The 70,577-nt window shown below is 49.6% G+C and overlaps 1 protein-coding gene, 1 pseudogene and 1 gene segment (V, D, J or C); 1 reads left to right on the top strand and 2 right to left on the bottom strand.

Annotated features, from left to right (window-relative positions):
- Positions 1 to 6,294, top strand: part of LOC135529222 (RNA-binding protein 25-like) — a 9,378-nt pseudogene extending 3,084 nt beyond the window's left edge.
- A 4,528-nt stretch (positions 6,295 to 10,822) lies between these two features.
- Positions 10,823 to 49,901, bottom strand: LOC135529221 (basic proline-rich protein-like). Its single transcript, XM_064958072.1, has 7 exons — positions 49,772 to 49,901; positions 14,493 to 14,915; positions 14,205 to 14,335; positions 12,972 to 13,463; positions 11,507 to 11,831; positions 11,085 to 11,263; positions 10,823 to 10,966 (listed from the first exon to the last, which is right to left on the bottom strand). The coding sequence occupies exons 1-7, from the start codon at positions 49,899 to 49,901 to the stop codon at positions 10,823 to 10,825; spliced, it is 1,824 nt and encodes a 607-aa protein (XP_064814144.1).
- Positions 49,902 to 56,058: 6,157 nt separating this feature from the next.
- LOC135529223 (M1-specific T cell receptor beta chain-like) lies at positions 56,059 to 65,479 on the bottom strand. The segment is given in 5 exon segments: positions 56,059 to 56,204; positions 56,833 to 56,939; positions 57,125 to 57,148; positions 57,356 to 57,706; positions 65,403 to 65,479. Coding segments are annotated over 5 exon segments (552 nt in total).
- Between the last annotated feature and the right edge of the window lie 5,098 nt (positions 65,480 to 70,577).

Raw genomic sequence — 70,577 nt, 5'->3', positions numbered from 1 at the left:
ACTTTGGTTACACCAGCCTCATCTCGGGAGTTGATAGGCTTGAAGTCATAAACTGCGCAATGCTTGACGCACAACGAAGATCTGCTGGCAAAACACACTAAAGTGCTGTTTGAATGAATGTTTACAGCGCCTGCTTCTGCCTACCACCGCTCAGTCAGATACTTAGAAACTTGTATGCTCAGTCAGATTATGTTTTATTTATTTTTATTTTTATTTTTTTTATTTCACCTTTATTTAACCAGGTAGGCTAGTTGAGAACAAGTTCTCATTTACAATATGCAACTCAGGACACGCTAGTTAAATCTAGTAATGTCATCAACCATGTGTAGTTAACTAGTGATTATGATTGTTTTTTTATAAGATAAATTTAATGCTAGCTAGCAACTTACCTTGGCTTACTGCGTTCGCTTAACTTCATGCAACGAGCAATCCCAGATCCGGGGATCCTATTTATAGCCTCAAGCTCATTAGCATAACGCAACGTTAACTATTCATGAAAATCGCAAATAAAATGAAATAAATATATTTGCTTTCAAGCTTAGACTTTTTGTTAACAACACTGTCATCTCAGATTTTCAAAATATGCTTTTCAACCATAGCTAAACAAGCATTTGTGTAAGAGTATTGATAGCTAGCATAGCTATAAGCCTAGAATTCAGCCAGCAACATTTTCACAAAAAGAAGAAAAGCATTCAAATAAAATCATTTACCTTTGAAGAACTTGCAAGTTCAAATCCCTGAGCTGACAAGGTACAAATCTGTTGTTCTGCCCCTGAACAGGCAGTTAACCCACTGTTCCTAGGCCGTCATTGAACATAAGAATTTGTTCTTAACTGACTTGCCTGGTTAAATAAAGGTAAAATAAATAAAACAACTTCTACAGAGTTGCACAAAACTGTCGTACTGCCAACTGATAGTTTCTCCACAAAGAGCCAAAGGAGCGGTCTTTTTCCCCTCCTTCCCCCGACCACTGATGCCAAAGTGTCAACGCACGGTGATTCATTTCGCCACAATTGTATATGTGGGGTACAGAGATGAGGTAGTCATTCAAAAATCATGTCAAACACACTTATTGCATACGCTGTCCATGCTCCAACTTAGTGATCACATTAAGGAGATTTCTACTCCTGAATTTATTTAGGCTTTTGCCATAACAAAAGGGGTTGAATACTTATTGACTCAAAACATTTAAAACTTTTCATTTGTAAAGTATTTCTGAAAACATAATTCGACTTTGACGTTATGGGGTTGTGTCTGTGTGTGTGTGTGTGTGTCCCGATCTTTAATTTCAAGCTGTAACACAACAAAATGTGGAAAAAGTCAAGTGGTGTGACAACTTTCTGAAGAAGTTGAACATTTTATGTTAAAGGGGATACATCACTTTTCTTCTAATAGATTTAAAAGTTAATAGTTGTCATCTTCATTTCTCAGCCGGGCTTTATCGATTTGGCCCTTCATTCACTATAACACACTTTCATTCCCGTCTCTCTCTCTCTCTCTCGCTCTCCTTCCCTCTCTCTCTCTCCCTCTTCCCTCTCTCTCTCTCGCTCTCCTTCCCTCTCTCTCTCTCGCTCTCCTTCCCTCTCTCTCTCTCTCCTCCTCGCTCCTCCTTCCCCCTCTCTCTCTCTCTCGCTCTCCTTCCCTCTCTCTCGCTCTCCTTCCCTCTCTCTCTCTCGCTCTCCTTCCCTCTCTCTCGCTCCGCTCTCCTTCCCTCTCTCGCTCTCGCTCTCCTTCCCTCTCTCGCTCTCGCTCTCCTTCCCTTCTCGCTCCGCTCTCCTTCCCTCTCTCGCTCGCTCTCCTTCCCTCTCGCTCCTCGCTCTCCTTCCCTCTCTCGCTCTCGCTCTCCTTCCCTCTCTCGCTCTCGCTCTCCTTCCCTCTCGCTCTCCTTCCCGCTCTCGCTCTCCTTCCCTCTCTCGCTCTTGCTCTCCTTCCCTCTCGCTCTCGCTCTCCTTCCCGCTCTCGCTCTCCTTCCCTCGCTCTCGCTCTCCTTCCTCTCTCGCTCTCGCTCTCCTTCCCGCTCTCGCTCTCCTTCCCCTCTCTCGCTCTCCTTCCCTCTCTCGCTCTCCTTCCCTCTCTCGCTCTCCTTCCCTCGCTCTCCTTCCCTCTCTCGCTCTCCTTCCCTCTCTCGCTCTCCTTCCTCTCTCGCTCTCCTTCCCTCTCTCGCTCTCCTTCCCCCTCTCGCTCTCCTTCCTCTCTCGCTCTCCTTCCTCTCTCGCTCTCCTTCCCTCTCCTCCTCTCCTTCCCTCTCTCGCTCTCCTTCCCTCTCTCGCTCTCCTTCCTCTCTCCCTCTCGCTCTCCTTCCCTCTCTCGCTCTCCTTCCCTCTCTCTCTCGCTCTCCTTCCCTCTCTCTCTCGCTCTCCTTCCCTCTCTCGCTCCTTTCCCTCTCTCTCTCGCTCTCCTTCCCTCTCTCTCTCGCTCTCCTTCCTTCTCTCTCTCGCTCTCCTTCCCTCTCTCTCTCGCTCTCCTTCCCTCTCTCTCTCGCTCTCCTTCCCTCTCTCGCTCGCTCTCCTTCCCTCTCTCTCTCGCTCTCCTTCCCTCTCTCTCTCGCTCTCCTTCCCTCTCTCGCTCGCTCTCCTTCCCTCTCTCGCTCGCTCTCCTTCCCTCTCTCGCTCGCTCTCCTTCCCTCTCTCGCCGCTCTCCTCCCTTCTCCTCGCTCTCCTTCCCTCTCTCGCTCTCCTTCTCCTTCTCGCTCTCCTTCCCTCTCTCTCTCGCTCCTCCTCTCTCTCTTTCGCTCTCCTTCCCTCTCGCTCTCCTTCCCTCTCTCGCTCTCCTTCCCTCTCTCGCTCTCCTTCTCTCTCTCGCTCCCTTCTCTCTCTCTTCGCTTCTCCTTCCCTCTCGCTCTCCTTCCCTCTCGCTCTCCTTCCCTCTCTCGCTCTCCTTTCCTCTCGCTCTCCTTCCCTCTCCTCTCCTCTCGCTCTCCTTCCCTCTCTCTCTCTCTCGCTTCTCCTTCTCTCTCGCTCTCCTCCTTCCCTCTCTCTCGCTCTCCCTTCTCTCTCTTTCGCTCTCCTTCCCTCTCGCTCTCCTTCCCTCTCGCTCTCCTTTCCTCCTCGCTCTCCTTCCTTCTCGCTCTCCTTCCCTCTCGCTCTCCTTCCTCTCACTCTCCTTCCCTCTCGCTCTCCTTCCCTCCTCGCGCTCTCCTTCCCTCTCGCTCTCCTTCCCTCCTCGCTTTCCTTCCCTCTCGCTCTCCTTCCCTCTCGCTCTCTCCTTCCCTCTCTCTCTCTCGCTCTCCTTCCCTCTCTCTCTCGCTCTCCTTCTCTCTCTCTTTCGCTCTCCTTCCCTCTCGCTCTCCTTCCCTCTCTCGCTCTCCTTTCCTCTCGCTCTCCTTCCCTCTCGCTCTCCTTCCCTCTCGCTCTCCTTCCCTCTCGCTCTCCTTCCCTCTCGCTCTCCTTCCCTCTCGCTCTCCTTCCCTCTCGCTCTCCTTCCCTCTCGCTCTCCCTTCCCTCTCGCTCTCCTTCCCTCTCGCTCTCGCTCTCCTTCCTCCTCGCTCTCCTTCCTTCCCGCTCTCCTTCCTTCCCGCTCTCGCTCTCTCTCCTTCCCTCTCTCGCTCTCTCTCCTTCCCTCTCTCGCTCTCTCTCCTTCCCTCTCTCGCTCGCTCTCCTTCCCTCTCTCGCTCGCTCGCTTCTCCTTCCCTCTCTCTCTCTCTCTCCTTCCCTAAATCGCTCTCTCTCCTTCCCCAGTATAACCCACTGTTTCTCTCTTGTTCCCCCTCTCCCGTCCCCAGGAGCCGGCGCCAGCCCCAGCCATCAGATCCACACGGGAGTAAACGTAAGAAGCTGGCCAACGTCGACAGCGTCTTCAACAAGTTCGGAGAGGAGGAGGCCGACGAGCGCCTCGTAAACGTAAGCTGGTTCCGCTGGACTACGGTGAGGATGATAAGAGCTTGGGTCTGGACGGGGCCGAGGTACCTGGAGGGAAGGGAGGACAAAACACCGAGGAGAAACGGAAACACATCAGGAGTCTCATTGAGAAGATCCCGACGGCCAGACCGGATCTGTTCAACTACCCTCTGGACTGGACTGCTGTGGACTCGGTAAGGATGACGAGGGGTTGTGGAGAGACTATAGGACCTGGTCTTATGGATAGATTACTGAGATTTACATCAAACAGACTGCTGTGGACTCATTAAGGATGAGCTCTTCTAGCTTGGTCCCTGATCTGTTTTTCATTTAAACTCCCAATAGATGATAGCACAAACAGACTGGTACCCAGGCTAGAGCTCTCTTCTCTAAATATAGAGGATGGATTCTAACTCCTAAACTCCTAAACTTGAAATAGGGTTAATTATCAGGTATTCTATTGAATTATTGAGTGCTGTGGTTTAGTGTGTCTACACCAGAGGGTAGTGGGGTATCTGTAGGAGGAAGGTATATAGTGTGTGCAATTAAGCTTGGGATGTAGTGAGTGTTAGAGAGGACGATCACATGTGGCATGCATTGATAAGGGGAGAGAGTCGTGGATTAGTGATGAAGAGGGGCGGGTCGAGGTCAGGTCAAGTTTAAGGGAGAAGGAACAGATTGTTGTCCGTATCAACTTTAGTTTCCTGCCTAGCAATAAAGATGCAATGTTTAGCGAGGAGGAGACTCCACCCGAAGTGGGGGACATATACCACCACTATTGTAAACATGTTTTTGTCGACTCAGCTTGTTCGATAGAGAAGTAGAACCTGAATGTTGTGTTATAATCTCTATTAGCTTTGTAGGAGTGGATTTATACTTAGTCGTCTCGAGGTCTGGAATAAAATGTCTCGTTTCGTTTTTAAAATGTCTCGTTTTGTAAATTAAGAGTTCGGATGCAGTCGGAATGAGCCTCTTTTCATTTTGTAGTTTTTTGTCCATCTTGTCCCGGGAATCTTGTTGGAGATGTGCTCTCTTCCTTTTACATTTCTGAGGCGCCGCGGCTAACCGTTTAATCGCGCGGTATGAATTTGGCCGTGTGTGTGTATTTATATTTAAAAGTTGTCGGAGTTGGGACTGCCGTTCCCGTGTCTCTTTAAAACACCAAATCTGCCACCTTTTGTTCTTCCCCTCAGACTCTGATGGACCGTCGCATCAGACCGTGGATCAACAAGAAGATTATAGAATACATCGGAGAGGAGGAAGCTACACTAGTCGACTTTGTCTGTTCGAAGGTGAGTCGTCTTTCTGCACTAACTGTAATCGGCTCAGAGAGTCTGTTAAATGACTCACTGGATAAGAGAGTCTGTTAAATGACTCACTGGATAAGAGAGTCTGTTAAATGACTCACTACTGTAGTGGCTCTGGATCAGAGAGTCTGTTAAATGACTCACTACTGTAGTGGCTCTGGATCAGAGAGTCTGCTAAATGACTCACTACTGTAGTGGCTCTGGATCAGAGAGTCTGCTAAATGACTCACTACTGTAGTGGCTCTGGATCAGAGAGTCTGTTAAATGACTCACTACTGTAGTGGCTCTGGATCAGAGAGTCTGTTAAATGACTCACTACTGTAGTGGCTCTGGATCAGAGAGTCTGTTAAATGACTCACTACTGTAGTGGCTGTGGATCAGAGAGTCTGTTAAATGACTCACTACTGTAGTGGCTATGGATCAGAGAGTCTGCTAAATGACTCACTACTGTAGTGGCTCTGGATCAGAGAGTCTGCTAAATGACTCACTGCTGTACTGGTCTTGTCTCACGGTGTGATGTCTATGTTATCTCCCGAAGGTCATGTCTCACGGCACACCGCAGGGGATCTTGGATGATGTTGCCATGGTGAGTAGATCATTAGCCAATCATTACACAACTGGAACGATCTTCAAGGCTGAACCAGTAATAGTAATCGTATGTTCACACGCAGGAGCTACTTCTAGCTTGTTCCACTCGCTCAGACTTTCTACGACTGGGATGTGCCGTTGTCTCACCTCAGTTATTTTTAAGATGACTGCACTCGACTGTTAGTCGCTCTGGATAAGAGTCTGCTGAAGGACTAACGTGAAATGTAAAAATGATATGTAAATCCTACATTTGAGTGTTGGTTATAAAAGCGTTAAGAGACAAGATCACTAACTAACTGACTGACTGACTGAATGATGTATTGTACCTGCAGGTTCTGGACGAAGAGGCCGAGGTGTTCATAGTTAAAATGTGGAGGCTGTTGATCTACGAAACGGAGGCCAAGAAGATTGGTCTGGGGAAATGAAGACTAGTACTACTACAGTACTACTATCTAGTACTACTACAGTACTACTATCTAGTACTACTACAGTACTACTATCTAGTACTACTACAGTACTACTATCTAGTACTACTACAGTACTACTATCTAGTACTACTACAGTACCACTATCTATCTAGTACTACTACAGTACTACTATCTAGTACTACTACAGTACTACTATCTAGTACTACTACAGTACTACTATCTAGTACTACTACAGTACTACTATCTAGTACTACTACAGTACTACTATCTAGTACTACTACAGTACTACTATCTAGTACTACTACAGTACTACTATCTAGTACTACTACAGTATTACTGCTGTCAGGGACAGTTTTTTCCCTCTGGCTTCATGTGTCTTTATGTCTCTGACTGATTGACTGATCACACGAACACCTCTCACTCACTAGGGTGTCGAAACTATGAACATGGGCCTGTTACCAGTCCTCAACCACCCTCTACCGCTCCCACACCCCTCTCTACGCTCCCACACCCCTCTCTACGCTCCCACACCCCTCTCTACGCTCCCACACCCCCTCTCTACGCTCCCCAACCCCCACTCTATCCCTCCCCAACCCCCCTCTACTACGCACCTCCACCATGCACCAAACCCCCCTACCATGCACCAAACCCCCCTACCATGCACCAAACAATCTCTACCATGCACCAAACCCCCTCTACCACTCATCCCCCTCTACCACGCACCAAACCCCTCCACCACGCACCCCCTCTACCACGCACCCCCTCTACCACTCATCCCCCTCTACCACTCATCCCCCTCTACCACTCATCCCCCTCTACCACGCACCAAACCCCCTCTACCACGCACCAAACCCCTCTACCACGCACCAAACCCCCTACCACGCACCAAACCCCCTCTACCACTCATCCCCCTCTACCACGCACCAAACCCCTCTACCACGCACCAAACCCCTCTTCCACACACCAAACCCCCTCTACCACTCATCCCCCCTACCTGGCACCAAACCCCCTCTACCACGCACCAAACCCCCCTCTACCACGCACCAAATCCCTCCACCACGCACCAAACCCCTCCACCACGCACCAAACCCCCTCTTCCACGCACCAAACCCCCTCTTCCACGCACCAAACCCCCTCTTCCACGCACCAAACCCCCTACCACGCACCAAACCCCTCTTCCACGTACCAAACCCCCTCTTCCACGTACCAAACCCCTCCACCACGCACCAAACCCCTCTACCACTCATCCCCCTCTACCACGCACCAAACCCCCTACCACGCACCAAACCCCCTCTACCACTCATCCCCCTCTACCACGTACCAAACCCCCCACCACGCACCAAACCCCCTCTACCACTCATCCCCCTCTATCACACACCAAACCCCCTCTACCACGCACCAAACCCCTCTACCACGCACCAAACCCCCTCTACCACGCACCAAACCCCTCTACCACGCACCAAACCCCTCTACCACGTACAAACCCCTCTACCACGCACCAAACCCCTCTACCACTCACCAAACCCCCTCTACCACTCATCCCCCTCTACCACGCACCAAACCCCCTCTACCACGCACCAAACCCCCTCTACCACGCACCAAACCCCCCTCTACCACGCACCAAACCCCCCTCTACCACACCCCCTCTACCGCTCCCCAAAACCCCATTCCATCAGTAAAGAACAACAGCTGCTGTCTGTGTATGTGTGTGTGCGTGTGTGTCTGCAAGAGAGAGCTTGACTGTGTTGAATGTGAAAGTGCCCACAAGCTTACTGCATGGTATCCAAATAGTTTGTTTCTAAGCTGGTGTGAGAGAGAGCCTGTCAAAGCCAGCTCAGCTGTGTGTTTTTATCCATGATGATTTGCTCCGCTGCGTCTCGCTGACACGTTGGGCTGGTTTAGTATTGTCAGGAAGGTATCTTATCTCGTTGCTACCGTCTGATTGGAGGATTCGCTCCACTGTGTGATCTAATGATGAAATTAAAGAAGCTTTTAAAAAAAAACACAAAAAAAAAAAAAAAAAAAAAAATGAAGTGGTGCATTTTTTTGTTCAAACTGAACATGTAGAAATAAGAAGTCAATTACTGGAAGTAATTATTTAGTTTTCTGTTTTTCACTAAAGGATAGAGTTGGGAATGAACCTCGTAACATTACACCAATACCCTAGTTACGTACCCTTAATGACTCCAATACCCTAGTTACGTACTCTTAATGACTTCCAATACCCTAGTTACGTACTCTTAATGACTTCCAATACCTAGTTACGTACTCTTAATGACTTCCAATACCCTAGTTACGTACTCTTAATGACTTCCAATACCCTAGTTACGTACTCTTAATGACTTCCAATACCCTAGTTATGTACTCTTAATGACTTCCAATACCCTAGTTACGTACCCTTAATGACTCCAATACCCTAGTTACGTACCCTTAATGACACCAATACCCTAATTACGTACTCTTAATGACTTCCAATACCCTAGTTACGTACCCTTAATGACTCCAATACCCTAGTTACGTACCCTTAATGACACCAATACCCCAGTTACGTACCCAATATTACTCCAATACCCTAGTTACGTACCCCACACCACTAGAGGGATATCTTCAACCACCAACTTACCATCCTGAGACAAGGCTGAGTATAGCCCACAAAGATCTCCGCCATGGCACAACCCAAGGGGGTGCGCCAACCCAGACAGGATGACCACATCAGTGAATCAACCCACTCAGGTGACGCACCCCTTCCAGGGACGGCATGAGAGAGCCCCAATAAGCCAGTGACTCAGCCCCTGTAATAGGGTTAGAGGCAGAGAATCCCAGTGGAAAGAGGGGAACTGGCCAGGCAGAGACAGCAAGGGTGGTTCGTTGCTCCAGAGCCTTTCCGTTCACCTTCCCACTCCTGGGCCAGACTACACTCAATCATATGACCCACTGAAGAGATGAGTCTTCAGTAAAGACTTAAAGGTTGAGACCGAGTTTGCGTCTCTGACATGGGTAGGCAGACCGTTCCATAAAAATGGAGCTCTATACGAGAATTACGCCTCTGAAGATCTGAAGTCTCTTCTGTGATGATTCAAATGCAGCGTTATTTCACGACTGTTTGAGAATGAAGATCACGGTGTTTAAACCCTATCTACGGGGACTAGAGATCACGAGGTGTTTAAACCCTATCTCGGGGACTAGAGATCATGAGGTGTTTAAACCCTATCTACGGGGACTAGAGATCACGGGGTGTTTAAACCCTATCTACGGGGACTAGAGATCACGGTGTTTAAACCCTATCTACGGGGACTAGAGATCACGAGGTGTTTAAACCCTTTCTACGGGGACTAGAGATCACGAGGTGTTTAAACCCTATCTACGGGGACTAGAGATCACGAGGTGTTTAAACCCTATCTACGGGGACTAGAGATCACGAGGTGTTTAAACCCTATCTACGGGGACTAGAGATCACGAGGTGTTTAAACCCTATCTACGGGGACTAGAGATCACGAGGTGTTTAAACCCTATCTACGGGGACTAGAGATCACGAGGTGTTTAAACCCTATCTACGAGGGACTAGAGATCACGAGGTGTTTAAACCCTATCTACGGGGACTAGAGATCACGAGGTGTTTAAACCTAACTACGGGACTAGAGATCACGAGGTGTTTAAACCCTAACTACGGGGACTAGAGATCACGGTGTTTAAACCCTAACTACGGGGACTAGAGATCACGGTGTTTAAACCCTAACTACGGGGACTAGAGATCACGAGGTGTTTAAACCCTATCTACGGGGACTAGAGATCACGGTGTTTAAACCCTGTCTACAGGGACTAGAGATCACGGGGTGTTTAAACCCTATCTACGGGGACTAGAGATCACGAGGTGTTTAAACCCTATCTACGGGGACTAGAGATCACGAGGTGTTTAAACCCTATCTACGGGGACTAGAGATCACGAGGTGTTTAAACCCTATCTACGGGGACTAGAGATCACGAGGTGTTTAAACCCTATCTACGGGGACTAGAGATCACGAGGTGTTTAAACCCTATCTACGGGGACTAGAGATCACGAGGTGTTTAAACCCTATCTACGGGGACTAGAGATCACGAGGTGTTTAAACCCTATCTACGGGGACTAGAGATCACGAGGTGTTTAAACCTAACTACGGGGACTAGAGACCACGAGGTGTTTAAACCCTATCTACGGGGACTAGAGACCCCCCGGCCACTACTAACAGTTCATAATATAGGTCACCCAGGTGCAAGCTTTCAAACACACTGAAACAGAAGCATACCAAGTCATATAACTATAACACTATATTCACTTGTTTTTATATAATAAAGAGTAGAATTCACTGTTTGAAACACATTTATTGAACACTGACCATCAGTAGTTTCACAAACATGAGGAATAACATAAACACTGTCCCCTGTGATCATGGTGTGTAATGGTGTATAATCCAGGGAGGAGAATTCTGTCATCCAGAAGGGGGCGCTGTTCTGTGCCTTTTAGAGCTCAGTGACTAGAAAGACGGGGAAACAGACCACCACCCAATATCATGTTGTCTGTGTTGTCCGTCTGAGGAATGATACTTTCAAATTCATTCACAGAGCTATGGATGCAAGGACTGACCATCCATGATATCACAATTATAGGTTTAACCATCTTTTGAGGCTACACAGCATTTACAATTACATTGTTTACAAGCAAAGGGTCCAAGTTGGGGCCCTGTGGAGGCGAAATGTTCAGGTTGGGGCCCTGTGGAGGGGAAGGGTCCTGGTTGGGGCCCTGTGGAGGAGAAGGGTCCAGGTTGGGGCCCTGTGGAGGAGAAGGGTCCAGGTTGGGGCCCTGTGGAGGGAAGGGTCCAGGTTGGGGCCCTGTGGAGGGGAAGGGTCCAGGTTGGGGCCCTGTGGAGGGGAAGGGTCCAGGTTGGGGCCCTGTGGAGGGAAGGGTCCAGGTTGGGGCCCTGTGGAGGGGAAGGGTCCAGGTTGGGGCCCTGTGGAAGGGAAGGGTCCATGTTGGGGCTCTGTGGAGGGGAAGGGTCCAGGTTGGGGCCCTGTGGAGGGAAGGGTCCAGGTTGGGGCCCTGTGGAGGGGAAGGGTCCTGGTTGGGGCCCTGTGGAGGGGAAGGGTCCTGGTTAGGGCCCTGTGGGAGGGAAGGGAAGGGTCCAGGTTGGGGCCCTGTGGAGGAGAAGGGTCCAGGTTGGGGCCCTGTGGAGGGGAAGGGTCCAGGTTGGGGCCCTGTGGAGGGGAAGGGTCCAGGTTGGGGCCCTGTGGAGGGAAGGGTCCAGGTTGGGGCCCTGTGGAGGGGAAGGGTCCAGGTTGGGGCCCTGTGGAGGGGAAGGGTCCAGGTTGGGGCCCTGTGGAGGGGAAGGGTTCAGGTTGGGGCCCTGTGGAGGGGAAGGGTTCAGGTTGGGGCCCTGTGGAGGGTCCTGGTTAGGGTCCTGGTTGGGGCCCTGTGGAGGGACGGGTCCAGGTTGGGGCCCTGTGGAGGGGACGGGTCCTGGTTGGGGCTCTGTGGAGGGGGAAGGGTCCTGGTTAGGGTCCAGGTTGGGGCCCTGTGGAGGGGAAGGGTCCAGGTTGGGGCCCTGTGGAGGGTCCTGGTTAGGGTCCTGGTTGGGGCCCTGTGGAGGGGACGGGTCCAGGTTGGGGCTCTGTGGAGGGGAAGGGTCCAGGTTGGGGCCCTGTGGAGGGGAAGGGTCCAGGTTGGGGCCCTGTGGAGGGGAAGGGTCCAGGTTGGGGCCCTGTGGAGGAAGGGTCCAGGTTGGGGCCCTGTGGAGGGGAAGGGTCCAGGTTGGGGCCCTGTGGAGGGGAAGGGTCCAGGTTGGGGCCCTGTGGAGGGAAGGGTCCAGGTTGGGGCCCTGTGGAGGGGAAGGGTCCAGGTTGGGGCTCTGTGGAGGGGAAGGGTCCAGGTTGGGGCCCTGTGGAGGGGAAGTGTCAGGTTGGGGCTCTGTGGAGGGGAAGGGTCCAGGTTGGGGCCCTGTGGAGGGAAGGGTCCAGGTTGGGGCTCTGTGGAGGGAAGGGTCCAGGTTGGGGCCCTGTGGAGGGGAAGGGTCCAGGTTGGGGCTCTGTGGAGGGGAAGGGTCCAGGTTGGGGCCCTGTGGAGGGGAAGGGTCCTGGTTAGGGTCCAGGTTGGGGCCCTGTGGAGGAAGGGTCCAGGTTGGGGCCCTGTGGAGGGTCCTGGTTAGGGTCCTGGTTGGGGCCCTGTGGAGGGGACGGGTCCAGGTTGGGGCTCTGTGGAGGAAGGGTCCAGGTTGGGGCCCTGTGGAGGGGAAGGGTCCAGGTTGGGGCCCTGTGGAGGGGAAGGGTCCAGGTTGGGGCCCTGTGGAGGGGAAGGGTCCAGGTTGGGGCCCTGTGGAGGGAAGGGTCCAGGTTGGGGCTCTGTGGAGGGGAAGGGTCCAGGTTGGGGCCCTGTGGAGGGGAAGGGTCCATGTTGGGGCTCTGTGGAGGAAGGGTCCAGGTTGGGGCCCTGTGGAGGGGAAGGGTCCAGGTTGGGGCCCTGTGGAGGGAAGGGTCCAGGTTGGGGCCCTGTGGAGGGGAAGGGTCCAGGTTGGGGCCCTGTGGAGGGGAAGGGTTCAGGTTGGGGCTCTGTGGAGGGGAAGGGTCCAGGTTGGGGCTCTGTGGAGGGGAAGGGTCCAGGTTGGGGCCCTGTGGAGGGGAAGGGTCCAGGTTGGGGCCCTGTGGAGGGGAAGGGTCCATGTTGGGGCCCTGTGGAGGGGAAGGGTCCAGGTTGGGGCCCTGTGGAGGAAGGGTTCAGGTTGGGGCTCTGTGGAGGGAAGGGTCCAGGTTGGGGCCCTGTGGAGGGGAAGGGTCCAGGTTGGGGCCCTGTGGAGGGACGGGTCCTGGTTGGGGCCCTGTGGAGGGGAAGGGTCCAGGTTGGGGCCCTGTGGAGGGAAGGGTCCAGGTTGGGGCCCTGTGGAGGGGAAGGGTCCAGGTTGGGGCCCTGTGGAGGGGAAGGGTCCAGGTTGGGGCCCTGTGGAGGAAGGGTCCTGGTTAGGGTCCAGGTTGGGGCCCTGTGGAGGGGAAGGGTCCAGGTTGGGGCTCTGTGGAGGGGAAGGGTCCAGGTTGGGGCTCTGTGGAGGGGATAGGTCCAGTTTGGGGCCCTGTGGGAGGGAAGGGAAGGGTGCAGGTTGGGGCCCTGTGGGGGGAGGGTTCAGGTTGGGGCCCTGTGGAGGAAGGGTCCAGGTTGGGGCCCTGTGGGAGGGAAGGGAAGGGTGCAGGTTGGGGCTCTGTGGAGGGAAGGGTCCTGGTTGGGGCCCTGTGGAGGAAGGGTCCAGGTTGGGGCCCTGTGGAGGGGAAGGGTCCAGGTTGGGGCTCTGTGGAGGAAGGGTCCAGGTTGGGGCCCTGTGGAGGAGAAGGGTCCAGGTTGGGGCTCTGTGGAGGGGAAGGGAAGGGTGCAGGTTGGGGCTCTGTGGAGGGGAAGGGTCCTGGTTGGGGCCCTGTGGAGGGGAAGGGTCCAGGTTGGGGCCCTGTGGAGGGGAAGGGTCCAGGTTGGGGCCCTGTGGAGGGGAAGGGTTGAGGTTGGGGCCCTGTGGAGGGGAAGGGTCCAGGTTGGGGCCCTGTGGAGGAAGGGTCCAGGTTGGGGCCCTGTGGAGGGGAAGGGTCCAGGTTGGGGCCCTGTGGAGGGGAAGGGTCCATGTTGGGGCTCTGTGGAGGGGAAGGGTCCAGGTTGGGGCCCTGTGGAGGGGAAGGGTCCAGGTTGGGGCCCTGTGGAGGGGAAGGGTCCATGTTGGGGCCCTGTGGAGGGGAAGGGTCCAGGTTGGGGCCCTGTGGAGGGGAAGGGTTCAGGTTGGGGCTTTGTGGAGGGAAGGGTCCAGGTTGGGGCCCTGTGGAGGGAAGGGTCCAGGTTGGGGCCCTGTGGAGGGACGGGTCCTGGTTGGGGCCCTGTGGAGGGAAGGGTCCAGGTTGGGGCCCTGTGGAGGGAAGGGTCCAGGTTGGGGCCCTGTGGAGGGGAAGGGTCCAGGTTGGGGCCCTGTGGAGGGGAAGGGTCCAGGTTGGGGCTCTGTGGAGGAAGGGTCCAGGTTGGGGCCCTGTGGAGGAAGGGTCCAGGTTGGGGCCCTGTGGAGGGAAGGGTCCTGGTTAGGGTCCAGGTTGGGGCCCTGTGGAGGGGAAGGGTCCAGGTTGGGGCTCTGTGGAGGGGAAGGGTCCAGGTTGGGGCTCTGTGGAGGGAAGGGTCCAGTTTGGGGCCCTGTGGGAGGGAAGGGAAGGGTGCAGGTTGGGGCCCTGTGGGGGGAGGGTTCAGGTTGGGGCCCTGTGGAGGGGAAGGGTCCAGGTTGGGGCCCTGTGGGAGGGAAGGGAAGGGTGCAGGTTGGGGCTCTGTGGAGGGGAAGGGTCCTGGTTGGGGCCCTGTGGAGGGGAAGGGTCCAGGTTGGGGCCCTGTGGAGGGGAAGGGTCCAGGTTGGGGCTCTGTGGAAGGGAAGGGTCCAGGTTGGGGCCCTGTGGAGGAGAAGGGTCCATGTTGGGGCTCTGTGGAGGGGAAGGGAAGGGTGCAGGTTGGGGCTCTGTGGAGGGGAAGGGTCCAGGTTGGGGCCCTGTGGAGGGGAAGGGTCCATGTTGGGGCCCTGTGGAGGGGAAGGGTCCAGGTTGGGGCCCTGTGGAGGAAGGGTTCAGGTTGGGGCTCTGTGGAGGGGAAGGGTCCAGGTTGGGGCCCTGTGGAGGGGAAGGGTCCAGGTTGGGGCCCTGTGGAGGGGACGGGTCCTGGTTGGGGCCCTGTGGAGGGAAGGGTCCAGGTTGGGGCCCTGTGGAGGGGAAGGGTCCAGGTTGGGGCCCTGTGGAGGGGAAGGGTCCAGGTTGTGGCCCTGTGGAGGGGAAGGGTCCAGGTTGGGGCTCTGTGGAGGGGAAGGGTCCAGGTTGGGGCCCTGTGGAGGGGAAGGGTCCAGGTTGGGGCCCTGTGGAGGGGAAGGGTCCTGGTTAGGGTCCAGGTTGGGGCCCTGTGGAGGGGAAGGGTCCAGGTTGGGGCTCTGTGGAGGGGAAGGGTCCAGGTTGGGGCTCTGTGGAGGGGAAGGGTCCAGTTTGGGGCCCTGTGGGAGGGAAGGGAAGGGTGCAGGTTGGGGCCCTGTGGGGGAGAGGGTTCAGGTTGGGGCCCTGTGGAGGGGAAGGGTCCAGGTTGGGGCCCTGTGGGAGGGAAGGGAAGGGTGCAGGTTGGGGCTCTGTGGAGGGAAGGGTCCTGGTTGGGGCCCTGTGGAGGGGAAGGGTCCAGGTTGGGGCCCTGTGGAGGGGAAGGGTCCAGGTTGGGGCTCTGTGGAAGGGAAGGGTCCAGGTTGGGGCCCTGTGGAGGAGAAGGGTCCAGGTTGGGGCTCTGTGGAGGGGAAGGGAAGGGTGCAGGTTGGGGCTCTGTGGAGGGGAAGGGTCCTGGTTGGGGCCCTGTGGAGGAGAAGGGTCCAGGTTGGGGCCCTGTGGAGGGGAAGGGTCCAGGTTGGGGCCCTGTGGAGGGGAAGGGTCCAGGTTGGGGCTCTGTGGAGGGAAGGGTCCAGGTTGGGGCCCTGTGGAGGGGAAGGGTCCAGGTTGGGGCCCTGTGGAGGGGAAGGGTTGAGGTTGGGGCCCTGTGGAGGGGAAGGGTCCAGGTTGGGGCCCTGTGGAGGGGAAGGGTCCAGGTTGGGGCCCTGTGGAGGGGAAGGGTTGAGGTTGGGGCCCTGTGGAGGGGAAGGGTCCAGGTTGGGGCCCTGTGGAGGGGAAGGGTCCAGGTTGGGGCTCTGTGGAGGGGAAGGGTCCAGGTTGGGGCCCTGTGGAGGAGAAGGGTCCAGGTTGGGGCCCTGTGGAGGGGAAGGGTCCAGGTTGGGGCCCTGTGGAGGGGAAGGGTCCTGGTTGGGGCCCTGTGGAGGGGAAGGGTCCAGGTTGGGGCCCTGTGGGAGGGAAGGGTGCAGGTTGGGGCCCTGTGGGGGAGGGTTCAGGTTGGGGCCCTGTGGAGGGGAAGGGTCCAGGTTGGGGCCCTGTGGAGGAGAAGGGTCCAGGTTGGGGCCCTGTGGAGGGGAAGGGTCCAGGTTGGGGCCCTGTGGAGGGGAAGGGTCCAGGTTGGGGCCCTGTGGAGGGGAAGGGTCCATGTTGGGGCCCTGTGGAGGGAAGGGTCCAGGTTGGGGCCCTGTGGAGGGGAAGGGTCCAGGTTGGGGCCCTGTGGAGGGGAAGGGTCCAGGTTGGGGCCCTGTGGAGGGGAAGGGTCCAGGTTGGGGCCCTGTGGAGGAAGGGTCCATGTTGGGGCCCTGTGGAGGGAAGGGTCCAGGTTGGGGCCCTGTGGAGGGGAAGGGTCCAGGTTGGGGCCCTGTGGAGGGGAAGGGTCCATGTTGGGGCTCTGTGGAGGGGAAGGGTCCAGGTTGGGGCTCTGTGGAGGGGAAGGGTCCAGGTTGGGGCCCTGTGGAGGGAAGGGTCCTGGTTGGGGCCCTGTGGAGGAGAAGGGTCCAGGTTGGGGCTCTGTGGAGGGGAAGGGAAGGGTGCAGGTTGGGGCTCTGTGGAGGGGAAGGGTCCTGGTTGGGGCCCTGTGGAGGGAAGGGTCCAGGTTGGGGCCCTGTGGAAGGGAAGGGTCCAGGTTGGGGCCCTGTGGAGGAAAGGGTCCAGGTTGGGGCCCTGTGGAGGGGAAGGGTCCAGGTTGGGGCCCTGTGGAGGGGAAGGGTTGAGGTTGGGGCCCTGTGGAGAGGAAGGGTTGGGGTTGGGGCCCTGTGGAGGGAAGGGTTGGGGTTGGGGCCCTGTGGAGGGGAAGGGTCCAGGTTGGGGCCCTGTGGAGGGGAAGGGTTGGGGTTGGGGCCCTGTGGAGGGGAAGGGTCCAGGTTGGGGCCCTGTGGAGAGGAAGGGTTGGGGCCCTGTGGAGGGGAAGGGTCCAGGTTGGGGCCCTGTGGAGAGGAAGGGTTGGGGCCCTGTGGAGAGGAAGGGTTGGGGCCCTGTGGAGAGGAAGGGTTGGGGCCCTGTGGAGAGGAAGGGTTGGGGCCCTGTGGAGAGGAAGGGTTGGGGCCCTGTGGAGAGGAAGGGTTGAGGCTGGGGCCCTGTGGAGAGGAAGGGTGGGGCCCTGTGGAGGGGAAGGGTTGAGGCTGGGGCCCTGTGGAGAGGAAGGGTGGGGCCCTGTGGAGGGGAAGGGTTGAGGTTGGGACCCTGTGGAGGGGAAGGGTTGGGGCCCTGTGGAGAGGAAGGGTTGAGGTTGGGGGCCCTGTGGAGGGGCACTAGTATAAAACCTGGAACATTTGGAGCCAGTTTCCGGCATTCAGATTAAAAGCCCAGTACTGCATGGACTAAAAACACTTTCAATTTAAAATCTATTTTTCAGTCCAGGATTGGTCTTAATTAACCTGGGTCTGGGAAACTGGCCCCTTAACTCTGAACCGCCAAACAGCCCTTAGGTCTTCAGCATCTATGGAAAAGGACTGTCGTCATGTTTCAATCATTAACTGTGTAAAAATCGCCGGGACTATCATCAAGAATCAAAGGGGCTGTCGTCATGAATCAAAGGGACTGTCATCATGAATCAAAGGGACTGTCATCATGAATCAATGGGACTGTCATCATGAATCAAAGGAGCTGTCGTCATGAATCAAAGGGACTGTCATCATGAATCAATGGGATGGTCATCAAGAATCAATGGGACTGTCGTCATGAATCAATGGGATGGTCATCAAGAATCAATGGGACTGTCATCAAGAATCAATGGGATTGACTATGTTTGCCTGCATCTGTTCAGATAGAGCTGTATAATCTAGATCCTGCTTTTGTTCAGGGAATGTACTATACTGTACAATCTATGTCAAGTTGAACCACTCTACAACTAAGAGGGACTGGTTGTTGTGGAACTAAGAGGGACTGGTTGTTGTGGAGTGAAGAGGGATTGGTTGTTGTGAAGCTAAGAGGGACTGGTTGTTGTGGAGCGAAGAGGGACTGGTTGTTGAGGAGCGAAGAGGAACTGGTTGTTGTGGAGCTAAGAGGGACTGGTTGTTGTGGAGCGAAGAGGGACTGCTTGCTGTGGAGCTAAGAGGGACTGGTTGCTGTGGAGCGAAGAGGGACTGGTTGTTGTGGAGCTAAGAGGGACTGGTTGTTGTGGAGCTAAGAGGGACTGGTTGTTGTGGAGCGAAGAGGGACTGGTTGTTGTGGAGCTAAGAGGGACTGGTTGTTGTGGAGCTAAGAGGGACTGGTTGTTGTGGAGCTAAGAGGGACTGGTTGTTGTGGAGCTAAGAGGGACTGGTTGTTGTGGAGCTAAGAGGGACTGGTTGTTGTGGAGCTAAGAGGGACTGGTTGTTGTGGAGCTAAGAGGGACTGGTTGTTGTGGAGCTAAGAGGAACTGGTTGTTGTGGAGCTAAGAGGGACTGGTTGTTGTGGAGCTGAGGGACTGGTTGTTGTGGAGCGAAGAGGGACTGGTTGTTGTGGAGCTGAGGGACTGGTTGTTGTGGAGCTAAGAGGAACTGGTTGTTGTGGAGCTAAGAGGGACTGGTTGTTGTGGAGCTAAGAGGAACTGGTTGTTGTGGAGCTAAGAGGGACTGGTTGTTGTGGAGCTAAGAGGGACTGGTTGTTGTGGAGCTGAGGGACTGGTTGTTGTGGAGCTAAGAGGGACTGGTTGTTGTGGAACTAAGAGGGACTGGTTGTTGTGGAGCGAAGAGGAACTGGTTGTTGTGGAGCTGAGGGACTGGTTGTTGTGGAGCTGAGGGACTGGTTGTTGTGGAGCTGAGGGACTGGTTGTTGTGGAGCTGAGGGACTGGTTGTTGTGGAGCTAAGAGGGACTGGTTGTTGTGGAACTAAGAGGGACTGGTTGTTGTGGAGCTAAGAGGGACTGGTTGTTGTGGAGCGAAGAGGGACTGGTTGTTGTGGAGCTAAGAGGGACTGGTTGCTGTGGAGCTAAGAGGGACTGGTTGCTGTGGAGCTGAGGGACTGGTTGTTGTGGAGCTAAGAGGAACTGGTTGTTGTGGAGCTAAGAGGAACTGGTTGTTGTGGAGCTGAGGGACTGGTTGTTGTGGAGCTAAGAGGGACTGGTTGTTGTGGAGCTAAGAGGGACTGGTTGTTGTGGAGCTAAGAGGGACTGGTTGTTGTGGAGCTGAGGGACTGGTTGCTGTGGATATGAGGACCCCCCTCCCCTCCCACAGAGAAACAGACACAAGCATCTGTGAGGTCAGGGTTCTTCTTTCCTTGTAGTCAGCTACAGGTAGATTTTTATTTAAACTGAGTCAATTCAACAGCCACTCCATTGTTCTTCCACTGACAAATTGTCTTCCTGCTGTACCAGATAAACTCCACTATTAACACTGTTGCTTCTGTATCGTATCGACTCATTTTGTTAATTTTTGTTTCTTTCTACTGTTTGTAATTATTGTAATTAATAAAAAATGTGATTTTTATTAAATATGTTGTGGCTATCAGAACCTCTTGAACAATGCCTCTTCACTCTCACCAAGTCCCTACAGAATAGTCATCAGCTTGAAGAACTCAAGATGCTCCATAGGAAGCATTGGCAGTAAAGAAAATAGGCCGTACCACTCATAACCACTAGAGGTCAGGCTAAACCTGGGTCTGGTGTACTACCACTCATAACCACTAGAGGACATGCTAAGCCTGAGACTGGTGTACTACCACTCATAACCACTAGAGGTCAGGCTAAACCTGAGACTGGTGTACTACCACTCATAACCACTAGAGGTCAGGCTAAACCTGAGACTGGTACTGCCACTGGATCTGTTACATGTGTGTATACACCCACTTTAGTATTACTTTGAGATGTTTTATTTTAAACGTGGTGACACCTGTAGTTTCCACTTTTTCAGTCCTTTTTACAGGAACCAATCATGAAGTTCCCACTCTTCTTTTCTTTCAGTGTATGTTTAACCCTCCATCGGGTCCCCCAGATAGCATATTAACACGCCGTAAGTCATGAAATAAATATTTAGAATAACAGGAAATTAACATTAAAACTGCAGATTTTTCTCTGTCTCATTTCAAAATGTGTAGAATAGCAGGAAATTAGATCAGAGAATCTTGAAAGTCGAGACAATCCTTGTCCGGCATGGAAAATGTATTTTTTATATTTTTTTATAGAGAATATACTTGTTTTGGGAATTTTATAAATACATTGAATGTTATTTATTTCAGTCAGTCTGGAAATGCCCTTGTTTGGAGCAAAGGATCCCAATTTCAAACTCTCCAAAAGTGTGTATATATATATATATATATATATAAAATTGTCAATAAATGGATATTAACTGAAAAATTATCTGATGTAGTTTCTTACAATAGCTCTCTGTGACTTTAAAGAATATTTATCTCAAAATTGTGATTCTGAAAAGATGAGCCTGGAGATTTGGTCAATTGTTGTCAACACCACTGTTCTACAACATATGCTTAAACAAGGGAAGTATCTGCTGTGCAAGTCCTAAGGGATAATGTTTGTTTTATAAATGTGAAAGAAATTAGCCTTTGAGCATTTCATAGTTATATAAAACAAAACAAAAATAAGCCTGGAGAAGACAGTAGGTCTGGAGGAGCAGCAGACTTTCTGGTCTGTCTAGTCTGTCTAGTCTGTCTGGTACTGTCTGGTACTGTCTGGTCTGTCTAGTCTGTCTAGTCTGTCTGGTCTGTCTGGTCTGTCTCGTCTGTCTGGTACTGTCTGGTCTGTCTAGTCTGTCTAGTCTGTCTGGTCTGTCTAGTCTGTCTAGTCTGTCTAGTCTGTCTGGTCTGTCTAGTACTGTCTGGTACTGTCTGGTCTGTCTAGTCTGTCTAGTCTGTCTGGTCTGTCTGGTCTGTCTAGTCTGTCTAGTCTGTCTAGTCTGTCTGGTCTGTCTAGTCTGTCTGGTCTGTCTGGTACTTTCTAGTCTGTCTGGTCTGTCTGGTACTGTCTGGTACTGTCTGGTCTGTCTGGTACTGTCTAGTCTGTCGAATCTGTCTGGTACTGTCTGGTCTGTCTGGTACTGTCAGGTACTGTCTGGTCTGTCTGGTCTGTCTGGTCTGTCTGGTCAGTCTGGTACTGTCTAGTCTGTCTGGTACTGTCTGGTCTGTCTGGTACTGTCTGGTCTGTCTGGACTGTCTGGTTTGTATAGTCTGTCTGGTACTGTCTGGTCTGTCTGGTACTGTCTGGTCAGTCTGGTACTGTCTAGTCTGTCTGGTACTGTCTGGTCTGTCTGGTACTGTCTGGTCTGTCTGGTACTGTCTGGTCTGTCTGGTACTGTATAGTCTGTCTGGTACTGTCTGGTCTGTCTGGTCTGTCTGGTCTGTCTGGTACTGTCTGGTCAGTCTGGTACTGTCTGGTCTGTCTGGTACTGTCTGGTCAGTCTGGTACTGTCTAGTCTGTCTGGTACTGTCTGGTCAGTCTGATACTGTCTAGTCTGTCTGGTACTGTCTGGTCTGTCTGGTACTGTCTGGTCTGTCTGGACTGTCTGGTTTGTATAGTCTGTCTGGTACTGTCTGGTCTGTCTGGTACTGTCTGGTCTGTCTGGTCTGTCTGGTACCCTCTGGTCTGTCTGGTACTGTCTGGTATTGTCTAGTACTGTCTGGTACTGTCTAGTACCCTCTGGTCTGTCTGGTACTGTCTGGTCTGTCTGGTCTGTCTCATACTGTCTGGTCTGTCTTGTACTGCCTGGTCTGTCTGGTACTGTCTGGTATTGTCTGGTACTGTCTGGTCTGTCTGATATTGTCTGGTCTGCCTGGTACTGTCTGGTCTGTCTGGTCTGTCTGGTCTGTCTGGTACTGTCCAGTCTGTCTAGTACTGTCTGGTCTGTGTGGTATTGTCTTGTCTGTCTGCTACTGTCTGGTCTGTCTAGTACTGTCTGGTCTGTATGGTCGGTCTGGTCTGTCTAGTACCCTCTGGTCTGTCTGGTACTGTCTGGTCTGTCTGGTCTGTCTAGTCTGTCTAGTACTGTCTGGTCTGTCTGGTCTGTCTAGTACCCTCTGGTCTGTCTGGTCTGTCTGGTACTTTCTGGTCTGTCTAGCACCCTCTGGTACTGTCTGGTACTGTCTGGTCTGTCTGGTCTGTCGAGCACTGTATGGTCTGCCGAGTACTGTCTGGTCTGTCTGGTACTGTCTGGTCTGTCTAGTACTGTCTGGTCTGTCTGGTTATATCTGGTCTGTCTAGTACCCTCTGGTACTGTCTGGTACTGTCTGGTCTGTCTAGTACTGTCTGGTCTGTCTTGTCTGTCTCATACTGTCTAGTACTGTCTTGTCTGTCTGGTCTTCCTGGTCTGTCTAGTACTGTCTGGTACTGTCTGGTCTGTCTGGTACTGTCTGGTCTGTCTGGTACTGTATGGTCTGTCTGGTACTGTCTGGTCTGTCTAGTACTGTCTGGTCTGTCTAGTACTGTCTGGTCTGTCTGGTCTGTCTGGTCTGTCTAGTACTGTCTGGTCTGTCTGGTACTGTTTGGTCTGTCTGGTCTGCCAGGTACTGTCTGGTCTGTCTGGTATTGTCTAGTACTGTCTGGTACTGTCTGGTATTGTCTGGTACTGTCTGGTATTGTCTGGTCTGCCTGGTACTGTCTGGTCTGTCTGGTCTGCCTGGTCTATCTGGTCTGTCTGGTACCCTCTGGTCTGTCTGGTACTGTCTAGTACTGTCTAGTACTGTCTGGTCTGTCTGGTACTGTCTGGTACTGTCTGGTCTGTCTGGTCTGTCTGGTACTGTCTGGTCTGTCTGGACTGTCGAGTACTGTCTGTTCTGTCAGGTACTGTCTGGTCTGTCTGGTACTGTCTGGTCTGTCTAGTACCCTCTGGTCTGTCTGGTACTGTCTGGTCTGTCTGGTACTGTCTGGTCTGTCTGGTACTGTCTGGTCTGTCTGGTCTGTCTGGTAATGTCTGTTCTGTCTGGTACTGTCTGGTCTGTATAGTACTGTCTGGACTATCTGGTCTGCCTGGTACTGTCTGGTACTGCCTGGTCTGTCTGGTACTGTCTGGTACTGCCTGGTCTGTCTGGTCTGTCTGGTACTGTCTGGTCTGTATAGTACTGTCTGGACTATCTGGTCTGCCTGGTACTGTCTGGTACTGCCTGGTCTGTCTGTCTGGTACTGTCTGGTCTGTCTGGTCTGTCGAGCACTGTATGGTCTGTCGAGTACTGTCTGGTATTGTCTGGTCTGTCTGGTACTTTCTGGTCTGTCTGGTATGTCTCGTACCCTCTGGTCTGTCTGGTCTGTCTGGTACTGTCTGGTCTGTCTGCTCCTGTCTGTTCTGTTTTGTACTTCTGGTCTGTCTGGTACTCTCTGGTACTGTCTGGTCTGTCTGGTCTGTCTGGTCTGTCTGGTACTCTCTGGTACTGTCTGGTACTGTCTGGTCTGTCTGGTCTGTCTGGTCTGTCTGCTCCTGTCTGTTCTGTTTAGTACTGTCTGGTCTCTCTAGTACTGTCTGGTCTGTCTGGTACTGTCTGGTCTGTCTCGTCTGTCTGGTCTGTCTGGTACTGTCTAGTACTTTCTGATCTGTCTGGTACTGCCTGGTCTGTCTGGTACTGTCTGGTCTGTCTCGTCTGTCTAGTACTGTCTGGTACTGTCTGGTACTGTCTGGTACTGTCTGGTCTGTCTGGTCTGTCTGGTCTGTCTGGTCTGTCTAGTACTTTCTGATCTGTCTGGTACTGCCTGGTCTGTCTGGTACTGTCTGGTCTGTCTCGTCTGTCTGGTCTGTCTGGTACTGTCTGGTCTGTCTGGTACTGTCTGGTCTGTCTCGTCTGTCTGGTACTGTCTGGTCTGTCTGGTCTGCCCGGTCTGTCTGGTACTGTTTGGTCTGTCTAGTACTGTATGGTCTGTCTGGTACTGTCTGGTCTGTCTGGTCTGTCTGGTCTGTCTGGTACTGTCTGGTCTGTCTGGTCTGTCTTGTACTGTCTGGTCTGTCTGGTCTGTCTGGTACTGTCTGGTCTGTCTGGTCTGTCTTGTACTGTCTGGTCTGTCTGGTCTGCCCGGTCTGTCTGGTCTGTCTGGTCTGCCCGGTCTGTCTGGTACTGTCTGGTCTGTCTGGTACTGTCTGGTCTGTCTGGTCTGTCTTGTACTGTCTGGTCTGTCTGGTCTGTCTGGTACTGTCTGGTCTGTCTGGTCTGTCTTGTACTGTCTGGTCTGTCTGGTCTGTCTGGTATTGTCTGGTACTGTCTGGTACTGTCTGGTACTGTCTGGTACTGTCTGGTACTGTCTGGTACTGTCTGGTCTGTCTGGTACTGTCTGGTCTGTCTGGTCTGTCTGCTCCTGTCTGTTCTGTTTAGTACTGTCTGGTCTGTCTGGTCTGTCTGGTCTGTCTGGTACTCTCTGGTACTGTCTGGTCTGTCTGGTACTCTCTGGTACTGTCTGGTCTGTCTGGTCCTGTCTGGTCTGTCTGGTACTGTCTGGTCTGTCTGCTCCTGTCTGTTCTGTTTTGTACTTCTGGTCTGTCTGGTACTCTCTGGTACTGTCTGGTCTGTCTGGTCTGTCTGGTCTGTCTGGTACTCTCTGGTACTGTCTGGTACTGTCTGGTCTGTCTGGTCTGTCTGGTCCTGTCTGTTCTGTTTAGTACTGTCTGGTCTCTCTAGTACTGTCTGGTCTGTCTGGTATTGTCTGGTCTGTCTAGTACTTTCTGATCTGTCTGGTCTGTCTCGTCTGTCTGGTACTGTCTGGTCTGTCTCGTCTGTCTGGTACTGTCTAGTACGGTCTAGTACTGTCTGGTCTGCCGCGTCTGCCTGGTCTGTTTGTTATTGTCTGGTCTGTGTGGTCTGTCTGGTTTGTTCGGTCTGTCTGGTACTGTCTAGTATTGTCTGGTCTGTCTAGTACTAACTGGTCTGTCTGGTCTGTCTCACACTGTCTGGTACTGTCTGGTACTGTCTGGTCTGTCTGGTACTGCCTGGACTGTCTGGTCTGCCTGGTACTGTCTGGTCTGTCTGGTCTGTCTGGTACTGCCTGGACTGTCTGGTCTGCCTGGTACTGTCTGGTACTGCCTGGTCTGTCTGGTACTGTCTGGTATTGTCTGTTATTGTCTGGTCTGTCTAGTCTGCCTGGTTCTGCCTGGTCTGTCTGGTCTGTCTGGTACTTTCCGGTCTGTCTCGTACTGTCTGGTCTGTCTGGTCTGTCTGGTATTGTCTGGTCTGTCTCGTACTGTCTGGTCTGTCTCGTACTGTCTGGTCCGTCTGGTATTGTCTGGTCTGTCTGGAACTGTCTGGTCTGTCTAGTACTGTCTGGTCTGTATGGTCTGTATGGTCTGTCTAGTACCCTCTGGTCTGTCTTGTACTGTCCGGTCTGTCTGGTACTTTCTGGTCTGTCTGGTCTGTCTGGGATTGTCTGGTCTGTCTGATGCTTTGTGGTCTGTCTGGTCTGTCTGGGACTGTCTGGTCTGTCTCGTACCCTCTGGTCTGTCTGGTACTGTCTAGTACTGTCTGGAAGTGTCTGGTCTGTCAAGTACTGTCTGGTCTGTCTGGTACTGTCTGGTCTGTCTGGTACTGTCTGGTCTGTCTGGTCTGTCTAGTACTGTCTGGTACTTTCGGGTACTGTCTGGTCTGTCTAGTACTGTCTGGTACTGTCTGGTCTCTCTGGTACTGTCTGGTCTGTCTGGTACTGCCTGGTCTGTCTGGTCCTGTTTGGTCTGTCTAATACTGTATGGTCTGTCTGGTCTGTCCAGTACTGTCTAGTTTGTCTGGTAATGTCTGGTCTGTCTAGTCTGTCTGGTCTGTCTGGTACCCTCTGGTCTGTCTGGTACTGTCTGGTCTGTCTGGTACTGTCTGGTATTGTCTGGTCTGTCTAGTACTGTCTGATCTGTCTGGTACTGTCTGGTCTGTCTGGTACTGTCTGGTCTGTCTGGTCTGTCTTGTACTGTCTGGTCTGTCTGGTCTGTCTGGTACTGTCTGGTCTGTCTGGTCTGTCTTGTACTGTCTGGTCTGTCTGGTCTGTCTGGTACTGTCTGGTCTGTCTGGTCTGTCTGGTATTGTCTGGTACTGTCTGGTACTGTCTGGTACTGTCTTGTACTGTCTGGTACTGTCTGGTACTGTCTGGTACTGTCTGGTACTGTCTTGTACTGTCTGATCTGTCTGGTCTGTCTGGTACTGTCTGGTCTCTCTGGTACTGTCTGGTCTGTCTGGTCTGTCTGGTCTGTCTAATACTGTCTAGTTTGTCTGGTAATGTCTGGTCTGTCTGCTCCTGTCTGTTCTGTTTTGTACTTCTGGTCTGTCTGGTACTCTCTGGTACTGTCTGGTCTGTCTGGTCTGTCTGGTCTGTCTGGTACTCTCTGGTACTGTCTGGTACTGTCTGGTCTGTCTGGTCTGTCTGGTCTGTCTGCTCCTGTCTGTTCTGTTTAGTACCGTCTGGTCTCTCTAGTACTGTCTGGTCTGTCTGGTATTGTCTGGTCTGTCTATTACTTTCTGATCTGTCTGGTACTGCCTGGTCTGTCTGGTACTGTCTGGTACTGTCTGGTCTGTCTCGTCTGTCTGGTACTGTCTAGTCTGTCCAGTACTGTCTGGTCTGTCTGGTCTGTCTGGTCTGTCTGGTATTGTCTGGTCTGTCTGGTACTGTCTGGTACTGTCTGGTCTGTCTGGTCTGTCTAGTACTGTCTGGTACTTTCGTGTACTGTCTGGTCTGTCTAGTACTGTCTGGTACTGTCTGGTCTCTCTGGTACTGTCTGGTCTGTCTGGTACTGCCTGGTCTGTCTGGTCCTGTTTGGTCTGTCTAGTCTGTCCAGTACTGTCTGGTCTGTCTGGTCTGCCCGGTCTGTCTGGTCTGTCTGGTCTGTCCAGTACTGTCTAGTCTGTCTGGTACCCTCTGGTCTGTCTGGTACTGTCTGGTCTGTCTGGTACTGTCTGGTATTGTCTGGTCTGTCTAGTACTGTCTGATCTGTCTGGTACTGTCTGGTCTGTCTGGTACTGTCTGGTCTGTCTCGTCTGTCTGGTCTGTCTGGTACTGTCTAGTCTGTCCAGTACTGTCTGGTCTGTCTGGTCTGCCCGGTCTGTCTGGTCTGTCTGGTCTGCCCGGTCTGTCTGGTACTGTCTGGTCTGTCTGGTCTGTCTGGTACTGTCTGGTCTGTCTAGTACTGTCTGGTCTGTCTGGTACTGTCTGGTCTGTCTAGTACTGTCTGGTCTGTCTGGTCTGTCTGGTACTGTCTGGTCTGTCTGGTCTGTCTTGTACTGTCTGGTCTGTCTGGTCTGTCTGGTATTGTCTTTTACTGTCTGGTACTGTCTGGTACTGTCTGGTACTGTCTGGTACTGTCTGGTACTGTCTTGTACTGTCTGATCTGTCTGGTACTGTCTGGTCTGTCTGGTCTGTCTGCTCCTGTCTGTTCTGTTTAGTACTGTCTGGTCTGTCTGGTCTGTCTGGTCTGTCTGGTCTGTCTGGTACTCTCTGGTACTGTCTGGTCTGTCTGGTCTGTCTGGTACTCTCTGGTACTGTCTGGTCTGTCTGGTCCTGTCTGGTCTGTCTGGTACTGTCTGGTCTGTCTGCTCCTGTCTGTTCTGTTTTGTACTTCTGGTCTGTCTGGTACTCTCTGGTACTGTCTGGTCTGTCTGGTCTGTCTGGTCTGTCTGGTACTCTCTGGTACTGTCTGGTACTGTCTGGTCTGTCTGGTCTGTCTGGTCTGTCTGCTCCTGTCTGTTCTGTTTAGTACTGTCTGGTCTCTCTAGTACTGTCTGGTCTGTCTGGTATTGTCTGGTCTGTCTAGTACTTTCTGATCTGTCTGGTACTGCCTGGTCTGTCTGGTACTGTCTGGTCTGTCTAGTACTTTCTGATCTGTCTGGTACTGCCTGGTCTGTCTGGTACTGCCTGGTCTGTCTGGTACTGTCTGGTCTGTCTCGTCTGTCTGGTACTGTCTAGTACTGTCTGGTCTGCCGCGTCTGCCTGGTCTGTTTGTTATTGTCTGGTCTGTGTGGTCTGTCTGGTTTGTTCGGTCTGTCTGGTACTGCCTGGACTGTCTGGTCTGCCTGGTACTATCTGGTACTGCCTGGTCTGTCTGGTACTGTCTGGTATTGTCTGGTCTGTCTAGTACTAACTGGTCTGTCTGGTCTGTCTCACACTGTCTGGTACTGTCTGGTACTGTCTGGTCTGTCTGGTACTGCCTGGACTGTCTGGTCTGCCTGGTACTGTCTGGTCTGTCTGGTCTGTCTGGTACTGCCTGGACTGTCTGGTCTGCCTGGTACTATCTGGTACTGCCTGGTCTGTCTGGTACTGTCTGGTACTGTCTGTTATTGTCTGGTCTGTCTAGTCTGCCTGGTTCTGCCTGGTCTGTCTGGTCTGTCTGGTACTTTCCGGTCTGTCTCGTACTGTCTGGTCTGTCTGGTCTGTCTGGTATTGTCTGGTCTGTCTCGTACTGTCTGGTCTGTCTCGTACTGTCTGGTCCGTCTGGTATTGTCTGGTCTGTCTGGAACTGTCTGGTCTGTCTAGTACTGTCTGGTCTGTATGGTCTGTATGGTCTGTCTAGTACCCTCTGGTCTGTCTTGTACTGTCCGGTCTGTCTGGTACTTTCTGGTCTGTCTGGTCTGTCTGGGATTGTCTGGTCTGTCTGATGCTTTGTGGTCTGTCTGGTCTGTCTGGGACTGTCTGGTCTGTCTCGTACCCTCTGGTCTGTCTGGTACTGTCTAGTACTGTCTGGAAGTGTCTGGTCTGTCAAGTTCTGTCTGGTCTGTCTGGTACTGTCTGGTCTGTCTGGTCTGTCTGGTACTGTCTGGTCTGTCTGGTCTGTCTAGTACTGTCTGGTACTTTCGGGTACTGTCTGGTCTGTCTAGTACTGTCTGGTACTGTCTGGTCTCTCTGGTACTGTCTGGTCTGTCTGGTACTGCCTGGTCTGTCTGGTCCTGTTTGGTCTGTCTAATACTGTATGGTCTGTCTGGTCTGTCCAGTACTGTCTAGTCTGTCTGGTACTGTCTGGTCTGTCTGGTACTGTCTGGTCTGTCTGGTCTGTCTGGTACTGTCTAGTCTGTCTAGTCTGTCTGGTCTGTCTGGTACCCTCTGGTCTGTCTGGTACTGTCTGGTCTGTCTGGTACTGTCTGGTATTGTCTGGTCTGTCTAGTACTGTCTGATCTGTCTGGTACTGCCTGGTCTGTCTGGTACTGTCTGGTCTGTCTCGTCTGTCTGGTACTGTCTAGTCTGTCCAGTACTGTCTGGTATTGTTTGGTCTGTCTAGTACTGTCTGGTACTGTCTGGTACTGTCTGGTCTGTCTGGTCTGTCTGGTCTGTCTGGTACTGTCTGGTCTGTCTGGTACTGTCTGGTCTGTCTGGTCTGTCTAGTACTGTCTGGTCTGTCTGGTCTGTCTGGTACTGTCTGGTCTGTCTGGTACTGTCTGGTCTGTCTGGTCTGTCTTGTACTGTCTGGTCTGTCTGGTCTGTCTGGTACTGTCTGGTACTGTCTGGTACTGTCTGGTACTGTCTTGTACTGTCTGATCTGTCTGGTACTGTCTGGTCTGTCTGGTCTGTCTGCTCCTGTCTGTTCTGTTTAGTACTGTCTGGTCTGTCTGGTCTGTCTGGTACTCTCTGGTACTGTCTGGTCTGTCTGGTCTGTCTGGTACTCTCTGGTACTGTCTGGTCTGTCTGGTACTGTCTGGTACTGTCTGGTACTGTCTGGTCTGTCTGCTCCTGTCTGTTCTGTTTTGTACTTCTGGTCTGTCTGGTACTCTCTGGTACTGTCTGGTCTGTCTGGTCTGTCTGGTCTGTCTGGTACTCTCTGGTACTGTCTGGTCTGTCTGGTCTGTCTGCTCCTGTCTGTTCTGTTTAGTACCGTCTGGTCTCTCTAGTACTGTCTGGTCTGTCTGGTATTGTCTGGTCTGTCTAGTACTTTCTGATCTGTCTGGTACTGCCTGGTCTGTCTGGTACTGTCTGGTCTGTCTCGTCTGTCTGGTACTGTCTAGTCTGTCCAGTACTGTCTGGTCTGTCTGGTCTGTCTGGTCTGTCTGGTATTGTCTGGTCTGTCTGGTACTGTCTGGTACTGTCTGGTCTGTCTGGTCTGTCTAGTACTGTCTGGTACTTTCGTGTACTGTCTGGTCTGTCTAGTACTGTCTGGTACTGTCTGGTCTCTCTGGTACTGTCTGGTCTGTCTGGTACTGCCTGGTCTGTCTGGTCTGTCTGGTCTGTCTTGTACTGTCTGGTCTGTCTGGTCTGTCTGGTACTGTCTGGTCTGTCTGGTCTGTCTAGTACTGTCTGGTCTGTCTGGTACTGCCTGGTCTGTCTGGTCCTGTTTGGTCTGTCTAATACTGTATGGTCTGTCTGGTCTGTCCAGTACTGTCTAGTCTGTCTGGTACCCTCTGGTCTGTCTGGTACTGTCTGGTCTGTCTGGTACTGTCTGGTATTGTCTGGTCTGTCTAGTACTGTCTGATCTGTCTGGTACTGTCTGGTCTGTCTGGTACTGTCTGGTCTGTCTCGTCTGTCTGGTCTGTCTGGTACTGTCTAGTCTGTCCAGTACTGTCTGGTCTGTCTGGTCTGCCCGGTCTGTCTGGTCTGTCTGGTCTGCCCGGTCTGTCTGGTACTGTCTGGTCTGTCTGGTACTGTTTGGTCTGTCTAGTACTGTATGGTCTGTCTGGTACTGTCTGGTCTGTCTGGTCTGCCCGGTCTGTCTGGTCTGTCTGGTACTGTCTGGTCTGTCTAGTACTGTCTGGTCTGTCTGGTCTGTCTGGTACTGTCTGGTCTGTCTGGTCTGTCTTGTACTGTCTGGTCTGTCTGGTCTGTCTGGTCTGTCTTGTACTGTCTGGTCTGTCTGGTCTGTCTGGTACTGTCTGGTACTGTCTGGTACTGTCTGGTACTGTCTGGTACTGTCTGATCTGTCTGGTACTGTCTGGTCTGTCTGGTCTGTCTGCTCCTGTCTGTTCTGTTTAGTACTGTCTGGTCTGTCTGGTCTGTCTGGTCTGTCTGGTCTGTCTGGTCTGCCCGGTCTGTCTGGTCTGTCTGGTCTGTCTGGTCTGTCTGGTCTGTCTGGTCTGCCCGGTCTGTCTGGTCTGTCTGGTCTGCCCGGTCTGTCTGGTCTGTCTGGTACTGTCTGGTCTGTCTAGTACTGTCTGGTCTGTCTGGTCTGTCTGGTACTGTCTGGTCTGTCTGGTCTGTCTTGTACTGTCTGGTCTGTCTGGTCTGTCTGGTCTGTCTTGTACTGTCTGGTCTGTCTGGTCTGTCTGGTACTGTCTGGTACTGTCTGGTACTGTCTGGTACTGTCTGGTACTGTCTGGTCTGTCTGGTACTGTCTGGTCTGTCTGGTCTGTCTGCTCCTGTCTGTTCTGTTTAGTACTGTCTGGTCTGTCTGGTCTGTCTGGTACTCTCTGGTACTGTCTGGTCTGTCTGGTCTGTCTGGTACTCTCTGGTACTGTCTGGTCTGTCTGGTCTGTCTGGTACTGTCTGGTACTGTCTGGTCTGTCTGGTCTGTCTGCTCCTGTCTGTTCTGTTTTGTACTTCTGGTCTGTCTGGTACTCTCTGGTACTGTCTGGTCTGTCTGGTCTGTCTGGTCTGTCTGGTACTCTCTGGTACTGTCTGGTACTGTCTGGTCTGTCTGGTCTGTCTGGTCTGTCTGCTCCTGTCTGTTCTGTTTAGTACCGTCTGGTCTCTCTAGTACTGTCTGGTCTGTCTGGTATTGTCTGGTCTGTCTAGTACTGTCTGATCTGTCTGGTACTGCCTGGTCTGTCTGGTACTGTCTGGTCTGTCTCGTCTGTCTGGTACTGTCTAGTCTGTCCAGTACTGTCTGGTCTGTCTGGTCTGTCTGGTCTGTCTGGTATTGTCTGGTCTGTCTGGTACTGTCTGGTCTGTCTGGTACTGTCTGGTCTGTCTAGTACTGTCTGGTACTTTCGGGTACTGTCTGGTCTGTCTGGTCTGTCTGGTACTGTATGGTCTGTCTGGTACTGTCCGGTCTGTCTGGTACTGTCTGGTCTGTCTAGTCTGTCTGGTCTGTCTGGTCTGTCTGGTACTGTCCAGTCTGTCTGGTACTGTCTGGTACTGTATGGTCTGTCTGGTACTGTCTGGTCTGTCTGGTACTGTCTGGTCTGTCTAGTCTGTCTGGTCTGTCTGGTCTGTCTGGTACTGTCTAGTCTGTCTGGTACTGTCTGGTCTGTCTAGTACTGTCTAGTCTGTCTAGTCTGTCTGGTCTGTCTATTACTGTCTGGTCTGTCTGGTACTGTCAGGTACTGTCTAGTCTGTCGAGTCTGTCTGGTACTGTCTGGTACTGTCTGGTCTGTCTAGTACTGTCTAGTCTGTCTGGTCTGTCTAGTCTGTCTAGTACTGTCTGGCCTGTCTGGTACTGTCTAGTCTGTCTAGTCTGTCTAGTCTGTCTGGTCCCTCTGGTCTGTCTGGTACTGTCTGGTCTGTCTGGCCTGTCTGGTACTGTCTGGTCTGTCTGGTCTGTCTGGTCTGTCTGGTACTGTCTGGTCTGTCTGGTACTGTCTGGTACTGTCTTGTAATGTCTGGTCTGTCTGGTCTGTCTAGTCTGTCTGGTCTGTCTGGTACTGTCTGGTCTGTCTGGTCTGTCTGGTCTGCCTAGTACTGTCTGGTCTGTCTGGTACTGTCTGGGTCTGTCTGGTCTGTCTGGTCTGTCTGGTACTGTCTGGTCTGTCTGGTCTGTCTGGTACTGTCTGGTACTGTCTTGTAATGTCTGGTCTGTCTGGTACTGTCTAGTCTGTCTGGTACTGTCTGGTCTGTCTAGTACTGTCTAGTCTGTCTGGTCTGTCTGGTCTGTCTAGTACTGTCTGGTCTGTCTAGTACTGTCTGGTCTGTCTGGTACTGTCTGGGTCTGTCTGGTCTGTCTGGTACTGTCTGGTCTGTCTGGTCTGTCTGGTACTGTCTGGTACTGTCTTGTAATGTCTGGTCTGTCTGGTACTGTCTGGTCTGTCTGGTCTGTCTGGTACTGTCTGGTACTGTCTGGTACTGTCTGGTCTGTCTGGTACTGTCTGGTCTGTCTGGTACTGTCTGGTACTGTCTTGTAATGTCTGGTCTGTCTGGTCTGTCTGGTCTGTCTGGTACTGTCTGGTACTGTCTTGTAATGTCTGGTCTGTCTGGTCTGTCTGGTACTGTCTGGTCTGTCTGCTCCTGTCTGTTCTGTTTAGTACCGTCTGGTCTCTCTAGTACTGTCTGGTCTGTCTGGTATTGTCTGGTCTGTCTAGTACTGTCTGATCTGTCTGGTACTGCCTGGTCTGTCTGGTACTGTCTGGTCTGTCTCGTCTGTCTGGTACTGTCTAGTCTGTCCAGTCTGGTCTGTCTGGTCTGTCTGGTCTGTCTGGTCTGTCTGGTATTGTCTGGTCTGTCTGGTACTGTCTGGTCTGTCTGGTACTGTCTGGTCTGTCTAGTACTGTCTGGTACTTTCGTGTACTGTCTGGTCCTGTTTGGTCTGTCTAATACTGTCTGATCTGTCTGGTACTGTCTAGTCTGTCCAGTACTGTCTGGTCTGTCTGGTCTGCCCGGTCTGTCTGGTACTGTCTAGTCTGTCTGGTACCCTCTGGTCTGTCTGGTACTGTCTGGTCTGTCTGGTACTGTCTGGTATTGTCTGGTCTGTCTAGTACTGTCTGATCTGTCTGGTACTGTCTAGTCTGTCCAGTACTGTCTGGTCTGTCTGGTCTGCCCGGTCTGTCTGGTCTGTCTGGTCTGCCCGGTCTGTCTGGTACTGTATGGTCTGTCTGGTACTGTCTGGTCTGTCTAGTACTGTCTGGTCTGTCTGGTCTGTCTGGTACTGTCTGGTCTGTCTGGTCTGTCTTGTACTGTCTGGTCTGTCTGGTCTGTCTGGTCTGTCTTGTACTGTCTGGTACTGTCTGGTACTGTCTGGTACTGTCTGATCTGTCTGGTACTGTCTGGTCTGTCTGGTCTGTCTGCTCCTGTCTGTTCTGTTTAGTACTGTCTGGTCTGTCTGGTCTGTCTGGTACTCTCTGGTACTGTCTGGTCTGTCTGGTCTGTCTGGTACTCTCTGGGACTGTCTGGTCTGTCTGGTCTGTCTGGTACTGTCTGGTCTGTCTGGTACTGTCTGGTCTGTCTGCTCCTGTCTGTTCTGTTTTGTACTTCTGGTCTGTCTGGTACTCTCTGGTACTGTCTGGTCTGTCTGGTCTGTCTGGTCTGTCTGGTACTCTCTGGTACTGTCTGGTACTGTCTGGTCTGTCTGGTCTGTCTGGTCTGTCTGCTCCTGTCTGTTCTGTTTAGTACCGTCTGGTCTCTCTAGTACTGTCTGGTCTGTCTGGTATTGTCTGGTCTGTCTAGTACTTTCTGATCTGTCTGGTACTGCCTGGTCTGTCTGGTACTGTCTGGTCTGTCTCGTCTGTCTGGTACTGTCTAGTCTGTCCAGTATGGTCTGTCTGGTCTGTCTGGTCTGTCTGGTCTGTCTGGTATTGTCTGGTCTGTCTGGTACTGTCTGGTACTGTCTGGTCTGTCTAGTACTGTCTGGTACTTTCGGGTACTGTCTGGTCTGTCTGGTCTGTCTGGTACTGTATGGTCTGTCTGGTACTGTCTGGTCTGTCTGGTCTGTCTGGTCTGTCTGGTCTGTCTGGTACTGTCCAGTCTGTCTGGTACTGTCTGGTACTGTATGGTCTGTCTGGTACTGTCTGGTCTGTCTGGTACTGTCTGGTCTGTCTAGTCTGTCTGGTCTGTCTGGTCTGTCTGGTACTGTCTAGTCTGTCTGGTACTGTCTGGTCTGTCTAGTACTGTCTAGTCTGTCTAGTCTGTCTGGTCTGTCTAGTACTGTCTGGTCTGTCTAGTACTGTCTGGTCTGTCTGGTACTGTCAGGTACTGTCTAGTCTGTCGAGTCTGTCTGGTACTGTCTGGTACTGTCTGGTCTGTCTGGTCTGTCTAGTCTGTCTAGTACTGTCTGGCCTGTCTGATACTGTCTAGTCTGTCTGGTCTGTCTGGTCTGTCTGGTCTGTGTAGTCTGTCTGGTCTGTCTGGTACTGTCTGGTCTGTCTGGTACTGTCTGGTCTGTCTGGTCTGTCTGGTCTGTCTGGTACTGTTTGGTCTGTGTAGTCTGTCTGGTACTGTCTTGTAATGTCTGGTCTGTCTGGTCTGTCTAGTCTGTCTGGTCTGTCTGGTACTGTCTGGTCTGTCTGGTCTGTCTGGTCTGCCTAGTACTGTCTGGTCTGTCTGGTACTGTCTGGGTCTGTCTGGTCTGTCTGGTACTGTCTGGTCTGTCTGGTCTGTCTGGTACTGTCTGGTACTGTCTTGTAATGTCTGGTCTGTCTGGTACTGTCTGGTCTGTCTGGTCTGTCTGGTACTGTCTTGTAATGTCTGGTCTGTCTGGTACTGTCTGGTCTGTCTGGTCTGTCTGGTACTGTCTGGTCTGTGTGGTCTGTCTAGTCTGTCTAGTACTGTCTGGCCTGTCTGATACTGTCTAGTCTGTCTGGTCTGTCTGGTCTGTCTGGTCTGTGTAGTCTGTCTGGTCTGTCTGGTACTGTCTGGTCTGTCTGGTACTGTCTGGTCTGTCTGGTCTGTCTGGTCTGTCTGGTACTGTTTGGTCTGTGTAGTCTGTCTGGTACTGTCTGGTACTGTCTTGTAATGTCTGGTCTGTCTGGTCTGTCTAGTCTGTCTGGTCTGTCTGGTACTGTCTGGTCTGTCTGGTCTGTCTGGTCTGCCTAGTACTGTCTGGTCTGTCTGGTACTGTCTGGGTCTGTCTGGTCTGTCTGGTACTGTCTGGTCTGTCTGGTCTGTCTGGTACTGTCTGGTACTGTCTTGTAATGTCTGGTCTGTCTAGTACTGTCTGGTCTGTCTGGTCTGTCTGGTCTGTCTGGTCTGTCTGGTACTGTTTGGTCTGTGTAGTCTGTCTGGTACTGTCTGGTACTGTCTGGTCTGTCTGGTACTGTCTGGTACTGTCTTGTAATGTCTGGTCTGTCTGGTCTGTCTGGTCTGTCTGGTCTGTCTGGTACTGTCTGGTACTGTCTTGTAATGTCTGGTCTGTCTGGTCTGTCTGGTACTGTCTGGTCTGTCTGGTACTGTCTGGTACTGTCTTGTAATGTCTGGTCTGTCTGGTCTGTCTAGTCTGTCTGGTCTGTCTGGTACTGTCTGGTCTGTCTGGTCTGTCTGGTCTGTCTGGTCTGTCTGGTACTGTCTAGTCTGTCTGGTCTGTCTGGTACTGTCTGGTCTGTCTGGTCTGTCTGGTACTGTTTGGTCTGTCTAGTCTGTCTGGTACTGTCTGGTCTGTCTGGTCTGTCTTGTACTGTCTGGTCTGTCTGGTCTGTCTGGTACTGTCTGGTACTGTCTTGTAATGTCTGGTCTGTCTGGTCTGTTTAGTCTGTCTGGTCTGTCTGGTCTGTCTAGTCTGTCTGGTCTGTCTTGTACTGTCTGGTACTGTCTGGTCTGTCTGGTACTGTCTGGTACTGTCTAGTCTGTCTGGTACTGTCTGGTCTGTCTGGTCTGTCTTGTACTGTCTGGTCTGTCTGGTCTGTCTGGTCTGTCTGGTCTGTCTGGTCTGTCTGGTACTGTCTGGTACTGTCTTGTAATGTCTGGTCTGTCTGGTCTGTCTAGTCTGTCTGGTCTGTCTAGTCTGTCTGGTCTGTCTGGTACTGTCTGGTACTGTCTGGTCTGTCTGGTACTGTCTGGTCTGTCTGGTCTGTCTGGTACTGTCTGGTACTGTCTGGTACTGTCTTGTAATGTCTGGTCTGTCTGGTCTGTCTGGTCTGTCTGGTACTGTCTGGTCTGTCTAGTACTGTCTAGTACTGTCTGGTCTGTCTGGTACTGTCTGGTCTGTCTGGTACTGTCTGGTCTGTCTGGTCTGTCTTGTACTGTCTGGTCTGTCTGGTCTGTCTTGTACTGTCTGGTACTGTCTTGTAATGTCTGGGCTGTCTGGTACTGTCTGGTACTGTCTGGTCTGTCTGGTCTGTCTGGTACTGTCTGGTACTGTCTTGTAATGTCTGGGCTGTCTGGTACTGTCAGGTACTGTCTGGTCTGTCTGGTACTGTCTGGTACTGTCTGGTCTGTCTTGTCTGTCTGGTCTGTCTGGTCTGTCTGGTCTGTCTGGTCTGTCTGGTCTGTCTGGTCTGTCTGGTCTGTCTGGTACTGTCTGGTCTGTCTGGTCTGTCTGGTCTGTCTAGTACTGTCTAGTACTGTCTGGTCTGTCTGGTCTGTCTGGTCTGTCTAGTACTGTCTAGTACTGTCTGGTCTGTCTGGTCTGTCTGGTCTGTCTGGTACTGTCTGGTTTGTCTGGTTTGTCTGGTACTGTCTGGTCTGTCTGGTACTGTCTGGTCTGTCTGGTCTGTCTGGTACTTTCTGGTCTTTCTAGTACTGTCTGGTACTGTCTGGTCTGTCTGGTCTGTCTAGTACTGTCTAGTACTGTCTGGTATTGTCTGGTTTGTCTGGTCTGTCTGGTACTTTCTGGTCTTTCTAGTACTGTCTGGTCTCTCTGGTACTGTCTGGTCTGTCTGGTACTGTCTGGTCTGTCTGGTCTGTCTCGTACTGTCTGGTCTTTCTAGTACTGTCTGGTCTGTCTAGTACTGCATGGTACTATCTGGTAGTCTGGTAGTCTGGTCTGTCTGGTCTGTCTGGTCTGCCTCATACTGTCTTGTTTCTGTCTGGTCTGTCTAGTCTGTCTGGTCTGTCTAGTACTGTCTGGTCTGTCTGGTACTCTATGGTCTGTCTGGTCTGTATAGTACTGTCTGGTCTGTCTAGTCTGCCTCGTACTGTCTGGTCTGTCTGGTACTGTCTGGTATTGTCTGGTCTGTCTGGTCTGTCTGGTCTGTCTGGTACTGTCTGGTCTGTCTGGTACTGTCTGGTCTGTCTGGTATTGTATGGTCTGTCTGGTACTGTCTGGTCCTGTCTTGTACTGTCTTGTACTGTCTGGTACTGTCTGGTCTGTCTGGTCTGCCTAGTACTGTCTGGTCTGTCTGGTACTGTCTGGTCTGTCTGGTCTGTCTGGTCTGTCTGGTACTGTCTAGTACTGTCTGGTCTGTCTGGTACTGTCTGGTCTGTCTAGTACTGTCTAGTCTGTCTGGTCTGTCAGGTACTGTCTGGTTTGTCTGGTACTGTCTGGTCTGTCTAGTACCCTCTGGTACTGTCTGGTCTGTCTGGTACTGTCTGGTCTGTCTGGTCTGTCTGGTATTGTCTGGTACTGTCTAGTCTGTCTGGTACTGTCTGGTCTGTCTGGTCTGTCTGGTACTGTCTGGTCTGTCTGGTCTGTCTGGTACTGTCTGGTCTGTCTGGTCTGCCTCGTACTGTCTGGTACTGTCTGGTCTGTCTGGTACTGTCTGGTCTGTCTGGTACTGTCTGGTCTGTCTGGTCTGCCTCGTACTGTCTAGTACTGTCTGGTCTGTCTAGTACTGTCTGGTCTGTCTGGTCTGTCTGGTCTGTCTGGTAATGTGCTGCCAGCGCCCACTCTATGACAGATCAGCAAAGGGCGCTGTACGAAAACCAACCATCACAAACACAAACTATCATTAAGAGTCATTAACTCTCACAGGGACAACATGTTTCAGCACGTGTTTAAATGCGGTGCTGCTATTTACAGTGAGTTGGTTACAGGAATCTTTATCTTCTCCACTTTCCAAATCAACAGAAGGCATCATGAGCGTTGCTGAAGCTAGAACACTATATTCCCAGGGACTCACAGTAACATTAGTGGAGACTTGAGTCTCAGAATCTCCTTGATTTCAGAACAGTATAGGGAGCTGTATATAATGTACAACTACATTCATAGAACATAGAGACATGACCCAGGAGAGATACTACACAGTATGTGCATTGGGCACTATACTAAACTAGATAGGCTACACTACTTGTCATTTCTTTGCACCAGATTCAACAGAAACAGCTGTGTATGTGACTGTGACAACATGTGTGACACAGATAGAAATGGAACATTCTCCCAAGTCAAACACCCCTGTGACAAACGGTTGTGTTTGCAGAAACCTGAGCAGAGCAGAGGGGTGGTTTGGGTTGTGGTGAGATGGAAGGGTACACATTCGTTGTTTCTCATCATCCTGCCTGTGTTTCAGCTCTCAGGGTGCTGTGTCTCTCACCACATCCTCTCATCGGCTGTTTCTCTCTCTCTCTCTCTCTCTCTCTCTCTCTCTCTCTCACTCTCTCTCTCTCTCTCTCTCTCACATCCTCTCGTCGGCTGTTTCTCTCTCTCTCTCTCTCTCTCTCTCTCTCTCTCTCTCTCTCTCTCTCTCTCTCTCTCTCTCTCTCTCTCACCACATCCTCTCATTGGCTGTTTCTCTCTCATCTCTCTCTCTCTCTCTCTCTCTCTCTCTCTCTCTCTCTCCACCCCCACCTCCACAAAGCTGCATGCCTCTAGGGCTCAGTTTCACCTTAACTGCTAACACCCCCCACACCCCCCCCACTCCTCTACGTGATGGAGAGAGCATCAAACTTCCTGTCACCTTGCCGTTGTTTCGTTGCTCAACCACTTATCATATTATATGCCTTTTGGCAGCAAGCATCAGTCAAATTTAATAATTATTAAGTTATTCTTAAGATCACACTGGTTGTGTCAAGAACTGCAACACTGCTGGGTTTTCCGTGTGTATCGAGAACGGTCCACCACCCAATGCTTTTGACACCTTGGAGAGTCCATGTCCCAACGAAATGAGGCTGTCCAGAGGGCAGAGGGGGTGATAAGGTGTTCCTTAAAATAGGGCTGGAAGGTGGTGATAAGATTAGCATGGGGGGGGGCAAGGGTGTATAAAGATGTGAGGTTGGGATAAGCTTGGCTTGGTAGAGGTAAAGGGGGAGAACTGGGAGGGGCTGGTGGAGAGGGATGGATTTAGTTTGGGAGGGGAGAATGAAGGACTTCATTATTCTACAATGTAAATGTATTCAATATTTGTGTGAATTTGCAAATCCATTGTAAAATGAATAAGAGTTCTTGACAGATTAGGAATCTGTATTGTTCCTCATAGTAACTCCAGATTTAATGGTGGTTATTGGTGAGAATAGAGAGGGGCTTTTATCTGGGGGATTGGGATGGGGTGACTGGGAGGGTATCAAACACTTATCTGAGGTGACTGGGATGGGGTGACTGGGAGGGTATCAAACACTTCTCTGAGGTGACTGGGATGGGGTGACTGGGATGGGGTGACTGGGAGGGTATCAAACACTTCTCTGAGGTGACTGGGATGGGGTGACTGGGATGGGGTGACTGGGATGGGGTGACTGGGATGGGGTGACTGGGATGGGGTGACTGGGAGGGTATCAAACACTTCTCTGAGGTGACTGGGATGGGGTGACTGGGATGGGGTGACTGGGATGGGGTGACTGGGAGGGTATCAGACACTTCTCTGAGGTGACTGGGATGGGGTGACTGGGAGGGTATCAGACACTTCTCTGAGGTGACTGGGATGGGGTGACTGGGAGGGCATCAGACACTTCTCTGAGGTGACTGGGATGGGGTGACTGGGAGGGTATCAGACACTTCTCTGAGGTGACTGGGATGGGGTGACTGGGAGGGCATCAGACACTTCTCTGAGGTGACTGGGATGGGGTGACTGGGAGGGCATCAGACACGTCTCTGAGGTGACTGGGATGGGGTGACTGGGATGGGGTGACTGGGATGGGGTGACTGGGATGGGGTGACTGGGATGGGGTGACTGGGATGGGGTGACTGGGATGGGGTGACTGGGAGGGCATCAGACACTTCTCTGAGGTGACTGGGATGGGGTGACTGGGATGGGGTGACTGGGATGGGGTGACTGGGAGGGGTATCAGACACTTCTCTGAGGTGACTGGGATGGGGTGACTGGGAGGGCATCAGACACTTCTCTGAGGTGACTGGGATGGGGTGACTGGGATGGGGTGACTGGGAGGGTATCAGACACTTCTCTGAGGTGACTGGGATGGGGTGACTGGGAGGGTAACAGACACTTCTCTGAGGTGACTGGGATGGGGTGACTGGGAGGGTAACAGACACTTCTCTGAGGTGACTGGGATGGGGTGTCTGGGATGGGGTGACTGGGATGGGGTGACTGGGAGGGTATCAGACACTTCTCTGAGGTGACTGGGATGGGGTGACTGGGAGGGTAACAGACACTTCTCTGAGGTGACTGGGATGGGGTGACTGGGAGGGTAACAGACACTTCTCTGAGGTGACTGGGATGGGGTGACTGGGATGGGGTGACTGGGAGGGTATCAGACACTTCTCTGAGGTGACTGGGATGGGGTGACTGGGATGGGGTGACTGGGATGGGGTGACTGGGAGTGTATCAAACACTTCTCTGAGGTGACTGGGATGGGGTGTCTGGGATGGGGTGACTGGGATGGGGTGACTGGGAGGGTATCAAACACTTCTCTGAGGTGACTGGGATGGGGTGACTGGGATGGGGTGACTGGGAGGGTATCAGACACTTCTCTGAGGTGACTGGGATGGGGTGACTGGGATGGGGGTGACTGGGATGGGGTGACTGGGAGGGTATCAAACACTTCTCTGAGGTGACTGGGATGGGGTGACTGGGATGGGGTGACTGGGGAGGGTATCAGACACTTATCTGAGGTGACTGGGATGGGGTGACTGGGAGGGTAACAGACACTTCTCTGAGGTGACTGGGATGGGGTGACTGGGATGGGGTGACTGGGAGGGTATCAAACACTTCTCTGAGGTGACTGGGATGGGGTGACTGGGATGGGGTGACTGGGAGGGTATCAGACACTTCTCTGAGGTGACTGGGATGGGGTGACTGGGATGGGGTGACTGGGAGGGTATCAGACACTTCTCTGAGGTGACTGGGATGGGGTGACTGGGAGGGTATCAAACACTTCTCTGAGGTGACTGGGATGGGGTGACTGGGATGGTATCAAACACTTCTCTGAGGTGACTGGGATGGGGTGACTGGGATGGGGTGACTGGGAGGGTATCAGACACTTCTCTGAGGTGACTGGGATGGGGTGACTGGGAGGGTATCAAACACTTCTCTGAGGTGACTGGGATGGGGTGACTGGGGAGGGTATTAGACACTTCTCTGAGGTGACTGGGATGGGGTGACTGGGAGGGTATCAGACACTTCTCTGAGGTGACTGGGATGGGGTGACTGGGAGGGTATCAGACACTTCTCTGAGGTGACTGGGTGGAGTGACTGGGATGGGGTGACTGGGAGGGTATCAAACACTTCTCTGAGGTTTCTGGGATGGGGTGACTGGTATGGGGTGACTGGGAGGGCATCAGACACTTCTCTGAGGTGACTGGGATGGGGTGACTGGGAGGGTATCAGACACTTCTCTGAGGTGACTGGGGTGGAGTGACTGGGATGGGGTGACTGGGGAGGGTATCAGACACTTCTCTGAGGTGACTGGGATGGGGTGACTGGGATGGGGTGACTGGGAGGGTATCAGACACTTCTCTGAGGTGTCTGGGATGGGGTGACTGGGATGGGGTGACTGGGAGGGTAACAGACACTTCTCTGAGGTGACTGGGATGGGGTGACTGGGAGGGTATTAGACACTTCTCTGAGGTGACTGGGATGGGGTGACTGGGAGGGCATCAGACACTTCTCTGAGGTGACTGGGATGGGGTGACTGGGATGGAGTGACTGGGAGGGCATCAGACACTTCTCTGAGGTGACTGGGATGGAGTGACTGGGAGGGCATCAGACACTTCTCTGAGGTGACTGGGATGGGGTGACTGGGATGGGGTGACTGGGAGGGCATCAGACACTTCTCTGAGGTGACTGGGATGGAGTGACTGGGAGGGCATCAGACACTTCTCTGAGGTGACTGGGATGGGGTGACTGGGATGGGGTGACTGGGATGGGGTGACTGGGATGGGGTGACTGGGAGGGCATCAGACACTTCTCTGAGGTGACTGGGATGGGGGGACTGGGAGGGTATCAAACACTTCTCTGAGGTGACTGGGATGGGGTGACTGGGAGGGTATCAGACACTTCTCTGAGGTGACTGGGATGGGGTGACTGGGATGGGGTGACTGGGAGGGTATCAGACACTTCTCTGAGGTGACTGGGATGGGGTGACTGGGAGGGTATCAGACACTTCTCTGAGGTGACTGGGATGGGGTGACTGGGAGGGTATCAGACACTTCTCTGTGGTGACTGGGATGGGGTGACTGGGAGGGTATCAGACACTTCTCTGAGGTGACTGGGATGGGGTGACTGGGAGGGTAACATACACTTCTCTGAGGTGACTGGGATGGGGTGACTGGGAGGGCATCAGACACTTCTCTGAGGTGACTGGGATGGGGTGACTGGGATGGGGTGACTGGGATGGGGTGACTGGGATGGGGTGACTGGGATGGGGTGACTGGGATGGGGTGACTGGGATGGGGTGACTGGGAGGGTATCAGACACTTCTCTGAGGTGACTGGGATGGGGTGACTGGGAGGGTATCAGACACTTCTCTGAGGTGACTGGGATGGGGTGACTGGGAGGGCATCAGACACTTCTCTGAGGTGACTGGGATGGGGTGACTGGGATGGGGTGACTGGGAGGGTATCAGACACTTCTCTGAGGTGACTGGGATGGGGTGACTGGGAGGGTAACAGACACTTCTCTGAGGTGACTGGGATGGGGTGACTGGGAGGGTAACAGACACTTCTCTGAGGTGACTGGGATGGGGTGTCTGGGATGGGGTGACTGGGATGGGGTGACTGGGAGGGTATCAGACACTTCTCTGAGGTGACTGGGATGGGGTGACTGGGAGGGTAACAGACACTTCTCTGAGGTGACTGGGATGGGGTGACTGGGAGGGTAACAGACACTTCTCTGAGGTGACTGGGATGGGGTGACTGGGATGGGGTGACTGGGAGGGTATCAGACACTTCTCTGAGGTGACTGGGATGGGGTGACTGGGATGGGGTGACTGGGATGGGGTGACTGGGGAGGGTATCAAACACTTCTCTGAGGTGACTGGGATGGGGTGTCTGGGATGGGGTGACTGGGATGGGGTGACTGGGAGGGTATCAAACACTTCTCTGAGGTGACTGGGATGGGGTGACTGGGATGGGGTGACTGGGAGGGTATCAGACACTTCTCTGAGGTGACTGGGATGGGGTGACTGGGATGGGGTGACTGGGATGGGGTGACTGGGAGGGTATCAAACACTTCTCTGAGGTGACTGGGATGGGGTGACTGGGATGGGGTGACTGGGAGGGTATCAGACACTTATCTGAGGTGACTGGGATGGGGTGACTGGGAGGGTAACAGACACTTCTCTGAGGTGACTGGGATGGGGTGACTGGGATGGGGTGACTGGGAGGGTATCAAACACTTCTCTGAGGTGACTGGGATGGGGTGACTGGGATGGGGTGACTGGGAGGGTATCAGACACTTCTCTGAGGTGACTGGGATGGGGTGACTGGGATGGGGTGACTGGGAGGGTATCAGACACTTCTCTGAGGTGACTGGGATGGGGTGACTGGGAGGGTATCAAACACTTCTCTGAGGTGACTGGGATGGGGTGACTGGGATGGTATCAAACACTTCTCTGAGGTGACTGGGATGGGGTGACTGGGATGGGGTGACTGGGGGGTATCAGACACTTCTCTGAGGTGACTGGGATGGGGTGACTGGGAGGGTATCAAACACTTCTCTGAGGTGACTGGGATGGGGTGACTGGGAGGGTATTAGACACTTCTCTGAGGTGACTGGGATGGGGTGACTGGGAGGGTATCAGACACTTCTCTGAGGTGACTGGGATGGGGTGACTGGGAGGGTATCAGACACTTCTCTGAGGTGACTGGGGTGGAGTGACTGGGATGGGGTGACTGGGAGGGTATCAAACACTTCTCTGAGGTTTCTGGGATGGGGTGACTGGTATGGGGTGACTGGGAGGGCATCAGACACTTCTCTGAGGTGACTGGGATGGGGTGACTGGGAGGGTATCAGACACTTCTCTGAGGTGACTGGGGTGGAGTGACTGGGATGGGGTGACTGGGAGGGTATCAGACACTTCTCTGAGGTGACTGGGATGGGGTGACTGGGATGGGGTGACTGGGAGGGTATCAGACACTTCTCTGAGGTGTCTGGGATGGGGTGACTGGGATGGGGTGACTGGGAGGGTATTAGACACTTCTCTGAGGTGACTGGGATGGGGTGACTGGGAGGGCATCAGACACTTCTCTGAGGTGACTGGGATGGGGTGACTGGGATGGAGTGACTGGGAGGGCATCAGACACTTCTCTGAGGTGACTGGGATGGAGTGACTGGGGAGGGCATCAGACACTTCTCTGAGGTGACTGGGATGGGGTGACTGGGATGGGGTGACTGGGAGGGCATCAGACACTTCTCTGAGGTGACTGGGATGGAGTGACTGGGAGGGCATCAGACACTTCTCTGAGGTGACTGGGATGGGGTGACTGGGATGGGGTGACTGGGATGGGGTGACTGGGATGGGGTGACTGGGAGGGCATCAGACACTTCTCTGAGGTGACTGGGATGGGGGGACTGGGAGGGTATCAAACACTTCTCTGAGGTGACTGGGATGGGGTGACTGGGAGGGTATCAGACACTTCTCTGAGGTGACTGGGATGGGGTGACTGGGATGGGGTGACTGGGAGGGTATCAGACACTTATCTGAGGTGACTGGGATGGGGTGACTGGGAGGGTATCAGACACTTCTCTGAGGTGACTGGGATGGGGTGACTGGGAGGGTATCAGACACTTATCTGAGGTGACTGGGATGGGGTGACTGGGAGGGCATCAGACACTTCTCTGAGGTGACTGGGATGGGGTGACTGGGAGGGTAGCAGACACTTCTCTGAGGTGACTGGGATGGGGTGACTGGGAGGGTAGCAGACACTTCTCTGAGGTGACTGGGATGGGGTGACTGGGATGGGGTGACTGGGAGGGTAACATACACTTCTCTGAGGTGACTGGGATGGGGTGACTGGGAGGGTAGCAGACACTTCTCTGAGGTGACTGGGATGGGGTGACTGGGAGGGTATCAGACACTTCTCTGAGGTGACTGGGATGGGGTGACTGGGATGGGGTGACTGGGAGGGTAGCAGACACTTCTCTGAGGTGACTGGGATGGGGTGACTGGGAGGGTAGCAGACACTTCTCTGAGGTGACTGGGATGGGGTGACTGGGATGGGGTGACTGGGATGGGGTGACTGGGAGGGTATCAGACACTTCTCTGAGGTGTCTGGGATGGGGTGACTGGGATGGGGTGACTGGGATGGGGTGACTGGGAGGGTATCAGACACTTCTCTGAGGTGACTGGGATGGGGTGACTGGGATGGGGTGACTGGGAGGGTATCAGACACTTCTCTGAGGTGACTGGGATGGGGTGACTGGGAGGGTAACAGACACTTCTCTGAGGTGACTGGGATGGGGTGACTGGGAGGGTATCAGACACTTCTCTGAGGTGACTGGGATGGGGTGACTGGGAGGGTAACAGACACTTCTCTGGGGTGACTGGGATGGAGTGACTGGGAGGGTAACAGACACTTCTCTGAGGTGACTGGGATGGGGTGACTGGGAGGGTAGCAGACACTTCTCTGAGGTGTCTGGGATGGGGTGACTGGAATGGGGTGACTGGGATGGGGTGACTGGGAGGGTATCATACACTTCTCTGAGGTGACTGGGATGGGGTGACTGGGATGGGGTGACTGGGAGGGCATCAGACACTACTCTGAGGTGACTGGGATGGGGTGACTGGGATGGGGTGACTGGGAGGGTATCAGACACTTCTCTGAGGTGACTGGGATGGGGTGACTGGGATGGGGTGACTGGGAGGGCATCAGACACTTCTCTGAGGTGACTGGGATGGGGTGACTGGGAGGGTATCAGACACTTCTCTGAGGTGACTGGGAGGGTATCAGACACTTCTCTGAGGTGACTGGGATGGAGTGACTGGGATGGGGTGACTGGGAGGGCATCAGACACTTCTCTGAGGTGACTGGGATGGGGTGACTGGGATGGGGTGACTGGGAGGGTATCAGACACTTCTCTGAGGTGACTGGGATGGGGTGACTGGGAGGGTATCAGACACTTCTCTGAGGTGACTGGGATGGGGTGACTGGGATGGGGTGACTGGGAGGGCATCAGACACTTCTCTGAGGTGTCTGGGATGGGGTGACTGGGATGGGGTGACTGGGAGGGCATCAGACACTTCTCTGAGGTGACTGGGATGGGGTGACTGGGATGGGGTGACTGGGAGGGCATCAGACACTTCTCTGAGGTGACTGGGATGGGGTGACTGGGAGGGTATCAGACACTTCTCTGAGGTGACTGGGATGGGGTGACTGGGAGGGTAACAGACACTTCTCTGAGGTGACTGGGATGGGGTGACTGGGATGGGGTGACTGGGATGGGGTGACTGGGATGGGGTGACTGGGAGGGTAACAGACACTACTCTGAGGTGACTGGGATGGGGTGACTGGGAGGGTAACAGACACTACTCTGAGGTGACTGGGATGGGGTGACTGGGAGGGTAACAGACACTACTCTGAGGTGACTGGGATGGGGTGACTGGGAGGGTAACAGACACTACTCTGAGGTGACTGGGATGGGGTGACTGGGAGGGTAACAGACACTTCTCTGGGGTGACTGGGATGGAGTGACTGGGAGGGTAACAGACACTACTCTGAGGTGTCTGGGATGGGGTGACTGGGAGGGTAACAGACACTACTCTGAGGTTTGCGTGGGGCCTCCACTCACCCCTCATCTAGGTGGACCAACTCTCACCAAGTAGACCCCCACCAACCACTATACTGTCATTTAGTTTATAAGGTAATACAACCGACCACAGTACTTAAGTGTCAGTCTTAATTCATTGTATGGACAGTGCCTTCGGAAAGTATTCAGACTCCTTGACTTGTTCCACATTTTGTTACGTTACATCTTTATTCTAAAATGGATTACATGTATATTTTCCCCTCATCATTGCGAAAACAGGCTTTTCAAAATTTTAGCAAATTTATACAAAAAATAAAAACAGAAATACCCTATTGACATAAGTCTTCAGACCGTTTGCTATGAGACTCGAAATGGAGCTCAGGTGCATCCTGTTTCCATTGATCATCCTTGAGATGTTTCTATAACTTGATTGGAGACCACCTGTGGTAAATTATTTTGATTGGACATGATTTGGAAAGGCACACACCTGTCTATATAAGGTCCCACAGTTGACAGTGCATGTCAGAGGAAAACCAAGCCATGAGGTTGAAGGAATTATCTGTAGCTCTACGAGACAGGATTGTGTCGAGGCACAGATCTGGGGAAGGGTACCAAAACATTTATGTAGCATTGAAGGTCCCCAAGAACACTGTGGACTCCATCATTCTTAAATGGAAGAAGTTTAGAACCACCAAGACTCTTCCTAGAGTTGGCCACCCGGCCAAACTGATCAATTGGGGGAGAAGGGCCTTGGTCAGGGAGGTTACCAAGAACCCAATGGTCACTCTGACAGAGCTCTAGAGTTCCTCTGTGGAGATGGGAGGACCTTCCAGAAGGAGAACCATCTCTGCAGCACTCCACCAATCATGCCTTTATGGTAGAGTGGCCAGACGAAAGCCACTCCTCAGTAAAAGGCACACGACAGCTCACTTGTAGTTTGCCAAAAGGCACCTAAAGGACTCTCAGACAATGAGAAAATAGATACTCTGGTCTGATGAAACCAAGATTGAACTCGTTGGCCTGAATGCCAAGCGTCACGTCTGGAGGAAACCTTGCACCATCCCTACGGTGAAGCATGGTGGTGGCAGCATCATGCTGTGGGGAGGTTTTTCAGCGGCAGGGACTGGGAGACTAGCCAGGATCGAGGGAAAGATTAACGGAGCAAAGTACAGAGAAATCCTTAATGAAAAGCGCTCAGGACCTCAGACTGGGGCAATGGTTCACCTTCTAACAGGACAACAACCCCAAGCACACAGCCAAGACAACGCAGGAGTGGCTTTGGGACAAGTCCCTGAATGTCCTTGAGCAAGGCGCTCTAGAGCAGGGGTGTCAAAGTCAAATGGACGGAGGGCCAAATAAAAAATTTAGCTACAAGCCGAGGGCCGGACTGTTCGAATGTTCATTGAAAAATTTTTAAATGACGCATATAGTCTAGTGAACCTAATTGAACCTACTGAAAACCTAACAAATATATTCCAATATGATCAGATAAATAAAGCAATATTTTCTTATGGCTCTGTCAGTAATCTTTAATTTTCAACAGACACAAAAGACAAATTTCCTTTATAAAAAAATCCCCATAACATGAACATTAAATGAAAGAAACCGGTATTCAAGGCACCATCAGTAGCCTATATTTTCTATTTTAGCAAAAGTGGGCTAAATTTACTTCAAAGAAAAAACAATAATAGCAATTTTCTATCATCCACTCAACTGAAATATTTTAAAATATAATTGGATTGAAATACAATAAAATAAAGTGCAAAAATCTATTAATCAAAAACAACACTTTGTTTAAGGAGAAGTAACATGCAGTGAAAACAAATATTAAACTTTAACTTTTAAACTTGAACTGAGTAAAAACTCTAAATATGTGATTGCACAGTAATGTTCACTTGTTTGAGGTTGAGGGTGATACTTGGTGGTGTCCCATCTTTTCCACAAGTTCATCAATGTTCGGGGTAAGGCTCTGAGCTGAGGAAATCCTCAGAATTGAGTGGAGGTGTTCAGCAGTAAGTCGACTTCTGTGTGATGTTTTGTTCAGGTTCATCAAAGAAAAAGTTGTTCACACAGGTATGTGCTGCCAAACATAGACAACGTTTGAGCAGCCTGGATGCGCAGCTGGGGCATTGTGTCGGGGAGGAAACGGGCGAACTCCGCAGCACCCACTGCCGCATATTTTGCCCTCAGTGCATCATTGCATTGGAGGTCAATCAACTCCATTTGGAGGTTTGGTGGTGAGCTTTCCACGTCAACAGCAAATGGGTTACCGAGCAGTTCCAACCTGCTTTTTGTGCTTCAAAGTCAGCAAATCGGCGTCGAAAGTCAGCGGCAAGCATACCTATTTTATCAGCCAACTGTGCGCTCGGGAACGCACTGGTAGAGAGCTTCTTTTCATGGTCTGGCATATACTCCGACTCCCACCTTGTTTGAAACCCCCGGTTCTCAGTGTCCACCTTCCGTTTTGCCATTTTTGATGGGTATCTGAAAGTTAATTTTACTGTGATGCTGACGACTGCTGTGCCAATAAATATTGAAATGAAGCAGCCTACTGCTCGGTGCGTCACCGTTGCATTGTGGGAAATGTAGTATTGGTGCGTGTAAAAGATCTGCGGGCTGCCGGCTTGCTGCGGTCTGCGGGCCGGTTCTAATAATAAATCAAGATCATCCCAGGGGCCGTAAAAAACCTTCTCGCGGGCCGGATGTAGCCCGCGGGCCTTGACTCTGACATATGTGCTCTAGAGGGTGGTGCGGTCTGCACAACGCATCACCGGGGCAAACTACCTGTCCTCCATGACACCTACACCACCCGATGTCACAGGAAGGCCAAAAAGATCATCAAGGACAACAACCACCCGAACTGCCTGTTCACCCCGCTATCATCCAGAAGGCGGGATCAGTACAGGTGCATCAAAGCTGGGACCGAGAGACTGAAGAACAGCTTCTATCTCAAGGCCATTAGACTGTTAAACAGCCATCACTAACTTAGAGAGGCTGCTGCCTACATTGAGACCCACTCACTGGCCATTTTAATAAATGGAACACTTGTCACTTTAAACAATGTCACTTTAATAATGTTTACATATCTTGCATTACTCATCTCATATGTATATACTGTACTCTATACCATCTACTGCATCTTGATGTAATACATGTATCACTAGCCACTTTATATAATGTTTACATACCCTACATTACTCATCTCACATGTATATACTGTACTCTATACCATCTACTGCATCTTGATGTAATACATGTATCACTAGCCACTTTATATAATGTTTACATACCCTACATTACTCATCTCACATGTATATACTGTACTCTATACCATCTACTGCATCTTGCCTACACCGTTCGGCCATCACTCATCCATTTATTTATGTATATGTACATATTCTTATCCCTTTACACTTGTGTATTTAAAGTAGTTGTTGTGAAATTGTTAGGTTAGATTACTTAGTTAGATATTACTGCACTGTCGGAACTAGAAGCACAAGCATTTCGCTGCACTCGCATTAACCTCTGCTAACCATGTGTATGTGACAAATAAAATTGGATTTGATTTGAGTGGCTCAACCAGAGCCCGGACTTGAACCTGATCGAACATCTAGAGAGACCTGAAAATAGCTGTGCAGCGACGCTCCCCATCCAACCTGACAGAGCTTGAGAGGATCTGCAGAGAAGAATGGGAGAAACTCCCCAAATACAGGTGTGCCAAGCTTGTAGCCTCACTGCCAAAGGTGGTTCAACAAGGTATTGAGTAAAGGGCCTGAATACTTATGTAAATGTGATATTTCTGTTTTTTAATATTTTATAAATTTGCTAACATTTCTAAAACCTGTTTTTGATTTTGTCATTATGGGGTATTATGTTTAGATTGATGAAAGAAATAATATTTGATCAATTTTAGAACAAGGCTGAAAAGTAAAAAGAAATTGAATCTGAATACTTCCTGAATGCACCCCAATGGGCGATTCTCATCTCATTAGTCTTCGTCAAGAAACATATACTAAAAAACTTCGAAGTCAATCAATCTGCCATCATTAACACAATGGAAAAAACCAAATCATTAATTTTTATATATTGAAATTCCACATATTAACTTTTAATAAGGCAGACCTGTTAATTTCAATAAATTCCAGGTAACTACCTCATGAAGCTGGTTGAGAGAATGCCAAGAGTGTCCAAAGCTACAATGTAGAAAATAGTAAAAATAAAGAAAAACCCTTGAATGAGTGTCCAAACCTTTGACTGGTACTGTAAATACTGTAACAAGTGTTCCTAATGTTTCGCTCAGTGTTCAACTTGCATGATTTTAGACATCAACTGAAAGTTTTGAACTGTTGTGAACGCAACTCCCTTATTTGTGGAAAAATAAGATGTGACTCAGATGAATTCATAAAAATGTCTAAAAACATGTTTTCCCTTTGTCATTATGGGGTATTGTGTGTAGATGGGTAAATGTGTTTATATTTAATCAATTTTGAATAAAAATGTTTTTAATCCAGGCTGTAACAACAAAATAACACGGAATACTTTCTGAAGGCGATGTATATCTGTTCCACCTGAGCGTCGGTAGGTCTGAGACCATGATGCACTGCAGCGCTGCAGAGTGTCACGGAAACTTCCTCTGTGTGGGCAGGAAAGCAGGAAGCGGTGTGTTTCTCAGAAATCGGGCGTGATACAGACATAAACATCACAATATACTCCCTCGATGGAAAGAAACAGTTGAAATCAAAATTGTAGATAGTTTCTGCTCCAAAAGGCCAAGACATGGTAGAAAGAGTCTGTCTCATTTCAGGTGTCACGTCCTGACCTTAGTTCCTTTTTTATGTCTCTGTTTTAGTTTGGTCAGTGAGTTGGGGTGGGCATTCTATGTTGTGTGTTCTAGGTTTTGTATTTCTGTGTTTGGCCTGGTATAGTTCCCAATCAGAGGCAGCTGTCGATCGTTGTCTCTGATTGAGAACCATACTTAGGCAGCCTGTTTTCCCGCTATGGGTTGTGGGTAGTTGTTTTCTGTGTCTGTGTTTCACCATACAGAACTGTTTTGTTTTCGTTTCACTCTCTTTGTTATTTTGTTTAGTGTTTCTGTTCCAATGAATATAACATGAACATTTACCACGCTGCGCATTGGTCCGATCCTTCCTATTCCTCATCAGAAGAGGAAGAGAACCGTTACATCAGGTGAAGTTATATATTTACCATGTCTTGACCTTATTTCAGGTGTCATGTCCTGTATCTGGGTAATGTCACAAACAGTGTATCATGTTCAGTCAACACCCACATGCTGGGAGGGACTGTAAACAGGACTACTTGCCAGTATGTGTTTTAAAGAGCCTGATAATGACTGGGTATTGAGTCATGAAATGAGCTCTTTGAGGGAAGTCAGTCGTAATGAATCATTCAAAGGTTTCAACATTACCAACTTCTCTCAGGTGGAAAAAAGTGTCAGTCAAATAGTCACATTTCCAACTTTATTATTGAGTAACAAGTGAGTAATATAGTAACAAGTGAGTAATATAGTAACAAGTGAGTAATATAGTAACAAGTGAGTATATAGTAACAAGTGAGTAATATAGTAACAAGTGAGTATATAGTAACAAGTGAGTAATATAGTAACAAGTGAGTAATATAGTAACAAGTGAGTAATATAGTAACAAGTGAGTATATAGTAACATGTGAGTATATAGTAACAAGTGAGTAATATAGTAACAAGTGAGTAATATAGTAACAAGTGAGTATATAGTAACAAGTGAGTGATATAGTATCAGGTGAGTATATAGTAACATGTGAGTAATATAGTAACATGTGAGTAATATAGTAACAAATGAGTAATATAGTAACAAGTGAGTAATATAGTAACACGTGAGTAATATAGTAACAAGTGAGTAATATAGTAACAAGTGAGTAATATAGTAACAAGTGAGTAATATAGTAACAAGTGAGTATATAGTAACAAGTGAGTAATATAGTAACAGGTGAGTATATAGTAACATGAGTAATATAGTAACAAGTGAGTAATATAGTAACAAGTGAGTAATATAGTAACAAGTGAGTAATATAGTAACAGGTGAGTAATATAGTAACAGGTGAGTATATAGTAACAAGTGAGTATATAGTAACAAGTGAGTAATATAGTAACAAGTGAGTAATATAGTAACAAGTGAGTAATATAGTAACAAGTGAGTAATATAGTAACAAGTGAGTATATAGTAACAAGTGAGTAATATAGTAACAAGTGAGTAATATAGTAACAAGTGAGTATATAGTAACAAGTGAGTAATATAGTAACAAGTGAGTATATAGTAACAAGTGAGTAATATAGTAACAAGTGAGTAATATAGTAACAAGTGAGTATATAGTAACAAGTGAGTAATATAGTAACAAGTGAGTAATATAGTAACAGGTGAGTATATAGTAACAAGTGTTGATGAAAATCAACCAAATGTATTTTAGGAAGCCCTTCTCTACTATAGCAGATGTCACAACGTGTTAAAGACAACGTTATCTGACAACTCAGACTGACACTTGAACAGACTAATTATATATATATTTTATTTAACCTTTATTTAATTCGGCAAGTCAGTACAAAACAAATTCTTATTTATAATGTCGGCCTGCCGGGGCCAAACCCGGACGCCTCTATTTGCACATTATTGAATGTTTTGTTCATCAGGAAAACATTGAAATTGGAAAGCAACATATATTTATACTGTACACACTATGACGTCATTCCTGCAGCAAAAATCAACAAAAATGAACATAAATGGAGGTTTTGTAAGTTAATGGAAAATGTAAATGTTTTTTTGACACACTTCCTGAATGAACTCATATACACTGAGTGAACAAAACATTATGAACACCTGCTCTTTCCATGACATAAATTGGCCAGGTGAATCCAGGCGAAAGCTATGATTGTTAAATCCAGTCAGTGTAGATGAAGGGGAGGAGACGGGTTAAAGAAGGATGTTTAAGCCTGGAGACAATAGAGACATGGATTGTGTATGTGTGTCATTCAGAGGGTGAATGGGTAAGACAAAATATTTAAGTGCCTTTGAACGGGGTATGGTAGTAGGTGCCAGGCACACTGGTTGTGTCAAGAACTGCAACGCTGCTGGGTTTTTCACACTCAACAGTTTCCCGTGTTTATCAAGAATGGTCCACCACCCAAAGGACATCCAGCCAACTTGACACAACTGTGCCAGCCTGTGCATCCCTGTGGAACGCTTTCAACACCTTGTAGAGTCAACATGGACCAGCATCCCTGTGGAACGCTTTTGACACCTTGTAGAGTCAACATGGACCAGCATCCCTGTGGAACGCTTTCAACACCTTGTAGAGTCAACATGGACCAGCATCCCTGTGGAACGCTTTTTGACACCTTGTAGAGTCAACATGGACCAGCATCCATGTGGAACGCTTTCGACACCTTGTAGAGTCAACATGGACCAGCATCCCTGTGGAACGCTTTCGACACCTTGTAGAGTCAACATGGGCCAGCATCCCTGTGGAACGCTTTCAACACCTTGTAGAGTCAACATGGGCCAGCATCCCTGTGGAACGCTTTGGACACCTTGTAGAGTCAACATGGGCCAGCATCCCCGTGGAACGCTTTCAACACCTTGTAGAGTCAACATGGGCCAGCATCCCTGTGGAACGCTTTGGACACCTTGTAGAGTCAACATGGGCCAGCATCCCCGTGGAACGCTTTCAACACCTTGTAGAGTCAACATGGACCAGCATCCCTGTGGAACGCTTCCCACACCTTGTAGAGTCAACATGGACCAGCATCCCTGTGGAACGCTTTCAACACCTTGTAGAGTCAACATGGACCAGCATCCCTGTGGAACGCTTTCAACACCTTGTAGAGTCAACATGGACCAGCATCCCTGTGGAACGCTTTCAACACCTTGTAGAGTCAACATGGACCAGCATCCCTGTGGAACGCTTTCAACACCTTGTAGAGTCAACATGGACCAGCATCCCTGTGGAACGCTTCCCACACCTTGTAGAGTCAACATGGACCAGCATCCCTGTGGAACGCTTTCAACACCTTGTAGAGTCCATGACCCCGAGGAATTCAAGGGGGAGGATGAGGAAGGTGTTCTTAATGTTTTGTACACTCAGTGAATACATGAAGAAAGATACTGTTTATTGGGGATGATAAAATACATCCTCACATTGTATAGGAAGTGACAGATAATAGACAGCACACTACATTGTAATCACATGATAGAAATGGGTTTGTCCTTCGTCCCAAATGGAATCCTTTTCCCTTTATAGTGCACTACATTATAGTGCACTACTTTATAGAGCACTACTTTATAGAGCACTACTTTATAGAGCACTACTTTATAGAGCACTACTTTATAGAGCACTACTTTATAGAGCACTACTTTATAGTGCACTACTTTATAGAGCACTACTTTATAGTGCACTACTTTATAGAGCACTACTTTATAGAGCACTACTTTTAGTGCTCTACTTTATAGTACACTACTTTATAGTGCACTACTTTATAGAGCACTACTTTATAGAACAATACTTTTTAGTGCTCTACTTTATAGTGCACTAGAGCTCTGGTGAAAAGTAGTGCACTAAAAGTAGTGCTCTATAAAGAGAGCACTACTTTATAGAGCACTACTTTTTAGTGCACTACTTTTCACCAGAGCTTTATGCCACACATGACGCCCTCCAGTCCACCGAGCTCAGCTTCCACGGGTGGCCGGGTCTCGGTCAGGGATCAACTACATCTGTTTATCTGAGGAGCGCTGTACGGAAACACAGAGATACAGGATAAAGACAGTATGGTGTCTGTATGGGAAACACAGAGATACAGGATAAAGACAGTATGGTGTCTGTATGGGAAACACAGAGATACAGGATAAAGACAGTATGGTGTCTGTATGGTGTCTGTATGGAAACACAGAGATACAGGATAAAGACAGTATGGTGTCTGTATGGTGTCTGTATGGGAAACACAGAGATACAGGATAAAGACAGTATGGTGTCTGTATGGAAACACAGAGATACAGGATAAAGACAGTATGGTGTCTGTATGGGAACACAGAGATACAGGATAAAGACAGTGTGGTGTCTGTATGGGAACACAGAGATACAGGATAAAGACAGTATGGTGTCTGTATGGGGAAACACAGAGATACAGGATAAAGACAGTATGGTGCCCTCTTAGATCCTTTATTAGCACAGCGCTAGCCTGGTCCCAGATCTGTTCATGCTTTCCTGCCAACTCCTACAGTATGTCGTTGTCATGCCGACCATAAGAGTTGGCAAGACAGCACAAACAGATCTGGAACCAGGCTAGCTGGCACAAGACATAGATTGAAGAAGAGAGAGAAGGTTGTGTGATGTCCATCATCATAGTAGCAGTGAACTCACCTGAAACTTCCAAATCAGAGCCATGACGACCAGGCCGTAGAAGGTACTCTTAGCGATGAAGATGCTGTAGGCCAGCTTGGCAGTCTGGGTGCTCTTCACGTAGTACTCTACAAGGACAATAAGACATTGAAATGACCTTGACTAAGATGGTGTCAGGTTAATATTGTTCCGCAGATTAGGCATGACTAAATATAATAGTATTGTAAACAGTATTATGTAAAGTATAGGTTATATGTATTCCATGTATTTGGCATGAACAATAAGTAGTTCAGTATAGAATGGGCACATTTACCTGTCGTCATCCCTCCATCACCACCTTGACATGGAAGAAACAAAAGCAGTGTTTCCCATGACACAGGCGAATGTACATCCTAGTTCTACATAACGATGTAGAGAAGCTCACTAGTTGACTTACGGTTTTACTAGAGAATGACAAACAAAGAGAAGCATACTATTGTCGTTCAATAAAACCTGTTTCTTCTCATAAACAAGGACAGTGTTTTAGTTCATAATTTGACCATACCTTCTTCTCCGTCAATGTGATCTGCAACATATATGTCATGGGTCCCATTGAAGAAGCGGACGGTGCAGGTGAATCTGTTCGAGGCCGTGTTCCATGTCTTGGCTGGGACTCTCAGTCTGCTGGTGATACTGTAGCGTCTGTTTTCATCCCTCAAGGCAGTGTTGTCGGTCCCCACTCCATCGGTGATGTTGGCGCCTCCATTTAACTGCCAGAACACAGTGACGTGGTCGGGGTAGAAGTCGGTGGCCACACACACCAAGGTCTTCTTCTTCTTCTTGTTTCTATCTTTACACTCCTTAGTGGAGGGTGGAAGGACTTTGACTTTGGGTGGAGTGACAGGGATGTCTGGCTCTGCAGGGAGGAAATAGAAGAAGCTTTAACCTTCAACAGTCAATCAATGGCTCTGTTTGTTGTTGACTAAGACCTGAACCTGAGTGCTTTAAAAGAGACGAGACAGAAATGACACCTATAAACCGGTCCTGTCTTTCTCCTTCTATAAACCGGTCCTGTCTTTCTCCTTGAATAAACCGGTCCTGTCTTTCTCCTTTTATAAACCGGTCCTGTCTTTCTCCTTCTATAAACCGGTCCTGTCTATCTCCTTCTATAAACCGGTCCTCTTTCTCCTTTTATAAACCGGTCCTGTCTTTCTCCTTCTATAAACCGGTCCTGTCTTTCTCCTTGAATAAACCGGTCCTGTCTTTCTCCTTTTATAAACCGGTCCTGTCTTTCTCCTTCTATAAACCGGTCCTGTCTATCTCCTTCTATAAACCGGTCCTCTTTCTCCTTTTATAAACCGGTCCTGTTTTTCTCCTTCTATAAACCGGTCCTGTCTATCTCCTTCTATAAACCGGTCCTCTTTCTCTTTTTATAAACCAGTCCTGATCTTTCTCCTTCTATAAACCGGTCCAGTAACATCAAGGCAACATGAACCACCAAATTCTGTGTCCAGACAAGCCCATAATAACACAACATTTCATTCATCAGCTCAGAGTGAACCTCTTTGTAACCCAGCTGCCAAAGTCATTGTCAAGACCGTCGAACATGAAAGCTATAATATACGATCATTACAGTATTTTTATAGTGTCCTTACCCAGAACTGTTAGCATGGTTCCCTCTCCAAAGTAGGCAGGATAAGAGCCAGAGCACACCACATACTCACAGACAGAAAACCAGGCTGATGCAAGCTAGCAAGTACTGTAGTTGCTGTAGTTTGTCCTTAACAAAGGGGTTAATACTGTATTTGCTGTAGTTTGTCTTTACCAAGGGGCTAGTACTGTAGTTGCTGTAGTTTGTCTTTACCAAAGGGGGCTAGTACTGTAGTTGCTGTAGTTTGTCTTTACCTAAGGGGGCTAGTACTGTAGTTGCTGTAGTTTGTCTTTAACAAAGGGGGGTAGTACTGTAGTTGCTGTAGTTTGTCTTTACCAAAGGGGCTAGTACTGTAGTTTGTCTTTACCAAAGGGGTTAGTACTGTAGTTGCTGTAGTTTGTCTTTACCAAAGGGGGCTAGTACTGTAGTTGCTGTAGTTTGTCTTTACCAAAGGGGACTAGTACTGTAGTTGCTGTAGTTTGTCTTTAACAAAGGGGGTAGTACTGTAGTTGCTGTAGTTTGTCTTTAACAAAGGGGGGTAGTACTGTAGTTGCTGTAGTTTGTCTTTACCAAAGGGGGCTAGTACTGTAGTTGCTGTAGTTTGTCTTTACCAAAGGGGCTAGTACTGTAGTTGCTGTAGTTTGTCCTTAACAAAGGGGGTTAATACTGTATTTGCTGTAGTTTGTCTTTACCAAAGGAGGTTAGTACTGTAGTTGCTGTAGTTTGTCTTTACCAAAGGGGGCTAGTACTGTAGTTGCTGTAGTTTGTCTTTACCAAAGGGGTCTAGTACTGTAGTTTGTCTTTACCAAAGGGGGTTAGTACTGTAGTTGCTGTAGTTTGTCTTTACCAAAGGGGCTAGTACTGTAGTTGCTGTAGTTTGTCTTTACCAAAGGGGACTAGTACTGTAGTTGCTGTAGTTTGTCTTTACCAAAGGGGTCTCGTACTGTAGTTTGTCTTTACCAAAGGGGTTAGTACTGTATTTGCTGTAGTTTGTCTTTACCAAAGGGGGCTAGTACTGTATTTGCTGTAGTTTGTCCTTAACAAAGGGGCTAGTACTGTATTTGCTGTAGTTTGTCTTTACCAAAGGGGTAGTACTGTAGTTGCTGTAGTTTGTCTTTACCAAAGGGGTTAGTACTGTATTTGCTGTAGTTTGTCTTTACCAAAGGGGTTAGTACTGTAGTTTGTCTTTACCAAAGGGGCTGGTACTGTATTTGCTGTAGTTTGTCTTTACCAAAGGGGGCTAGTACTGTAGTTTGTCTTTACCAAAGGGGCTGGTACTGTATTTGCTGTAGTTTGTCTTTACCAAAGGGGGCTAGTACTGTAGTTTGTCTTTACCAAAGGGGCTGGTACTGTATTTGCTGTAGTTTGTCTTTACCAAAGGGGGCTAGTACTGTAGTTTGTCTTTACCAAAGGGGGCTAGTACTGTAGTTGCTGTAGTTTGTCTTTACCAAAGGGGTCTAGTACTGTAGTTTGTCTTTACCAAAGGGGTTAGTACTGTAGTTGCTGTAGTTTGTCTTTACCAAAGGGGGCTAGTACTGTAGTTGCTGTAGTTTGTCTTTACCAAAGGGGACTAGTACTGTAGTTGCTGTAGTTTGTCTTTACCAAAGGGGTCTAGTACTGTAGTTTGTCTTTACCAAAGGGGGTTAGTACTGTATTTGCTGTAGTTTGTCTTTACCAAAGGGGGCTAGTACTGTATTTGCTGTAGTTTGTCCTTAACAAAGGGGGCTAGTACTGTATTTGCTGTAGTTTGTCTTTACCAAAGGGGGGTAGTACTGTAGTTGCTGTAGTTTGTCTTTACCAAAGGGGGTTAGTACTGTATTTGCTGTAGTTTGTCTTTACCAAAGGGGGTTAGTACTGTAGTTTGTCTTTACCAAAGGGGCTGGTACTGTATTTGCTGTAGTTTGTCTTTACCAAAGGGGGCTAGTACTGTGGTTTGTCTTTACCAAAGGGGCTGGTACTGTATTTGCTGTAGTTTGTCTTTACCAAAGGGGGCTAGTACTGTAGTTTGTCTTTACCAAAGGGGCTGGTACTGTATTTGCTGTAGTTTGTCTTTACCAAAGGGGGCTAGTACTGTAGTTTGTCTTTACCAAAGGGGCTGGTACTGTATTTGCTGTAGTTTGTCTTTACCAAAGGGGCTGGTACTGTAGTTTGTCTTTACCAAAGGGGGCTGGTACTGTATTTCTAGCATGTTTTTGACGACATGTTTAACTCTCTTTCTCTGCTCTATTCACAGGACTAAAATAAACCTTGGTATTTTCCACCTCCTGAATATTTGCATGTTCAACTAATATATCCAAATCAATCAACTAGAATTCAACCCATTATTAAAAATGATTTCAATATTGTGTATCAATACTTTTAAGAGGTGAATCTCTTACCTGGAACAGTGAGTCTGGACCAAACTCTGCCTTCTCCGTGTTCCACAGAGAGATACCATGTTCTACTTTACAGGCTCTGTAGAATGACCCGGTTCTGACCCGGTTCTACTACTTTCCTTGGTCTGAACTATTAAACGGTTTCTTCAAACTGATCCAACACCATGTAGATTAATTCAAACTAACGTCTGGGAGGATTTTCAACATTATTTTCTACGTATCTATTTCTCTCCATCTGTGGTTCACACACGTTTAGAAATCATCCAGTCTGTCATTAGCAGATACATCAATATGGGTTGTATCTAGAAGAGTCTATACACATTTAATCATCAGGTTTCTCACCCAGAGCTGTGAGTTTGGTGCCGCTGCTGAAGTACGGCTGGTTGAGGTTCATACTGATATGAGGTTACAGAAAGAGCCCTCTTCTCTCAACTCTAGCAGAGTCTAGTTATATACACCCTAATGTGCTCCTCACAACTCTAGCAGAGTCTAGTTATATACACCCTAATGTGCTCCTCACGACTCTAGCAGTGTCTAGTTATATACACCCTAATGTGCTCCTCACAACTCTAGCAGAGTCTAGTTATATACACCCTAATGTGCTCCTCACGACTCTAGCAGAGTCTAGTTATATACACCCTAATGTGCTCCTCACGACTCTAGCAGAGTCTAGTTATATACACCCTAATGTGCTCCTCACGACTCTAGCAGTGTCTAGTTATATACACCCTAATGTGCTCCCTCACGACTCTAGCAGTGTCTAGTTATATACACCCTAATGTGCTCCTCACAACTCTAGCAGAGTCTAGTTATATACACCCTAATGTGCTCCTCACGACTCTAGCAGTGTCTAGTTATGTACACCCTAATGTGCTCCTCACGACTCTAGCAGTGTCTAGTTATATACACCCTAATGTGCTCCTCACGACTCTAGCAGTGTCTAGTTATATACACCCTAATGTGCTCCTCACGACTCTAGCAGTGTCTAGTTATATACACCCTAATGTGCTCCTCACGACTCTAGCAGTGTCTAGTTATATACACCCTAATGTGCTCCTCACGACTCTAGCAGTGTCTAGTTATATACACCCTAATGTGCTCCTCACAACTCTAGCAGTGTCTAGTTATATACACCCTAATGTGCTCCTCACGACTCTAGCAGTGTCTAGTTATATACACCCTAATGTGCTCCTCACAACTCTAGCAGAGTCTAGTTATATACACCCTAATGTGCTCCTCACGACTCTAGCAGTCTAGTTATATACACCCCAATGTGCTCCTCACGACTCTAGCAGTGTCTAGTTATATACACCCTAATGTGCTCCTCACGACTCTAGCAGAGTCTAGTTATATACACCCTAATGTGCTCCTCACGACTCTAGCAGAGTCTAGTTATATACACCCTAATGTGCTCCTCACGACTCTAGCAGAGTCTAGTTATATACACCCTAATGTGCTCCTCACGACTCTAGCAGAGTCTAGTTATATACACCCTAATGTGCTCCTCACGACTCTAGCAGTGTCTAGTTATATACACCCTAATGTGCTCCTCACGACTCAAGCAGTGTCTAGTTATATACACCCTAATGTGCTCCTCACAACTCTAGCAGAGTCTAGTTATATACACCCTAATATGCTCCTCACGACTCTAGCAGTGTCTAGTTATATACACCCTAATGTGCTCCTCACGACTCTAGCAGTGTCTAGTTATATACACCCTAATGTGCTCCTCACGACTCTAGCAGTGTCTAGTTATATACACCCTAATGTGCTCCTCACGACTCTAGCAGTGTCTAGTTATATACACCCTAATGTGCTCCTCACGACTCTAGCAGTGTCTAGTTATATACACCCTAATGTGCTCCTCACGACTCTAGCAGTGTCTAGTTATATACACCCTAATGTGCTCCTCACAACTCTAGCAGTGTCTAGTTATATACACCCTAATGTGCTCCTCACGACTCTAGCAGAGTCTAGTTATATACACCCTAATGTGCTCCTCACGACTCTAGCAGTGTCTAGTTATATACACCCTAATGTGCTCCTCACGACTCAAGCAGTGTCTAGTTATATACACCCTAATGTGCTCCTCACAACTCTAGCAGAGTCTAGTTATATACACCCTAATGTGCTCCTCACGACTCTAGCAGTGTCTAGTTATATACACCCTAATGTGCTCCTCACGACTCTAGCAGTGTCTAGTTATATACACCCTAATGTGCTCCTCACGACTCTAGCAGTGTCTAGTTATATACACCCTAATGTGCTCCTCACGACTCTAGCAGTGTCTAGTTATATACACCCTAATGTGCTCCTCACGACTCTAGCAGTGTCTAGTTATATACACCCTAATGTGCTCCTCACGACTCTAGCAGTGTCTAGTTATATACACCCTAATGTGCTCCTCACGACTCTAGCAGTGTCTAGTTATATACACCCTAATGTGCTCCTCACGACTCTAGCATTGTCTAGTTATATACACCCTAATGTGCTCCTCACGACTCTAGCAGTGTCTAGTTATATACACCCTAATGTGCTCCTCACGACTCTAGCAGAGTCTAGTTATATACACCCTAATGTGCTCCTCACGACTCTAGGAGTGTCTAGTTATATACACCCTAATGTGCTCCTCACGACTCTAGCAGAGTCTAGTTATATACACCCTAATGTGCTCCTCACGACTCTAGCAGTGTCTAGTTATATACACCCTAATGTGCTCCTCACGACTCTAGCAGTCTAGTTATATACACCCTAATGTGCTCCTCACGACTCTAGCAGAGTCTAGTTATATACACCCTAATGTGCTCCTCACGACTCTAGCAGTGTCTAGTTATATACACCCTAATGTGCTCCTCACAACTCTAGCAGTCTAGTTATATACACCCTAATGTGCTCCTCACGACTCTAGCAGTCTAGTTATATACACCCTAATGTGCTCCTCACGACTCTAGCAGTGTCTAGTTATATACACCCTAATGTGCTCCTCACGACTCTAGCAGTGTCTAGTTATATACACCCTAATGTGCTCCTCACAATTCTAGCAGTCTAGTTATATACACCCTAATGTGCTCCTCACGACTCTAGCATTGTCTAGTTATATACACCCTAATGTGCTCCTCCCAACTCTAGCAGAGTCTAGCTATATACACCCTAATGTGCTCCTCACGACTCTAGCATTGTCTAGTTATATACACCCTAATGTGCTTCTCTCAAAACTAGCAGAGTCTTGCCTTTACCTCAGACTGTGAGTCTAGTTCCATTGTCGTAGTAAGTCTGTGTCTCACCGCTCATAACAGAGCTGATAACAACTAGAACCATGAGAGATGTAGACTGGGTCTGGGCATAGAGCCAGACCACTTCTCAATACCATGAGAGATGTAGACTGGGTCTGGGCATAGAGCCAGACCACTTCTCAATACCATGAGAGATGTAGACTGGGTCTGGGCATAGAGCCAGACCACTTCTCAATACCATGAGAGATGTAGACTGGGTCTGGGCATAGAACCAGACCACTTCTCAATACCATGAGAGATGTAGACTGGGTCTGGGCACAGAGCCAGACCACTTCTCAATACCATGAGAGATGTAGACTGGGTCTGGGCACAGAGCCAGACCACTTCTCAATACCATGAGAGATGTAGACTGGGTCTGGGCACAGAGCCAGACCACTTCTCAATACCATGAGAGATGTAGACTGGGTCTGGGCATAGAGCCAGACCACTTCTCAATACCATGAGAGATGTAGACTGGGTCTGGGCACAGAGCCAGACCACTTCTCAATACCATGAGAGATGTAGACTGGGTCTGGGCACAGAGCCAGACCACTTCTCAATACCATGAGAGATGTAGACTGGGTCTGGGCATAGAGCCAGACCACTTCTCAATACCATGAGAGATGTAGACTGGGTCTGGGCATAGAGCCAGACCACTTCTCAATACCATGAGAGATGTAGACTGGGTCTGGACATAGAGCCAGACCACTTCTCAATACCATGAGAGATGTAGACTGGGTCGGGGCATAGAACCAGACCACTTCTCAATACCATGAGAGATGTAGACTGGGTCTGGGCATAGAGCCAGACCACTTCTCAATACCATGAGAGATGTAGACTGGGTCTGGACATAGAGCCAGACCACTTCTCAATACCATGAGAGATGTAGACTGGGTCTGGACATAGAACCAGACCACTTCTCAATACCATGAGAGATGTAGACTGGGTCTGGGCATAGAACCAGACCACTTCTCAATACCATGAGAGATGTAGACTGGGTCTGGACATAGAGCCAGACCACTTCTCAATACCATGAGAGATGTAGACTGGGTCGGGGCATAGAACCAGACCACTTCTCAATACCATGAGAGATGTAGACTGGGTCTGGGCATAGAACCAGACCACTTCATAGCTCAATACTGGTTCTGATACCTTGTTGTGTAAAATGTTAGAGGAAGATAACTGATGTTTTTACTGTGATCCAGTTACATTAAAATAACCTTTTAGTTTAAAGCGTAATTGTTTTTATATTGCAGAATATTGTACATGTTTTCTCCATGCTAGTACGTAACATTTGGTAGTATATTTTCTTACCTAAAACGGTGAGTTTGGTGCCAGCTCCAAAGTATGCTTCACGCATACAAGCGCAGAGCGACAAGGCTGCATCCTAACGTCTCTAGTTCTGACAAGGACTCTGGACTTTCTCAACCTTTGTTACTCTGTCAGAAGTACATTCAAATACTCTTCACAGTAACTCAGCAACGGGTATAATCTAAATTATAACCAAATACATTATTGTGACTATTTTTCTAATGAAATGTAAGTGGTTTCCATCTCCAACAGTCATTTGGTTAATTGTATTATTTTTATTTTGGTGTTTTGTCTAGAACAGTTAACCGGGTTCCTCCACTGAAGTCAGCCTGGCCGGCACCATTAACACAGTACAGTGGAACACTGCTCTAATATAGATATATAGACATGCTGAGCCACCATTAACACAGTACAGTGGAACACTGCTCTAATATAGATATATAGACATGCTGAGCCCGGCACCATTAACACAGTACAGTGGAACACTGCTCTAATATAGATATATAGACATGCTGAGCCACCATTAACACAGTACAGTGGAACACTGCTCTAATATAGATATATAGACATGCTGAGCCCGGCACCATTAACACAGTACAGTGGAACACTGCTCTAATATAGATATATAGACATGCTGAGCCTGGCACCATCAGCACAGTACAGTGGAATACTGCTCTAATATAGATATATAGACATGCTGAGCCACCATTAACACAGTACAGTGGAACACTGCTCTAATATAGATATATAGACATGCTGAGCCACCATTAACACAGTACAGTGGAATACTGCTCTAATATAGATATATAGACATGCTGAGCCACCATTAACACAGTACAGTGGAACACTGCTCTAATATAGATATATAGACATGCTGAGCCACCATTAACACAGTACAGTGGAATACTGCTCTAATATAGATATATAGACATGCTGAGCCACCATTAACACAGTACAGTGGAACACTGCTCTAATATAGATATATAGACATGCTGAGCCACCATTAACACAGTACAGTGGAATACTGCTCTAATATAGATATATAGACATGCTGAGCCACCATTAACACAGTACAGTGGAATACTGCTCTAATATAGATATATAGACATGCTGAGCCACCATTAACACAGTACAGTGGAACACTGCTCTAATATAGATATATAGACATGCTGAGCCACCATTAACACAGTACAGTGGAACACTGCTCTAATATAGATATATAGACGTACTGAGCCTGGCACCACTAACACAGTACAGTGGAACACTGCTCTAATATAGATATATAGACGTGCTGAGCCTGGCACCATTAACACAGTACAGTGGAACACTGCTCTAATATAGATATATAGACGTACTGAGCCTGGCACCACTAACACAGTACAGTGGAACACTGCTCTAATATAGATATATAGACGTGCTGAGCCTGGCCGGCACCATTAACACAGTACAGTGGAACACTGCTCTAATATAGATATATAGACGTGCTGAGCCTGGCCGGCACCATTAACACAGTACAGTGGAACACTGCTCTAATATAGATATATAGACATGCTGAGCCTGGCACCATTAACACAGTACAGTGGAACACTGCTCTAATATAGATATATAGACGTGCTGAGCCTGGCACCATTAACACAGTACAGTGGAACACTGCTCTAATATAGATTTAAACTCTAGCTGTGCTGTTTTCTAGAACTTTCCATCCCCGATCACGACCTTTGATAAATCTATTCTCCTAATACCAACCAACACCCTGTTCTTACCAGTTTAGAACACATAGATGAGACAAACATACTATAATCTACTAGGATATCACATCTCTCTTCTCACAATTATGCTGTCTAACTCAAACGACACGTAAAGGCAAACATAGTGTACGGATGACTTACCGAGAACTGTTAATTTGGTGCCTGAACCGAAATGTGCCTCATAGTTGGCACAGTGTACAGGCTTAGCATCAGATAGCATTGAGTGGAGTAACACTAGTATGAACTAATCTAATGTACTGAATCCACAACCAATTAACTCCTCACATCACTATGCTACTACACCACACATAGAGACCCATTAGTTCCATCGTGGGGAATATTCTCTTACCCAGAACAGTCAGTTTGGTTCCTGCTCCAAAGAATGCAGGATCATAGTTGTCACAGTGCGGACATACTGAGCAGTAATGGACCAACTACTACTGCCTTGTTCTATGCTTTTGGCATCAGAAATACTTTAAGAATGCTTGCTTTTAGTCAATTATTCATGTTTTTATGAAGAAAGAAAATAAAAAATCATACATTTCACGATAAGAAAGTAGGAAGTATTTACCTAAAACAGTGAGTTTGGTTCCTTTGCCAAAGAAGGCTGGTTGGTTTAAAGTCACAGCGTTTTCACATCAACCCTTTAGTTCAGCTTGACCACTTTAGGAGACTCTTATTGGCAACGAAACATCTTCAGGGTTACATATTCACATACATATTATGAATCTTTAAGAAGTTAACTTACCTAAAACAGTGAGCTTTGTTCCATTTCCAAAGTAGGGCACACTTCCAGTGTCACATCGCTACTCTCCTATTCCAAAAATACCTCAGATCTCTCTGTCATTCACCCTCTAGGTAAAATGAACAGAGATACTCAGAGATACAGAGAACAGACACTACCTCAGATCTCTCTGTCATTCATCCTCTAGGGAAAATGAACAGAGACACTCAGAGATACAGAGAACAGATACTACCTCAGATCTCTGTCATTCATCCTCTAGGGAAAATGAACAGAGATACTCAGAGATACAGAGAACAGATACTACCTCAGATCTCTCTGTCATTCATCCTCTAGGGAAAATGAACAGAGACACTCAGAGATACAGAGAACAGATACTACCTCAGATCTCTCTGTCATTCATCCTCTAGGGAAAATGAACAGAGACACTCAGAGATACAGAGAACAGATACTACCTCAGATCTCTCTGTCATTCATCCTCTAGGGAAAATGAACAGAGACACTCAGAGATACAGAGAACAGATACTACCTCAGATCTCTCTGTCATTCATCCTCTAGGGAAAATGAACAGAGACACTCAGAGATACAGAGAACAGATACTACCTCAGATCTCTCTGTCATTCACCCTCTTGGGAAAGTGAACAGAGACACTCAGAGATACAGGGAACAGATACTACCTCAGATCTCTCTGTCATTCATCCTCTAGGTAAAATGAACAAAGATACTCAGAGATACAGAGAACAGATACTACCTCAGATCTCTCTGTCATTCACCCTCTAGGGACAATGAACAGATACAGAGAACAGATACTATCTCAGATCTCTCTGTCATTCACCCTCTAGGGACAATGAACAGATACAGAGAACAGATACTTCCTCAGATCTCTGTCATTCATTTGTATGGAAGTGAATGGGAGGAGGGTTTTGTATGGAAGTGAATGGGAGGAGGGTTTTGTATGGAAGTGAATGGGAGGAGGGTTTTGTATGGAAGTGAATGGGAGGAGGTTGTTGTATGGAAGTGAATGGGAGAAGGTTGTTTTTGTATGGAAGTGAATGGGAGGAGGTTGTTTTTGTATGGAAGTGAATGGGAGGAGCGTTTTGTATGGAAGTGAATGGGAGGAGGTTGTTTTTGTATGGAAGTGAATGGGAGGAGGTTGTTTTTGTATGAAAATGAATGGGAGGAGGTTTTTTGTACGGCGTCTCTATGTGAATATATCACCGTGGCCCCCTGTCCCCACAGTGTTAAAGCATCACACAAAAACACAAATTCTCTCTCATTTTCTCGTCTTTCTCTTCCCTCCTTCCCCCCACCCGGTCTCTCTCTCTATCTCCCTACTCATCTCTCCTTCTCAGTATCTGTCTGTAGCAGCAGGTGTGTTGATATGGGGGATCCTGTTCCCAACGGACTCTTTCTATTTCTGTCAACAGCGCTGAGAAAAGCAGAGGGGAGGAAGCAGAAGAGAAGACAGAGGAACAGGAGGGGACAGGTAATGTTTGGTTTCTGTTTCGTCCTATAAGGGAGTTGACGCCTCCCTCTAAGTCTCTAAAACGCCCCCCCTCTTCACCCAACAACCGCCCCCTCTTCACCCAACACCCCCCTTCACCCAACAACCCCCCCTCTTCACCCAACACCCCCCTTCACCCAACACCCCCCTCTTCACCCCAAAAAACCCCTCCCCTCCCTCTTCACCCAACCACCCCCTCTTCACCCGACAACCCCCCTCTTCACCCACCCCCACCCCCCTCTTCACCCAACGACCCCCCTCTCCCTCTTCCCCAACAACCCCCCCCTCTTCACCCAACAACCCCACCCCTCTTCACCCAACCACCCCCTCTTCACCAAACAACCCCCCTCCCCTCTTCACCCAGTTGATCATGCCTGCTGTAGTAACAGTACCATTATATTGTTCCATAGTATAATGGTTGTACTCTCCTATCTCATAGGATCAGTTATCTGATGCAAAAACAACAACTGAAGGACGGTTTAATGTAAAATACTATCAAATTAGAGATATCAACCAGCTGAAATACCCCCCCAGAGATATCAACCCCACTAGCTGAACTTATCAACCCCAATAGCTGAACTACCCCCCGAGACATCAACCACACTCTGAACAACCCCCCAGAGATATCAACCCCACTAGCTGAACTACCCCCAGAGATATCAACCCCACTCAGAACTACCCCCTCCCCAGAGATAGCAACCACACTAGCTGAACAACCCCCCCAGAGATATCAACCACACTAGCTGAACCGCCCCCCCAGAGATATCAACCCCACTAGCTGAACCACCACGCCCCAGAGATATCAACCCCACTAGCTGAACAACCCCCCCTCCCGGAGATATCAACCACACTTGCTGAACCCCCCAGAGATAAACCACACCAGCTGAACTACCCCCCCAGAGATATCAACCACACTAGCCGAACTACCCCCAGAGATATCAACCCCACTAGCTGAACTACCCCCCACCAGAGATATCAACCACACTAGCTGAACCCCCCCCCAGAGATATCAACCACACTAGCCGAACTACCCCCAGAGATATCAACCCCACTAGCTGAACTACCCCCACCAGGGATATCAACCACACTTTAATATCAACCACACCAGCTGAACTACCCCCCCCACCCCCAGAGATATCAACCACACTAGCTGAACTACCTCCCCAGAGATATCAACCCCACTA

Source organism: Oncorhynchus masou, unplaced genomic scaffold (assembly GCF_036934945.1).
Source record: "Oncorhynchus masou masou isolate Uvic2021 unplaced genomic scaffold, UVic_Omas_1.1 unplaced_scaffold_1122, whole genome shotgun sequence".
NCBI classification, from domain to species: Eukaryota; Metazoa; Chordata; class Actinopteri; order Salmoniformes; family Salmonidae; genus Oncorhynchus; species Oncorhynchus masou.
This window is presented reverse-complemented; position numbering and strand designations above follow the sequence as displayed.

Excerpts from the sequence above, each read along its gene's own strand:
- LOC135529221 (XM_064958072.1), bottom strand. The coding sequence starts at position 49,901 with ATGGCAAAACGGAAGGTGGACACTGAGAACCGGGGGTTTCAAACAAGG. Across the intron at positions 14,916-49,771 it reads ACAGTTGGCTGATAAAATAG|GGCCCCAACCTGGACCCTTC; the intron begins GTATGCTTGCCG and ends TCCCCTCCACAG. Across the intron at positions 13,464-14,204 it reads AGGACCCTTCCCTCCACAGG|AGCCCCAACCTGGACCCTTC; the intron begins GCCCCAACCTGG and ends CTTCCTCCACAG.